This window comes from Citrus clementina, unplaced genomic scaffold (assembly GCF_000493195.1).
Source record: "Citrus clementina cultivar Clemenules unplaced genomic scaffold, Citrus_clementina_v1.0 scaffold_9, whole genome shotgun sequence".
NCBI classification, from domain to species: Eukaryota; Viridiplantae; Streptophyta; class Magnoliopsida; order Sapindales; family Rutaceae; genus Citrus; species Citrus x clementina.
The window spans coordinates 17,494,423-17,563,133 of NW_006261964.1; the positions used below are offsets into that span (position 1 = coordinate 17,494,423).

General features: G+C 33.5%; 3 protein-coding genes and 1 pseudogene across 3 annotated transcripts; 2 read left to right on the plus strand and 2 right to left on the minus strand.

Moving 5' to 3' along the window:
• Positions 1-6,830: 6,830 nt before the first annotated feature.
• Positions 6,831-6,929, plus strand: LOC112095479 (annotated as a pseudogene).
• Positions 6,930-19,336: 12,407 nt separating this feature from the next.
• LOC18031225 (pentatricopeptide repeat-containing protein At4g14190, chloroplastic) lies at positions 19,337-21,247 on the plus strand. The gene is made up of 2 exons (XM_006420983.2): positions 19,337-19,729; positions 19,865-21,247. Exons 1-2 carry the CDS (start codon positions 19,358-19,360, stop codon positions 21,023-21,025), a joined length of 1,533 nt encoding a protein of 510 aa, XP_006421046.1. The 5' UTR covers positions 19,337-19,357; the 3' UTR covers positions 21,026-21,247.
• A 669-nt stretch (positions 21,248-21,916) lies between these two features.
• On the minus strand, positions 21,917-27,874 carry LOC18031745 (protein PRD1). Its single transcript, XM_024191376.1, has 9 exons — positions 27,398-27,874; positions 26,871-26,980; positions 26,595-26,770; positions 25,646-25,957; positions 24,606-25,572; positions 23,797-24,517; positions 23,421-23,713; positions 22,683-23,352; positions 21,917-22,416 (listed from the first exon to the last, which is right to left on the minus strand). Exons 1-9 carry the CDS (start codon positions 27,839-27,841, stop codon positions 22,180-22,182), a joined length of 3,930 nt encoding a protein of 1,309 aa, XP_024047144.1. The 5' UTR covers positions 27,842-27,874; the 3' UTR covers positions 21,917-22,179.
• A 15,906-nt stretch (positions 27,875-43,780) lies between these two features.
• Positions 43,781-56,281, minus strand: LOC18033324 (protein transport protein SEC23). Its single transcript, XM_006420986.2, has 12 exons — positions 55,374-56,281; positions 55,092-55,265; positions 52,894-53,055; positions 51,751-51,893; positions 49,064-49,139; positions 48,753-48,925; positions 48,579-48,660; positions 48,208-48,285; positions 47,580-47,741; positions 47,212-47,475; positions 45,844-45,948; positions 43,781-44,500 (listed from the first exon to the last, which is right to left on the minus strand). The coding sequence occupies exons 1-12, from the start codon at positions 56,130-56,132 to the stop codon at positions 44,354-44,356; spliced, it is 2,325 nt and encodes a 774-aa protein (XP_006421049.1). The 5' UTR covers positions 56,133-56,281; the 3' UTR covers positions 43,781-44,353.
• Positions 56,282-68,711: the final 12,430 nt, after the last annotated feature.

Here is a 68,711-nt window from a genome sequence, read left to right on the forward strand (position 1 = left end):
GTCTATTTTAATGTTTGACATTATTAATAAATGAATCGTTTTATATTTCCTTAAGTTTGACTAAACATAAATTAAGGCGCGACATAAAGACACCATGATTCTACGAATTGACACTTGTATAGCAGAGGTAATTGTGGTAGATACCTTGTAATATTTTTGAAATTATTTGAATCCCTAAAAATTTTCATAAATACCTCTAAAAACTCACATGAAATTTCCAAATCATCATTAACTCAAAATGTTTACACGACCCAAAATGCTAACACGATAGATACATGACTCATATATGAGCTTGGAGAAGGAGAAGAGCTGATTCGTTGCTACACAATTGCTGAAATCTGACTTCTTCAATGAAGTAACTCCTTCTTCTAATTAGTTGATAGGGTTTTGATATTTAATGAAAAATAAAAAGTTTAGGGTTTTATGTTGAAGAAATAGATTAAATTGGTTGTTGGTCTCTCATAACATGTTCAAAAAACAAACTTTGCAACTATTTTGCTCCATCGAAATGGTGAAAATTTGATAGGTTCTACAGATTATAATTCAGTCATGTAAGGTCGTGCAATACATGAATCAAGGTCGCATAATACACGTGACTTCATATAATATACGACCCTCATTCATTTATTACATGAATTCTTGCAATATTACACAACCTTCAATTGTGTTTTACACGATTTTCATGCATTACACAACCTTTAGTCGTGTATATAAGACTGCATAAGTGACGACCTCAAAATTACATGACTTTTGCCATAATTCTCAATTCATATGAATAATTTATTTCTTTGAACACTTAGTTTGTGCTAAGAATTTATATTTGTTGTTATGCTGTCAACGAAAATTGTTCCAAAAAAAAAAGTAGCAAAACAAAAGTGAAAAGTCTTAATTTGTTATTGATAGACCCAAGAAGAATAATAGAAAAGCAACTTGGTGATGAACAAGTGGATATATATATATATTTTTGCAAATCATGTTTTCGACAATTTTTACACTTAAATGAGTTTCAGTTTTGTACTTAGTTATTGCACAAGTTAGTGTTAAGGCCCTACATTCATCCAATAAAGTAATATACTTTAATATAGGGAAAAAAAGTTTGTCGATTGTCAATGCTTGAATTTGCATTAGTTAGTGGATTGAATTGTGAAAAATTTTATAATACTGACTTGGACATTGTTGATGATAATAGTCGTGTATGTGATGTTTTGTTGGGCAATTGCTCAATGTTCAGAAACACAACTCTACATCAGACATTCGAAGCAACTAAGTTAGAGGATGATATGAAAATGGTTAAATTTACTATGTTATACTTTCTAGAGGTTGTATTACTTAGAAAATAGTGGAGACCATCTATCGTTGTGGATAACAAACTACATATTGACAACTTTGAAGATTTCAATAAATATCCTCGAGTTTGTGTTTGCTTCGAGGCCTCACTGGAAAGTATAAAGAATATGATTGCAAATAAAGTGAATAAGGAAAGGTTAAATCCAAATTACGTCCCTGAAAAAGAGGTATACAACTTTCATGGTTGCTCAATTCTAGTTTAGGAAACCAATTATTTATTTATTTATTTTAATAGAAATCATTAAGAATAGGAATATTAATTAGTTCTTTTACATGCATAGGTATGGCACTTTTACTATGAAAAGTAAGCATCTACAATCTGTAAGGATTCTAAATTAGATAATGACCAAGCATGTTAGCTCTAATGCTTTTGACTCTTCCATATTTGATCAGAAAAATGGTACATAGTAAACAATTTGAACCTTCTATGTCTCTTACTGTCTCTCTTTTTTAATTTCTTTTTAACATTTAATTACTAGCCTAATTCTTATAGCTTAATGTAGAAGAGAAGTTAGATGTCACCAATGAAGAAGAGGCATCATAACCTTCCCTACTGTGTTTTTGGTAAACAAATTGGCTCCAACAACTTATAAGGTCATAAACACTCGAAGGATTTTAGTATTGACTCAAATAATACAAAATCAATCGCTCTAGTCTCGGAGCACAAAAGTTGTGCCTTTGTGCAGCAAGAGTCTATGGCCACGGAAGCTAAAGAGATTGATAAACATACAAATGGTGAGGTTGTGTCCATGAAACATAAAAAGACTGATGAACATGCAAATTCCATTGAACATGCAAATTCCATTGAGGACAAAATTGTAAGTTATTTTAATCTTTTAATAACAATTGCAATTGGATTTAAAAAAAAAAAACCTAATAGATTTCGTACAGAATGCTATGTCTTGTTCTACCTTCGAGGTAAACATTCTACTTATTAACGATTCTCATTAGAGACACACCTTTAATCACGTTATAATATTCTTATTATTTGTACAATTGTCTTTACATAGTTTAGGCTATAATGGTGCACTTGTTGTAATTATTAATCATTGCAATTGTGTATATACTAAAAAAAACTCTAATGAAAATAGTATGCTATTTTACCGCTGCATTCTCAGTTTTCTTTTCTCTTAGATGGTATAAGAGCATCAACACTCAAATGACTAATCAATGGCCAATCAAATCTCTACTAGTTCTTCCTCCACTTTATCTTCTGACATCAACCTTATTTCCATTAATGTTGTGGCCCAAGCTTCACTCAAACTTACCCTCTCAAATTACACTTCTTGGAGAGTTTAATTAATCATCTTCTCATTGGATATGACTTATTGGGTTATCTTGATAGAACCTTAACTTGTCCGTCACTTATCCTTAAGGAAAATGAAATAGAAAAATCCAAGCTAACTACTCCTTGTCGATCTGTCAAGGCCAACTTCTCATGAGTGCCATCCTAGATCCTCTATCCACCAATATTATCTTCTTTGTTACATCTGCAAAACATCTAAAGACGCTTGGGACAAACTTGCTACCATGTACACCAAACCCTCTCAAGGTCATATCATGGGATCTAAGGAAAAGTGATAATAAATATCAAAGGATGCGAAAAATATGATTGAATAAATGCAAATAATCAACAGCCTTGTTGATGAACTCGCCCTTATTAATGTCCAACTCAACAACGATGATCTTAAATTTCATGTTCGTAATGGCCCCGGATCTGACTTTAAAGAAATTGTCATTGTTGTATGTGCTCATGAAAGTCCAATATCCTTTGAAGAGCTCCATAAAAAATTGATAGATTATGAAACTTTTCTTAAACGAGAAGCAAAAACATCTGAAAATCCAAGCATCACAACCAATTTCGCCAACAACATGGTCAGAATGGTGGCTGTTGTATAAAACCGTAATGCAAGTGCACATATTATTAACATGTAATAAAGTGATAAGTAGAGTATCGTTCCCACGAGGATTACCGTATTAATTACCTAAATTAATCTAACTTTAATTTAATTTGAATTAGTGAAAAGAGAGTTGGAATTGAAATGAAAATAAACTAAACTAACACAAATGCACTTAATCACTACGAAGCTTTTATCTAAGAAACAATTAATAATTTCAAACTCTAGGGTTTCTGACTTACCAAGATTAATTCCATGCAAATTTTCAAGTTCAATCAATTGTTATTCACTCCTGTATTGAGAATAGAGTTCTCTAAAGTAATTGTAACCCCTCTCGAGCGTTAACAGTTTATTCTAATGAGCAAACTTTCTATATCTCTATGAAAATTTTAAACCTATTGAAATTATTCATGTTCAAGAACTCCATCACAACTGCACAAGTTTCATAGATCACTATCCTATGATAATCTCATAGCATTGCAATACAATGGTTTATTCAATTCTCACTTCTCAGTCTTAAATCAAATACCTAATCATGTAATTGTTGATCAAGCAAACACAAGTATTAAACAAATACTGCAATACTCAACACAACATGAATGAATAAACATTCATATGATTGAAATAAATTCATATGTTCATAATTCAACTACAGCCCTAGAATGAAAATCCCTAACAACTGTCTTACACATAATGATAGACTTAAGAAATAAAATAAGTTTAGACGATTAAATCCTTGCATTTCCATCTTTGGATTGATCACGCTACTTTCGTTTGTTTTCTCCCTTGATTTTCCATCATTTCTATTGCTACAATCATTTTTTTTTTAAAAAGTCCCTCTCATCCAAGGTTTCTTTTCCTTTTATCTTGCTCAATACTAGCTCAAGTATATGGCACAATATCGATCTAGTACCACAATGTTGAAGATCTTGGCGCCATGGTACCAGGTTTCTAACAAAATTTTGGGACCAAGGTGGTAGCGTTGAGCCACAGCACCAGAAGTGTCTCTTGCATGAATTTTGATCTCTTTTAATGCCCAATTACACACTCGTACCATCATATGTTCTTAATACACCTACATCTGCAAATAGCACACAAAACACATCAAAACCAACAAAATTGCTCTTAGACTAACAAATTATCAAGTCTTAAGCATTCAATAAGTTCGTAAAAACCAACTTATCAAACACCCCCAAACTCAACGTTTTGCTAGTCCTTGAGCGAAAACTAAAATAAAAATTACGAAAAGAAAATTATAACTAAACAACTTTCCTAGGTGATTGCGATTGAATTTAACGTATCTAGCAAGCCTTTAAACCCTTAGGCTGCCCTAGTGGATGAGTTATAATCTTGTGAGAGCTTCTACCGATGATACTCAGAAACATCATCAAAATTACCTCAAAGGTCACATAAAGCATATAGCTCAAAGAAAATTATAAATATTGGTAAAGTTCTAACTTTAATTCAGCCTCATCTCACATTGGATTCTTGTGTTTTGTGTGTGAATTAATTTAATCAAAACTCATTCTCAAAATTTCAATATCAATAGTCTTTGTATCGAATAATACATAGAGCATATCAAACTAACCCCATTATCTTTTTTTTTTTAGACACAAACATAAATTTGCATTTTCTTTTGATTTTTCTTGAAGCACATGCTTGTGTAAACTAAATAATATAGAATCAGGGTAAACAATCATTTACTTTACCTAATAGTCAACTTGTGCTATGTCAACACTCTTAACAACTTTTCTTCTTCTTTTATAGAGAGTAAAAAGGAAATAATTACCGAAATTGTTGATGATTCACCAAGGTAAGCATAACAAAGATGACTAGATAATGGTTTGAGCTCAAAAGTTAAAGACTATTCAATTAAAATCCATCAATAACAAATACTCTTTTATTTCAAAGTCAACCATACTAGAAGAATCTATAACCATTAAACTTGCCTCTGAAGGGTCTTTAACTTGACCTATTTGGTTAGACACTATAGCTTCAAAGGCTTCAATTTATAAACAATTATCACTTTTCACCGGATATTTAACGACATTAAAAACATTAAGAATTTCCTCCTCTTCTTATACTTGAAGCCTCAACCCTCCTTCTTGAATATCAATTAATGTTCTACCGGTCGCCAAGAATGGTCTTTTAAGAATAATAGGAATTTTCATATCTTCTTCCATATCCAGCACTACAATACCTACGGGAAGATAAGTTTATCAACTTTAACGAGCATATTTTTAATTACCCTTCTTGGATGCTTAATTGATCGATCAGCTAGTCACAAAGTGATGGTAGTCGGCGTTGTTTTAACTAATCCCAGCTTTTAAAAATAGATAGAGGCATAAGATTGATATTTTCACCCAAATCAGACAATGCATTTTTAAAAATAACATTTTTAATAGTGCAAGTAATAGTAAAGCTCCCTAGATCCTTTAGTTTCTGAGGCAATTTTCTTAATAGAATAGGGCTGAACTCTTCAATAAGTGCTACGGTCTCATACTCCACTAGCTTTCGCTTATTGAACAAGATGTCTTTTATAAACTTCACATAACTTGACATTTGTTCAAGGGCATCTATAAAAGGAATATTAATGTGAAGTTTCTTAAAAACATCCAAAAACATAGCACATTGTTGTTTAACTTGCTCTTTCTCAATTGCTGCTGGTGTGAAATTCTTTGTGATTATTGAGGTGAATTTAGCTGGCTTTTCATCTGTTCTTTAACTTCTTCTTCGAGTTGCAATGGAACTTGTTCTTCTTGTTCTTTTGGGATAGATTTTTCAACTCTCACCGAAGCCTCTAATTCTTTACCACTTCTTAAAATGATAGCTTTGCAATGCGTTTTACCTTCTCTTCTTGGATTCACCTCATACGTGATGGGTAAGTTTCCTTGTTTTCTCACTAAAAAGATATTAACTAGCTGACTTATCTGCACTTCTAAACTTCAAATTTGGGCTACTTGATTCTAAAAATTTGTCTTGGTCTCAACTATAAACTAGCTTTGAGCATTTGCTAACTGACTTTGAGAGGTTTCTAACTGAGTAATTACCTCATGTAGACTTGATTTCTTCTCTTGTGGGTGAAAATTAGACTTAGGTTGAATTGCATTTTGACTATTTTTCTATGAAAAAATAGGATGATATTGCCATCCACGATTAAATTTATTAGAGTAAGGGTTTTTCTGCTACCTGTTATAATTTCCAACAAACTGAACTTATTTAACATGTGAGGGAGCAAAAGGGTTTCCTTCTTGGCAATCATCACTAACATGAGACCCGCAACATAATTCTTACACCACTGGAGCATAAATAGCTTTGGCAGACATAGTTTTTAACTGCTTAGGTAAGGCGTCAACTTTGGTTGTCAAAACAAAATAAGCATTTACCTCATGAACTCTTGTAGCTCTTCTTGGTGCATTACATTCGGTCCACCATTGATAAGAATTAGCATTCATATTTGCTAACAAATCATATATAGCCTCATAAGTCCTTCTCATAAGACACCCTCCAACAGCTGTATCGACCAAGGTTTTAATTGGACTGGTCATCCCAATATAGAAATGCTAAAGTTGAAACCAATTAGGTAGCTCGTGGTAAGGGTATTTTCTCAATAAATCATTCCCATGCTTTATACAAAGATTCCATGTCATGCTGAGTGAAAGCAGTGATTTCATTCCTCATTCTAGATGTTTTTTAAGGAGGAAAGTATTTTGACAAGAACTTCTGCACCAACACGTCCTAAGTAGTGATAAATCCAAGTGCTAATGAAGTAAGCCAACTTTTAGCATTGTCCTTTAAAGAAAATGGGAACAATCTCAGCGAAACTGCATCATTAGGAACATGATTATACTTGAACATGTCATATATTTTAAGGAAATTGGCTGTGTAGATTTGGATCATCATAAGATAAGTAAGCAAATTGCGACTGCTGCACCATTTGAATAGTAGCTGGCTTAATCTCAAAATTGTCAGCTTCAATAACAAGGCATCGAATTATAGAAATAGTTTGATTGGCAACATACAGAGCAAAATTGTGTAGTACTTGATGGTTCTCAACAACTTCTTCTCTTGGGTCAGCCATAGTGTTGTTAAGATGTTTGACGGCTTCTCTTCTCTCCTTTCGATTTCTCCTACAAGTTCTCTAGATTTCAGAATAAAAGGAATCAAAATATTGGCTCCGATTTGTCTCATACACCTAACACCTGAGAAATAAGAAATGAGATCACTAATAAACGATTAGAATTCAAATTAAGACTAAAGTTATTTGGTATCGATATTAATAAATAAGGAAAATCCTTGGCAACGGCGCCAAAAACTTGTTGTATGAACAATACCATTTATATGAATAATATCATATATGTGAACAATATTGTATACCCCTTTATGCTCCTCCTAAGGTTTTTAGTTGTTCTAAGCTAAAAAATGTCACCCACTTTGTTATTCCACTTCTTATTAATCATAAGATAACCAAAATGCCCCTGAAATACATAAATTATAATAAAACATAGACAATTAAAAGTACAAAGTACTTAAATACATAAAAGTAGAGATGTTAGTGAGACTTGGATTACAAAATGATGATCTTACCCTTTATAAATGTACATTCTCCAGCACTCAATAACTACTCAATAGTAGCTCAATTACGTGGCACAATATCGATATGCCGTTATGGCGCCAAGTTTCTGCCAAAATTTTGATACCAAGGTCGTGGCACTAAGCCACAGTGCTGGAAATGTCTCTTGCATGAATTTTTATCTCTTTTTGTACCTAATTACACACTCATACAATCATATGTCCTAAATATACCTACATAAGCAAATAGCACACAAAACACATCAAAAGCAATAAACTTGCTCTTAGACTAACAAATTATCAAGTCTTAAGCATTCAATAAGTTGGTATAAAACCAATATTAGTGGCAAGGGCTATAATTAAAACCAACACGATAAATAAAACACTACCGATGAAAGTTACAACAACAAGCAACATTCTGAAAACAACAAAAATAATTCAAATCTTAAACCGTACAACCAATTATACGATCAACATGGTCATGTTGCCAAAACATTTCTTTATTTCTGCTTTGCTCTGCCCCTCTAGCTCGGATGCATAGACTACCACCCCGACCTTATTATCTCATATTTGGCCCTCCTGCTCCATGTGCTCATTTTACAGCCTAGCCAAATCCCTTTACAAATTGGCTTTTGGATTCTCGAGCCTCTCATGGTCTTACTGTAGATTTTAACAACTTGTCTTTACATTCTGACTATGATGGTCCAGATGATATAATGATCGATGATGGTATTGAGCTTCCAATCACTCATATAGGTTATACTACTTTTTCTTTTTCTTTCAAATCTTCTGTCCTTGATAATGTTCTATGTGTTTTGAGCATGAAAAATAATCTTTTATCAGTTTTTAAACTTTTTCATTCGAATAATGTTTCTATTAAATTCTTAACTTTTTCACTTGTTGTGAAGGATCTTCGCACGGGGGCACCGCTTGTCGAAAGGCCCAATAAAGATGAATGGCCAACTCATGCATCATTCACTCCAAATCAATTCTTGCCTTTGCTAGTGTCAAAGTCTGATTATAAGAATGGTGCAACTGACTTGGCCATCATTCCAGCAAAATCCTTAAGCATATTATTTCTTCTTATAGTTTACCGCTGTCATCTCCTTTAAGTTGTAACCTTCATTGTAACTCTTGTTAGTGCAATAAATCTCATAAATTTCGAGTCAAACTTGATTATTTATATATTTGGGGTCTATTTTTTATTCCTTCAAATGACAGATTTAATTATTATGTTATTTTTGTTGATCATTTCACCAAATATATATGGTTAATTTCAACTAAACGAAAATCTGATGTCAAATTTATTTTTACTCACTTCAAATTAATAGTTAGAAGTTTTTCCACCAACAGTTTATCATCTCTATCTACACATATGGTGGTGGTAAACTTCAAGCCCTCAAATGGTTTCTTAAATTCCATAGAGTCTCTCATTTTCTCCACCACACACATCTAAGCACAATGGTTTTGCTAAGCACCATCATCGATATATAGTTAAAACCGGCCTTAGCCTTCTGAGTCAAGCTTATTTACCCCTTCATTTTTTTCACATATTTTTTTTTTGTGGTTGTCTATCTCATTACTCGTCTACCAACACCCCTACTCTTATTTACCTCTTGAAAAACTATTTGGTTATTCTCTTAATTACACTAAATTACGTGTTTTTTGATGTCTCTGTTATCCATGGCTTAAAACTTACACACACCATATACTAAAACCAAAGTCCAAGTTCTGTGTTTTCTTAGTTCTTAGGAAATTCATTGACATAAAGTGCATTTAAGTGTTTTGAACCAGTTACTAAAATGAATTTCTATTTCTAAACACCTCAAGTTTGCTGCAAATACATTTCTTTATTCTTCACTTGACCACAAATTACCAAGGATATATTGAGAAACTTATTCAAAGTGGGTCCCTGCACTTAATTCCCTAAATCACTTTGCCATTCCTATTTTACATAATGATCAGCCATTGATATCTAAAAATAATTACCATTCCAATCAAGATACTGCTTCCTTTTTAATTTAGCTACATTCATTGCCTTCTATCTAAAATTAATTCTAATCCTTGAATTGCCACACTAAATTTATATCCACCAAATCTTTTACAAAATCATGACTCTCTTAATGCATCACTTCCTGAAGGAATTCCCAAAAAAGCCTTACCTACACCTATGGTGCATGAGCAAGCTAACTCCACTCCATCGTCTGTGAGCTCACATAATGATTCCGATGGTGAGACTTCTCCATCCTACTAGTCTTTTAAAACCATTGTAGCACCTAGTTGCATAATCATACGTGCTCAGAACAAAATCTTTAAGTCAAATCCTAGATTCTTTTATCTCTGCCTCACATGCACTATCATTATCTTTTGACCTGCCTCTATATCTCAAACTATAAATAACCACAGTGAAGATTCGCCATGTCTAAAGAATTTGATGCCCTAATTCGAAATGCGACGTGGGAACTTGTTTCATCTAACCCTTCCCAGAATATTATAGGCTGTAATTTAAACACAATGTTGATGGCTCTATTGACCATTACAAAACTTGACTTATTGCTTAGGGTGTTCATCAATGGCCAGGAATTGATCACAATGAAACTTTTAGACTTTTTGTCAAGCCTACAATTGTTCGAATTATCCTTTATACAACTTATCTGGTGGCTAGTTTTCACGGAAACTTGATGTAAACAATGCATTTTTACATGGACATTAATTAGAGAAAGTCTTTTTAAGCCAATCGCCTAGCCTTCTTGATCACATGTATCCTAGTCATGTATGCAAGCTCAAAAAAGCACTTTATGGGGTTAAACAAGGCCCACATGCTCAGGCATACTCAGCTCAAAAATGTTTTTCATTCTATTGGCTTTTTTAATTCACAATCTAACACTCCCTTTCCATTTACTTTTATGGCAATGTCATTATTTATTTATTAGTCTATATTGATGATTTAATCCTAACTTTATGTTAGATAAGTTTGTGAGCCAACTTGCATAAAGATTTTCCATCAAGGAACTTAGAGCACTTATCTACTTTGCTGGTGTACAAGTCATTTCAACTCAAACGGGACTATTTCTATCCCAACATAAGTTTATTCATGATCTGCTTCAACAATTCAATATGTTTTCTACAAAGGATTTGCAGAATCCTCTATCCACAAGTTTCTTTCTCTCTTCGGATGATGGCACAAATCTATCTAATCCAATAGAATAATGGTAACTTGTCAGCAGCATTCAGTATTTTCTCTCACTGAACCTGATATTGCATCTTCCATTAACAAGCAATCTCAATTTATGCACAAGCCAACCACAACTCATTGGATTATTGCAAAGTGCATTCTACGACATCTTAAAGGTATTATGGATCATGGTCTTTTTCTTTGTCGACATTTACCACTCAAACTACATGCCTTTTCTTATGGTAATTGGGCAGAGAACAAAAATGGTTATACCTCTACCAACAGATACATAGTATTCCATCGTTGCAACCCCATTTCTTGGAGTTCCAAAAAGTAAAATTATGTTGCTTACTCGACAACTGAGGCTTAGAACCGTGCAGCTGTCTTAACCACTATCGAGCTCTCATGGATTCAATCATTACTACAGGAATTGAGTATTTCCACTCTATAATCTATCATTTCTTATGACAACATGAGTACAACATACTTATGCTCAAACCCTGTATTTCATTCTTAAATGAAACATATGGCCTTAGATTTCCATTTTGTTCGCTACAAAGTTCAAAATGTTGTGCTTCATATCTCTCATGTCTCGTCTTAAGATCAATCAGCTGATACACTTACAAAGCTTCTTTCTCATCAACAGCTCCATCTCCTCCGTTCAAAGATTTGTGTCTCAGCTTCATCTTCTTCGTTCCAAGATTGGTGTCCCCGATGGAAGCATTATCTTGCCAGGGCATATCAGCGATACTCATTAGAGATACACTTTTAATCACAATGTAATATTCTTATTATTACACAGCTATCCTTACTACTTATAATTTTGCATATATTCTTATTATACAGCTACCCTTACTTGATCATAAGTTATAATCATGCACTTGTTGTAATTACTAATCACTATAATTTTGCATATATTGCAAAGAACTCTAACAAAAATACTATGTTATTTTACCACCATATTCTAAATTTTCTACTTTTTTTTACTACTTTTATTGATAATTTAATTTCGTTCTTTAAGGATAAGTTTAATTGTTTGGAGAAGTGTCTCAAAAAGATCGAAGAAAAGGTGTTGAAATTTGACGCATCAGAGGAGAATACTAATGATGTGAGAGAGATTAGGAGACAAATTAATAAAATTGTAGACTTGGTGGAGTTCCTAAATTCAGCAGACTAAAATTTCAAGGTTCATTAAATTATTATCACGTACTAAGTATAAATTTATTCATCAAAAATTTTCTTATTAATAATATTTGCTTTTTGGCGATTCATACAATATTTGATGAAAACCCAGGTATCGGCGTCTGTTGAACCAAACTTTACCATAAATCTCAATATAGTGAAAAATGATCCTATAATTATTTCGTTTATATAGTAGAAAGGGGTGAAGAAATCTAAAAAAGAAAAAGCAATGTCGAAAGGATGCAGTTGTTTCATGCATACTGTACACTAGTCCATTTAGCAGACTGCGACATGTCAATGTTGATGAAGCAAAATAACAACTTCAATTTGAGCACTAGCTCAACGAGGATGACATGGAATTGTAAGTCTTCATTTTTCTTTACATTAATCTTATTTCAAATGAATTCCTCATTTTTTCCTTTTTCCTATTTGTATAGCAAAATATATTGTGGCCCATGCACAAAGCAAGCAAGAACTTCTCTCGTGGGTTGTATCAGGTAGACGCATGGTTGAATGGCAAGGTATTGCTTAATTTTTTATTAGCATTTAAAATATTGCAGTAATGTGTGTTGTAAATATTAATGAACATAAGTTTAATACAAACAACAGATAGACATTGGTTGTTATGTTGTACGACATGATTTAGCCAAGCCTATTGCTTCATACCTGCAATGATTTGCAATACAATGTATTTCAAGTGTATGGTATTCTTATTAACAAACAAATAAGATAGTGAAATGCAAGTTGTGCACCGATAACTAGCAAAATTCATTTTCAGCAAAAGCTTCTGTTGAAGTATGAGCTATTTAAGAAAGACCAAACTACAATACGGGAGGAAGATGAAAAACATGATTTGACGATCAAACAAGCAAATGGCGAAGATCTTTCATCTATTATTCCATATAAAGATGTTCACAAGGTTAGCAATTAGAGTTATAATGATTTCTTAAAGTTTCTCTTTAATTTAAATTTTCTGTTTAAATTTTCTCAAATTATTGTAGGTTTATATCCCAATTAATGTCCTTGAGTGTCATTGGATTCTTGCCAAGGTTGACATTGTAAGCGAGACAATTTACATAGATGACTCGATGGTTTCATTAATGAATGAATCTACCTTTTTAGAAGAATTGTTGCCATATGTCATCATCATTCCTTATATGCTGGAGAAGATTTTATGGTATAATTTGCACCTTGAAACTATACAAAAAAACAAGATTTAGACAATTTTGCAAGCATAAAATACCCACAGCAAAGTTCTAATGAGCAAAACCAAAAGTCCAAATTATATATTATATTATTATAGTTATTTATTCAGTATGTAATTGAATATTTTCTAAAATTCTCAACAAAGATTGCAATGTGTTTGTTTTATGTTACTTCGGAGACACATGCATGTGGTGAAGATATTCAAACTTATTGCACTCATATACGTCTCTTGCTATCAAAAGAAACTAGTTAGCGGTGTTCATAATCTAATCTGATCCGCTCAATCCATCTAATCCATAGAAATCTGATCCGTAGATTGGTGGATTGGATATAGATTTTCTTCTGTAAATCCGCAAAAATCCGCGAATCTGCAAAAAAAAATTTATTTAATAAAAAATAAACTTGTAAATATGGCATTATACTTACTAATAAATAAATAAGTTAAAATATAGTTACATTAACACCATATTATATCTTATCAGATAATAATTAAATAAAAAATATAGCTTCCTAAGCAGTTAATTTTTCTGTACTAATCTAAACAAATGAGATTTTTTTTGTATATTATATTTTGAAACTTTGAATGTATTTTCTAATTTTATTTAAATAATTAATTTATTTAAATCTTATTTAATTTTGAATTTGATCGGTAGTAAACTTATCTTTATATTAATTTTTTATTAGTTAGTTCGTAGATAGGACATAATTAAAAAATTTTAGTCCGCAAATCAATCCGCAAAATAGTGGATTGGATATAGATTGGGTCAAATCCGTATCTGATCTACAGACTTATGGATTGGATTTGGATTAAGTTTCATCAATTAGCAAATTGGATTGGATTAAAAATTCATAATCCGCAAATCATTGTTCGGATATGGATTGATGTCCAATCCGCAAAATCCGATCCGCGAACACCCCTACAATTCGCTGAAAGCCTGAAAGACTTTTTCATGACAAATCATTGCTTTAGAGAAGAACTAACTTTCTATTTATTTAAATGAATTGTACTTTTGATACTAAACTTTTGTAAGCCTACTTCAAACCTAGAAAAGTTTATGTTAATTGGACTAATATTTTAATTTTAGTTATATTTCAAATCAAATATAGCAAGCACTGACTCAAGATAGAAAAACTAGCTTCAAGGAGTAAAAGCACTTAGGCTAAAATCATTGGGACAATATTATCAACATCAGGAGTCAAATGGGTGTCATATTTCAACTTTAATTTACAGCATACCAGAGTCAATTCAATCTACAATACATATTAACTTAACATAGATTACTAAATTAGCAGTAGATAACTAATTTGTTATCAAATTAAATTCTTTGATACTACCAGTGAGCTAGAAATAATTGATGAAGTATATGAGCAAATCTTGCAACAAATTACATTTGCCATGCACAATATGTCTCAGTGTCTCAAGTTATATATACCAATTTTAAAATACAAAACAATAATCTAAGAATAAAATTGTGCAAATGCAATTATTTAATATTACATATATTACAATTATTTATTTCAAGGTTGGTTGGCTCTAGTGGCATGCTTTTGCTTTGAAAGTGGAATTACTGCAGTGCATGTTAGTCAATTATGCCCCACAATCCATGGTTACAACATTTACGATGCACAGTGTCTTCCCCTCGAGAAGGTACTCTATTAGTTTGCAGCCTTACTACCTCACTTTTTCGTAGGTGATGATAGCATATAAGCATGAACCTCTTCTAAAACATCTCATTTCTTTTGTGGACCCACAAGATAAATGTTCTCTACATATGTTGTAACCCATGCATTGACAGATAATGGTGGGAACATAAATCATAGACAGAATAGTTATGCATATGCTTACACATAACTACCACTTGTTCACAAGAAAGTTGGTCAATTTAGAATTCATAGCAACTGCAAGTCTTTTGTAGAACGTCAACATGGCCATCAAGGTCGCCATTTTTAGCTATAAACTCATTGAAATTAATATATATTATTGGATATATGTGAAATTCTTTGAGTTTCCCTTTTAACTATTTTTCAGCCTAAGTAGTCATTGGAGTACATGCATTCATCGTTGTTTCTCGCCTTCTTGCAAACCATTGTTGCAATTTATCAATGATAGCATTTTTTAACATATGAATAGGCAAGCTATGTGCTTCTTTTATGATAGAATTCATGCTTTCTACACTATTATTTATCATAATACCATAATGCCTCCCCTCAAAGGGAGAACAAGCCCACTTCTTATACCTAGCATCAATAAGGTATTAACTTATATGTATAATGATTTTGATGATAATGATTTTGATGTTAACAAGCAAGTTTTAAATTGATAAGTCTGAAAATTTTGTTAATCGGTTCAGAATCTATAAGTCATATAATATTCTAAGAAAACGGTGAACCGTTTATCAGAAAACGGCAAACCGTTAGCATTCCAGAGAGCAAATCTCATATAACGGCAAACAATTTATGGATAACAGTGAACCGATTATATTCCAGAGAACAACTTTCAAATAACAAAAACTATTTATGGATAATGGTGAACCGATTTCATTCCAGAGAGCAAGTTTCAAATAACGGCAATCTGTTTATTGATGATGGTAAACCAATAACATTCCATAGAGCAATCATCTTGCAAACGGTAAACTGTTTATGTCAAACGGATAACCGATATCTTTGGACAAGATTCTGGAGCGATAACGGTAATCCGACATCTTAATAACGACGATCCGACAATTTGAATTTTGGCACAACGGTCACTTGCTCAAGTCAAAATGGCGATCTGATTGTGTGTAGAAAGTCAACAACGGCTAGTTTTCAACTTTATCTGTAAAATGGCTCAATCAAATTCAAACAAACAGTGATCCAACGATTATCATTGAACTTGCTATTAAGTACACAATTATTATTGAGCTTCAAACTTGATTTTATTTCATTTATTCATTTGAGCTATCATTTGTAATCAAACACATTGTGTGAGAGAACATTTTATTTGTAATCTTTATCTTTGAGTGATTTTAAGTGTTGGGATACATTTAGGTTAAGAAATTGATAATAATCTCTTGTTGTAAAGGTTTATTGACGCCTTGGAAGTCAATTGTAAAAGTGGTTGAAACCTTGGAGGTTTGCTTAGTGAAATCCTCAAGCCCGGTGAGCTTGGAGGTGTGGACGTAGGCACGATTGGCCGAACCATGTAAAAATCATTGTGTTGCTCTCTCTTCCCTTACTCTTTTATTATTGTGCTTTATTAAAATTTATTAAATTTTTTTTATTACATTAAGGCAATGATTGAATTGTTGTGTGGTTTGTTTAGCTTAAGTTTTAAAATCTCAATTCACCCCCCATCCTGAGTTGCATAATTAGTATTTCATAAGGTACTGGCGAACATCCAAACTAATGTTGCGAATGGAATTCATATATTGGGTAAAACACATCAGCTTCGTTAAAATGAGAATTTACATTTTGTTTTAGATGATGCATATATTTTTTTTTTAAAAGATGATGCATATATATATTGTACCCTGCATATAGAAATACTTAATAAACTCATTTCTTGATGCTCCTATGGTGGTCATAAATGAATACCAAATTAGGAACATCACCAATGGACTCTCTTAACTTCATTAAAAATTATTCCTATGAAGTGTTGTTCTCACAATCACTTACACCAAATGCAACAGTGTAGAGTTGATTATTACCATCAAAAGATGTTGCAATAAATAATGTTCATTTGAACATCCCCTTCATGAATGTACCATCAACTACAATATCAGGCCTAATACATAAAGTGAATCCTCTCAGTGAACTTCCAATGGCCATGAAACAGTACTTGGAGTTGTTTGCACTATCTTTTTCAATGAATGTTTGACTTCCGAGATCTTTCTTTTCAAGCATTACCATGTACGATGGTAATAACTGGTACATGCCCTATGATAACTTATTGGAAACTCCTTTGTTCTCCATGCCCTATGATTACTTATTTTATAATAAAACTCCTTTTGAAAATCTTGCTTGATATTAGCAGGCTTATAAAATGAAGCACCATCATACTTATCCGAAAATTTTGCCCAACTAGCTTTGATCAAGCTTGGTAATGGTCTTTTTGCTACGAATCAAGGGAGCAAGTATGGACATTGTAATACTTTCTAATTTCAAGCATGTTGCAACCATTAAATCTAGTTGCACAAAGCTGCTACTTGCAATTGTCGTCTACACAAGCAACAACAATTTAAGTCTTTGTTTGACTTTTGGTTTTAAATTGAAACCTTTTTTTTCACAGCTAATGCTTTAATATTTTCTTGCAAAACCTCCTTTGACTCAAACACCTCTTTCACCATCGACCTATCACTGTCACTAACAACTTCCATTGACAACAAATTACTATTACTAGCAAGTAAATTTATTCTAGGCATATATGCATTGCTTGAGATTCTTGAACTTCCAGTAACTAGAGCATTATCTCCTAATGCTGGATCAATAACTAATGGTGGCTCATCCAAACAATTAACAATAGTCATAAATTCATTAATTACTTCATGTTCGTTACTAGGCCGCATTCTAGACAAACACTCAATTGTTGATTCATCACCAATAGTAAAATTGTTTGAGTTGAGAATAGGAAATGATAGAGTCACTTGGCTCAAGTAAGCATGACTCTCTTCCCTTGAAGGACGAGGTAAAAGTTGTCTATCCATGAGAATTGTCGAACTTAATTTGTGTTCAAAAGTAATGAAAGTTGTTTATTCCACTAGCTATTTCTTTAAGAAAAACTCCACATCATCTTCGATTTTAATTGTAATTGGTAGCATAAGATCAGACGTTTTAAGCTTAAACTTCATTGTGATTTCAAATTCTAAAGTATCTATATCAATAATTTGATATACGTTCTCCAGTAATTCTACATATGTTGTCGATCGTGGTATCATTATCCGCTTATCCTCAGAATCTTTAAACTTGTACTCGTCATTTTGTTTATCCATACATTATTAAATAGAATAGGCACACCTACCAAGACCATATTTGTTGATATAATAAAAACAATAATATCGAATTTCATATATAAATAATTACAAGACCTAGATGACTTAAATTACCTACATGATTACATGACTTACACAACCACATTATTTACACAACCTACACAACTACATTACTTACATGACTTATATGACTAAATCCCTTACACAACCTACACGACTTACACAACTACATTATTTACACAACCTACATGACTACATAATCTACATGACCGACTACATGACTTACTCGATTTACAGGACTACATGATGTACACGACATCGAAAAGAATACACAACCCGAAATATTTTCAGTATAAACACATGTTCAACAAGATCTCTTACTGAGAAAAATGATTAAACAACCTACATTGCATACATTTTAACACATTTGGGAAAATAGTGAAAAAAAAATTGAAAATAGAACATTATAATGTGAGGAAAATATCTAAATTTTTCTAGAAAATATAAAACTTAACATCCAACGATATTAATATATCTTATTGGGTTATTTAATGAGTAACGCACCTCCTTCCAATTAAAAAATGCATAGAAGTTGAAGATGTGAATAAATATAAAACTTAACATCCAACGATATTAATATATCTTATTGGGTTATTTAATGAGTAACGCACCTCCTTCCAATTAAAAAATGCATAGAAGTTGAAGATGTGAATAAATAGTTGTAATTATGTAAGAGGTTATGAGAAATTTTAAGAGATTTTGAGAGATTTTCAAGCTGTTTTCGGTAGGAATAGATTTTGAGTATAAGAAGAGAGTGAGAAGAAGTGGTTTTGATGCATTTATTAAGGGTATTTTAGACTTTACATATAATTTTTAAGATATCTGTGAAAATGAAAAAGAGGAGGGGTGTTTAAATAATTTTTGAGCTGTTAAAGGGTATTTAATTGAAACCGTCCTACCGCCACCCCAGTAGGAGAATACAAGGAGAAGAACATAACACGGGTTGGCAAATGGATAGTGTTGTATCCCTGCATCTGCATAATAATAATAATACCCATTACAAAGTCAGACTCAACAAAAATAAGAAGAATAAGCTGACACATAACCGCGTCTTCTTCTCCAAAATCCTAATCAGAAAACCCATCAGCTGTTGTTGTTTGTCATCGGCTCCGTCACTTGATTATCATTCGACAAAACACACGACCCTTCTTGTTGAGAGCTACCATGAGCACCAAGCACTCAACGCATTAATTCAGAGGCTCAACAAGAAAGTTTCATGCCCTCTTCAAATTCTTCAACACGATGGAGATTGGACCAAAGATCACTTTTGGGCTGTCATCAGATTTCTCAAAAATTCCTCGAGGTCCAGGCAAATTCCCCAGGTACTCTGCCTCTCTCTATTTAATTAAATAAGGGGAAAAAATATGTGAGTCTTTCGTGTTGAGCGGTAAAAAAGAAAAAAAAGGCATTTGGTGTCTGGGATCTTCCAATACTGAAACTTGGGATACTTTGAACAGGTGTTTGATATGTGGAAGAACATTGAAAAATCACGAATTAATGAATTCAACTCTCAAAAGATTATTGGGATGTTATGTGAAGAGGGTTTGATGGAAGAAGCTGTGCGTGCTTTTCAAGAAATGGAGGGATTTGCTCTTAAACCTTCATTGGAGATTTACAATTCGATAATACATGGTTATTCAAAAATTGGGAAGTTCAATGAAGCTTTGTTATTCCTTAATGAGATGAAGGAAATGAATTTGTCTCCACAATCAGATACTTATGACGGTCTAATTCAAGCTTATGGTAAGTATAAAATGTATGATGAGATTGATATGTGTTTGAAGATGATGAAACTAGATGGGTGTTCTCCTGATCACATTACTTATAATTTGCTTATTCAAGAGTTTGCATGTGCTGGCTTGCTCAAAAGAATGGAAGGAACATATAAAAGCATGCTTACAAAACGAATGCATTTGCGGTCATCTACTATGGTTGCAATACTTGATGCTTACATGAATTTTGGGATGTTAGACAAGATGGAGAAATTTTACAAGAGGTTACTGAACTCAAGAACTCCTTTAAAGGAGGACCTTGTTAGGAAATTGGCTGAGGTTTATATTAAGAACTACATGTTTTCAAGACTAGATGACTTGGGTGATGATCTTGCTTCAAGAATTGGTAGGACGGAGCTTGTTTGGTGTTTACGCCTCCTTTCTCATGCATGTCTTTTGAGTCACAGAGGCATTGATTCTGTTGTTAGGGAGATGGAAAGCGCAAAGGTTCGATGGAATGTAACAACTGCAAACATTATTTTGCTAGCTTATTTGAAAATGAAAGATTTCAAGCACTTGAGAGTTTTACTCTCTGAACTGCCTACTCGACATGTGAAACCAGATATAGTCACCATTGGAATCCTATATGATGCAAGAAGAATTGGCTTTGATGGAACTGGGGCTCTAGAAATGTGGAAAAGGATAGGCTTCCTTTTCAAAACTGTAGAGATAAACACTGATCCTTTAGTTCTTGCAGTATATGGCAAGGGGCACTTCCTTCGATATTGTGAAGAGGTGTATTCCTCCCTTGAGCCATATTCTAGAGAAAAGAAGAGGTGGACATATCAGAACCTCATTGATTTAGTGATAAAGCACAATGGAAAGAATCTAGATGGTACGTTTTAGATTACAAGGACTGTACAGAATCTAGATGGTACGTTTTAGATAGAATGCTTGACAGGACCTCTCATGATTCAGCCAATCTGTGTTATTCGCAACTGTACCAAGATGGCCATATTAATTTCTGGATGAAGTGAGAGGAGCTGCTGATGGAAATTTTCAAATCAGTACTTGACAAGTCCTGATTTTGTACTTCATTGTTCTTGCTAATGAGTTATCTACATTTCAGTTTTCTCTTGCACTCCATTTTGCTTCCCCGACTCCTTTGGTGTTTTTATTGGTGAAGTTATAGGCTTTAGAAGTTTGTTGCATTTGAATTCTCTTTTTTTTTTTTTTTTTTGGTTCTTTTTGAAAGGTAGTTTTAAATTGCTGATTTTATATATCAATATCGATCAATGGCGAGCTAGACCCGGGGTAAAATTTTCACTCGAAAATTTCCAGATGCCATTTAGAGCTAATGCCCGCGAGTAAAATTTTACACTCCTAATTGAGCTGATACCATGGGGTACTCTATTGGAAGACTTGGCGCGCAAATTTACGATTAACACCAGTCGAAACTTTCATTCTGGGATTTTACTGATAGATGATTAATGAACTAATAATTAGTTAATAACTAGTTAACCAATTCTTAAAAAATTACTTCAGTCCACTTCACTTGGTAGGAGCATTTGTGAAATGGTCTCATTGTTTACCCTTATGGCTTAACTAAACAAACACATACAGTAAGTTTAACGCATGTCACCTCTCTCCAGTCACCAACTGAAAAGATATTCGCTCAAGAAGCCAGCAATCAACGAGAGTTTAACATGCCAAGTGCCAGAATTTGTTTGTAACTCCACGAAATAACTCGACTTATAATTTGTGAATTTAACATTCAATTTATAAACACTCCGGTAAACCAAATTAACAAGCCACTTCACTTGTTGAATCACAAATGATGATATATGTACCATTCTTATATGTGTATTAAGCTCCGTAAACAAACACAAGTACATATGGACATATCAAATCATTTAAGTATGCTTTTATCAGATACACATACTACATATACATACGTTCATGTTTATCATTAGCTGGAAACTGCATGTACACGTTGAGAGTTTTGATTGTAGGGGTTCAGATTAGAGTTCCTCGAATAATCAAACAAGGACTCCTAATTCTTAGCTATGCTCCTTCACTGTTAAAGATCTAAAGAACATTTCTATTTCTTCTAACAATTCTTTGTCTCCATTTTGTAATCCCCTACAATTCTTTTCCATGGACGACTGAGATGACATTAAGTGAATGAGATACTCACGTACTTCGCCCAGATCATCCAATTTGGTAAATGTCTTGTACAGATGCTTGTTTGTGTGCTCATCTTGAGTACAGTTGGTATACACGTATTTTCTGCATGCCTGCAAAAGCAAAGGGAAGATAAAAGAGATGTCTGACAGCTACTATCGTTGATTATATATCATGGAAAATGAAACCATCTAACTTACTGAGTCTTAAAATTAAGACAGAATAGCAGGCACTAGAAAGGCTTTTATGTAAAACCCGAGAGAAGAACATGACACGGATATAATAGCTGTTCTGATGATATATGAAACTCCTCCAATTCTTTTGGATAGCTTAAGAACAATACACAAGTGCAAAGTGGAGAAGGAAAAACTTAGGTTACCTGCAGAACATGGTTGAGACTGGAAATTTGCTCAGCCTTCAAGAACTCAGAATCTAGTAATTCTCGAAATAGAAGTACCATTTCAGCTCCCATGTTGCTGGCCCCAAGGTTTCCAATTATACCAGATATGCAGGGACTATCAAACACAGTTCTCATCCACTCAGGAATTTTTTCATGTTTTAACAGTGCAACAGCTATGTATACAGCTGGCTTGTGATGATTAAAGAAGGATTTTGATGCTAAATGTGGAACTGCCAAAGACATTGCCATCTCTTCTACAATCAATCTACACCAATAATTCTTTGCAATGATTGTCCTTTCATGCAAATCCAATTTTTCCCACCCTAAAATCATCGACAAGCAGAATCCGCAGTTCATAGCCACTCTGATGTCACTATAAAAAACAAGGCCTTCTAGTACAGCCATTACAGACGATAGGAAACCCATGGAGCATTCCAGCTCGTCATGTTCTCCATCTTCATGGTCTGATAATCTGGTAAACAACTCCAACATACAATATGAAGAGACAAGCTTGACGAGGGGAGACCCAAAATGCATCAGCCTGCACAAGTCGTGGCAGCGGATGTTGATCGTAGAAAGAGATTGCTTTTCACTAAACGGATCAAGAAAATTCTGCCAGTCCAAAGCCCCTGGTAAACTAGCTTGCAAACTAAGGCAACAAAGAAGTTAGATTTCAGAAATTGGAATCATACAGGTGCATTCAACCAAGGCACTTACCTTCTTATGGAAAAGTAGTACAGTAAAAGTACAAATATTAGATATTCATATTCATATTCTCCTGTGCTCGCTTCCTCATCATAATCAGTCATAGCTGGTCCCTTCAAGCAAGCAGCATCAATGGTACTATTAACAGTAGACACCAATGAATTATTTAGAACTATATATTTTGATGCTTCTATGAGTGCTTTGTTGGTGGAATGGTGCAAGATTAAGGACAAAATGCTGATTATTAGTAGACTTTCATGAGTCCAGCTACACACAGCTACTGTAGAGATCAAGTACTCGATCAACTACAAAATAAGTGATAAAGGTTCAATTAGTTCTCTGGATTTATGATGAGCATGGTCACACGAGACAGAGCTAGAATAATTACCTTCATAGTTACCGTGAGCCAGGCTGCCTCATCAGAAAGAGAAAGAACTTCAGGGTGCACTGACCGTAAAATGTTAAAAATTAAAAGTGAGATGGCCGTTAATATTTGGGGTAAAGAAGAATAGCTGGAATTGTTATAAAGAGCACAGATTGCATTTATTATGCCATGCAAACAAAACTGATCTGAAGTACGAGGCAAGATGTTAATGGCTGTTGCCACAAGATTCAGTACAGATACAATGTCAGGTACTTGGCCTTCTTGCTCTATGAGCTGCATCAATAAGCATACCACAACTGAAGCTCCATAGTTGTCTCCAGCTGCTACCAACTCAGTGATCACTTCTTCATTCATAGAATTGTTACTTTTCCCATGGACAACAACATTGCTCACATTTAAGCTATTGCTTCTGCAGAATTTTAGGATTTGGTAAGACAGCGGCTTGCTGAGTTTCTCCTGTTGGAACAACCATTTAAGAGACAATGGGTGAATCTTTGCAGATGGTAAATCCCATTCCTTTTCAGTCAACAGATGGAATAGCATCCTCTCGGCTTCTAGACTGTAGGGTATTTGGTAGCTCATTTTGGCAAGACTCCTATACAATCCATAAAGATTCACCAGCCACATCATAGTCAATGAATCTGCTGCACCAAATTGGAAATTGCTGCTATTGACAAGAATATACTGTTCCAATGAAGCTAAAACCAACTTCTCATCTGCAAGCCTGAAGAAAGTCTCAAAACTTAGGGTCCAGTAGATAATCTAAACCTATAACGGAAATACGACTAAGATTAGAGGTGAAGCACAAGTACCTGTCATCATGTATGGCAGCAGTATGTAAAATCAGTAAAATTGCAGATTGACAGCAAGACAATTCGAAGTTATGGGAGCTCTTCTGGCCAAGTAAAAACAGCCACTCAGCAGGATCAGTTGGAATGTGTACTGCAGCATCTCTAATGGGTTGCCCGGTATCATTACTAAAAAGAACATCCACAAGTGAACTAAGCATGAGATATACTCTCCATTTTATTTTTTCTGTGGGAAATAATCCCAGGCATCCAGATGACAAACTGATCCAAGAAGATGCAACCAAAATCTGTGCAAATTCTGTGGCTGGAATATCAGAATCCTGAAGCAGTATAGAATGAAAAGTCTCCAGGACCCCTAGTACAATTTCCTCGTTTATGTCACTAATCGCAGTTACAAACCAAGGCAACAAATGTGATTCACATACATCAACAATTGAATTCCGTAGTTCCATGATGGTGGTTTTGTTGGTGGAAAACTCCTTGTAACTGTATGCATATGCCTCTTTAAGGAGGTACAAGGAATGCAAAAGTTGACTGGGATCTTCATCAGAGATACTCAAACAAGCTAAAACAGCATGTTTTGATGCTTCTTGAACTGCAATTGCTAGATTTTCAGTTCTCTTAAAGGATGGTGACTTCAAAAAAGCTACAAAGATTGAGCAGACAACTGTGAAAGTCTCTGGAAGCATGCCCATCTCTCCATCAGTATGCCTTCTGAGCATCCTTGTCAAGCAAAGGATTAACTCCTTGACATGAGAAGCTGAAATCATTCCAGGAAAATCAGAAATGCAGTGCATGTGACGGTAAAGTTTTATTTGTTGGACAGGGTGAAAAGGAACTTCAGCTACATGGTTCAGCACTGGAATCAGAGTTGTGAATCCAACAGCTAGCCTTTGTCCAAAGGCTGGCTCAGCGATCAAAAGAAGATTAAGCACCCGAACGCAAGAGTTGACCATTGGATCCTTGCATTCTGTTTGCAGTATTACAAGCTGATCAGCCCTAAATTACACTTAGTTGCAGAAAATATTTCAAAGTAGGCTTACCTGACAATCTTAGTGCTTCAAATACATAATCTGCAATGTTTTCTTCCTTCAAAATTTGGATATGTTTTCCAGGAGCAGCTTCCCATGACAAATATTGTAACATCAAATCAAGTGTGCTGATTTGGACTTGGCTGTCTGATGAAAGCAGAGGGCCTTTTATGGCCTCAGCAAACAAGACAGGCAGAGATGATTGATTTGTTCCATAGTCTGTTGTTTGCATGGAGTTTTCTGCCTCATCAAAATTCATGCGGCTAATGTTATTTGTGTATGCATTCACAAGAAACCCCTTCTGAGCCAGGATCGTCAAAAGTGCTGGCAAATAAGACTTAAAACTGTTTACTCAGAAGACAGCAGTGATAATATAAGATAATGATGACTGCATCTAGATGGGTGAATGCATGCAGGCTATGTCACAATGACTGATGTATGTCCCTTATGGTTTGAATCAGAATAAAAGTAGGAACTCTCTCATTCAGCATAACAGTTATGATAATTTTAGTTTCTTGGGTGATTATAATCGATCAATACTTAAACATCACATGGCATCCCTTTCAGGCAATCCCTTTAGAGCTTACTGAATGGTATCCTAAATGACTTTTCATGGAACAACACATCTCTGTATTTAGCATTTGGAAATTTAGACTTATTCTTAGTTATTGACCGGAGAAGTTAAATGAAGCTTTATCTTCTCACTGAAGTCAGTACATGCATACCACAAAAATGTGTGAATGATCACAAATAGAGTTGCTGTCTGAGTGTTGTCATTTGACGAACAGATATTTTATATAAATTTAAAAGGACAATCCCACTCAGAAATTTCTATTGGCATCCAACTAAAAAGATGGTTTATTCTCACTTCCCTACCATGAGATTTCAGAAAAGGATAATCGGATGATGCATTTAAAATTGCAACAAAAAAGAAAGATATGTCTGAGAGAATGTGACAGACCTACACAATTCAAGCGGACGTCATCCCTTTGGGTCTTCATCAAGGACTCCAAAGAAAGTTGCAAGAGCTTGGGACAGAAAGCAAAAAGAATATCAGCTCCATCAATGTCCATAGACTGGCACTGGATGGAGGATACTTTATACAGAACAAAAAGAATCTCCCCCCGGATTTCTTCACTGCAATCAAAAGTGCACACTCAACAGTGTTATAAAAATACAGCTGAGGCATGGTAATGGAAGACCTCCTCTTTCTAGGTTGCTATGTTCTGCCTCTTACCTTGGTAATCCAAGACCTGTAACAAGATTGGCTATGAGGGCATCTTTGTTTTTAATAAAGATAAAGGGATTATTTGTTCGGCAATTAAAGAGAACCCCAAGGCAGTGAATCTGCACAGAAAAGGACCAACACATCAAATGGTAAAAATAAAACTTGCATAGTTTTGTACGATAAAAAGAATTTTTATACTCACACATGGACACTAAATGTGGAGTTCACTTTATAACTTGCAAGAAGCAGGTGTACATATTGATCGAATTTAATAAATAAATAAATAAATAAACTACTCGCACAATGATTTTCCCTAAAAGGCTAAAACAGTAAATTCACATTTGCGGATTATCCTGATGAAGATCGGTGGCAATTCCGCAATTGAATTTACAAAACTTCATCAATCTCACTGATACTCCACTCTCACAATTAAATAAAAATTTTAAAAAATATATCTAGACTAAACAATCAATTATGTTATGCGATGCGTAAATTCAAAATTTCTCAAACTAATTGGCTGACAGAGATAGAGATACCATATGTAGCTGCCTGGGGCTCCAGGAGAAAGCGCCGGAGGAGAGGCGTTCGGCGACGCGCGAGACAAATTCAGCAAAAACATCTTCGTCGCCGGAGTCGGAGAGAATGGTGATTAAATCGATGAGTTGACAGGCAATGGGCTGGTCGTCAAAGGAGGAGAGAGCGTGGAGTAGAGGAGAGACAAGGAACCGCGCATGGGACTGGGAGAGGTGGAGGGGGCGGTGGGAGAGGGCGAGGGAGAGCTGAGAAAGCGCGTAGGAGACATGGATGGTTAGAGCGTGTGGAGTGGTGATGAGATTGGAGAGGCAGAGAAGGCAAATGGCGCCGCCTTGTTGAGTTTGGAGAGAGAGAGTTGATCTGTGGCCTTGTGAACAAGAACCCAATGATTGCGCCTCCACCTCCACCTCGAGGTCTTCTGCTTCTTGCGAATCCGTCTGAGACATCTGTTGTTCTTTGAGAGCGAGAGAGAGAGAAAGTTGCGCTGTCTATTTTCAATTTGAATTTTAGCGGGAGGGGATTTTTTTTATATATAAGCAATATGTTAAAAGAAACTATTTTTCAAAAAGGTTAAGGTGAAACTCTCACTTAAGAGTATGTTTGGCATGTAGCATTACATAATATTACTTTGTGGGTTCAGAATTAATTGAAATAAACTCATGTTTGGCAATTGAAATGGATTGCACTGAACAGCATTAACAAGAACCCTCAAGGAGCGTTTGTAAACTATATTGTATTATAATATATTATATTAATTAATACAGGATATATTACATTAAATTATATTGCATTAGCATTATATTATATTATATTAATATTATACAATATTTGATGTTATATTATATAGTATTATATATAATATTTTTTTATATTATTGTTTATACTAAATTAATTTTTTATAATTATAAATATCTTAAAAGTTTTATAATTTATATTTATTAAATTTGTTATTTAAATTTATAAATAAAAATCAAATAACTCACCAGTAGCCACTTGAGCCATCACGAACTACCACCGACATTCATATTTTGATATCTTCTAATATCAATTTTGGTGTCATTAGATTCTTCATCATCATATCTACACAATGGTGCGTGTCTCATCGGCAACGGAGTTTCCTATCATTGTAAATATATGGTCAAAGTTTCAGGATCTAAAACTTTGATTGTAAATCTATGGTGAGCGAAAACTCCATTTCTGGTATTACATATACCATTAATAATGGATGTTGATATTTAGTGTAACATCATTGTGTACATAAAATGTTTCATATTTGATATAATTTTTTTTAATTAAACAGACTCGCATACCACATGAGGCTGGACCCCAAAACATAACTTTTGTTAAGACTGCTCACTAAACAATTGAGTTAGGTCTTAGTCTCATGTGTGAAATAATTAAAATCAATTAAAATTAATTTGTTAATAACATATTTTTTAATTAATTGATTTTGTTAAGTGTAATAGTTACGTGGTATTATTAATAGTTAGTTCCTACTAGCTATTACTAAATTAATTATAAATTTTTTAATATATTTTATTTTGTTGATTGGTGAATAAGAATATAATTTTAATTACTTAACAACATGAATTTTTTAATTTTAGTGTGTTATAGCCATTCTATTTAAACCATTTTCTTCGCATCTTTTATTCGCATATTCAAGGTTTCACTCCTTTGCTCTTCACTTTCATTTTTTTAGTGAGTTTCTTTTCCATTAGGGATGGTTAAAAACAAATGAGGCCTACCTAGCTCGAGTCCGGGCATTTTGGGTCGAGCTAGGCTTGATTTGGTAATATTTTTCAAACATTTGGATTGGAAAGCCTAAGCCCAGCCTAAAAGTCAATAAATGCTTAAAAAAAAATTATTTTAATTAAAATAAACTTTTTAATATTTATTTGACCCATGTATAACATAAATTTTAAATTTTATATCCTTTTAACCTAATTTTTAATGCCAAATATAATAAAAACAAAAATTTATATTACAAAAAATTAATAAAATATAACACATAAATTTTGACTTTTAGGCCTGATTCAGATTGGATCGAGACATGCTCAGGCAGGCCCGGCTTGAGATTTTGCCAACGCTACTTTCCATTCCTTTAGAAACAAAAAGATTAATTAAGGAACTGATCCACTTTATTTTCAATGAATTAGATTAATAAGAAATGTTTAGGGGGAATTTTGGAAGTAAATGTGGACCAATGACATGAGAACACATGGCAAAAGGGAGTTAAACAACTAAAATCACAATAGTCAGAACTGAGTGGTAAGACAGCTAGAGGAGAGCTGGGAGGTAAGCTCCCCTAGAGAGTGGCAATTCCAGAAGGACACATGATTTCAAAGGGCATAATCGAAACTCAGAATTTCAGTTGTTAAGAGCACACGTGAACAATGAATGCCATCATTTGTAAAATCAACATATCACTGTTGGCTAAATACAAGGAACCAATAGAAAAGAGAGATTCCTTAATTAAGCCAATGAACAAGCACCATGTCAGTTATCCTCTACAGTGATCCAAAAAACAATAGGACCACAAGTTGAAGGGAATGCCACATGAATAAAAGTAAGGGAAAGGGTGGCTGATGGTTTCTTTGCTCCCCAAGCCTAAGAATATCACCCTCTCAGAACCACTAATCTAATTACGTAAATGCCCTCACCTGAGGGAGGGCAAAAATTAATTAGGAGCCACGTGTACAAAATTACTAAATCTCCCTTAGGCACACTGCACAAAAGCTCGAGGTTCACTCTAACAGTAACAACAATTCATTATCCCATCCATCATTCTTCTTCTTCCTTCTCTCAATTTATCCTCCATTGCTTACAGCTTTGAGGTCTTTTTTTTTTTACCTTAAGTGTCTTTCATGATCTAACTTGAGCGTCGGAGTGTGGTCGCCGGCCATCGCCGGCTACACCCCTAAAGCTACCTTCTAACTCTATTTTGCAAGAGTTGTCCGATTTAAACTTGGTGGCATTCAACCTCCATTTCTCTTCAGCTTACTCCATTCTTCATCTATACTCGCCCTACACAATCAACCTCCTCCATACCCGTGAGGACAACTCAAAAATAGCTAGGCAACCTCCAGCACCCATTCTCCTTTCCTTTATTTTTATTGTTTGGTTGGTCAAGCTAAAAACTAGCACAAACAATTAGTGCCGTCTTGGTGGGAGCGCGACAAAATGCTCCACAATGGTTGCCAAGTTATTTTGTTTTGTGTTTGAAGCAACATGGATCATGATCAATCCTCCGATGACAATCTTGCCATCATAGAGCAAAGTAAGGAATACGAAAATGGGCCCATGTTGAGTATTAGAGAATGTATATTTATAAAGGGTAAAATCATCATTATATACTACAAGTCTCATTAACATTTCTCCTTTTATGTGTTTAAGTTCTTTAACCTTTAATTGGGTGTGTTTTGTTATAATTTGAGTATTTTATGTGTTTCAGGGGTATTTTGGTCAGTTTATGATTAACAAGAAATCAAATAGCAAAACATTAGGGGTGTTCAGAATCCAATCTGATCCGCTCAATCCGTCCGATCCACTTAATCTGATCCGTATAAATCTGATCCGTGGATTGGTGGATTGGATATAGATTGAAAATTTAAAAATCCACAGTCGATGGATTGGATATGGATTTACTTCTGTAAATCCACAGAAATCCGTGAATCCGCAAAAAAAAAAAAAAAAATATATATATATATATATATAATTAAAAAATTATTATAAATTTAATTTTAAAAAATTATAAATGTGACATTACATAGTTACATAAGGACTATAACATATCTTAGCCATTACCCAATAATAATATAAAATAAAAAATAATTAAATAATCAAATATACAAATATACAAATATAACTTGTAAAAAATGTAAAACAAAATAAAAGTAAAGTCACACGCACTAGCAAAAGCAAAGTAACATAACGCCAAGTCACCAACAATTTGCAAACAAAAAACCCTAAGCTTCCCCGCCGTCACACACACTAGCAACACTCAATACTGGTTGGATATACTCTCGACACAGATTTGAAGAACATCGGCCGCGCGATTCCGGCGAGAGCAAGCCATCTTCTTTCCTAAGTCCATCGAGCCACTTCACATTTACTGGTTCTAGCTGAACAATTTCACTGTCACAACCTTCAAGATCTCCACTCGTACGGCTTCTCATGGTTCCCATCGTGGACGGCTCCGTAATCACCACTTTTCGAAAGGCACAACAACCCTGGTGAAGGATCAAACTGTGTTTGGTTTCTAAAACTTAGTCATTTCAATTAATTGTGGCTTTATTTGAACAATTAATTTCGGTATTATATTAACGTATTATTGTAACTTTATTTGAACAATTAAGCTTGGTGTGTTATATTTTAAAACTTTGAACGTATTATTGTAGCTTTATTTGAATAATTAGTCTTGATGTGTTATATTTTGAAACTTTAAATGTATTATTTTAGCTTTATTTAAATAATTAATTTATTTAAATTTTATTCAATTTTAAATTTAATTGGTAGCAAAATTATTTTTATATTAGATTTTTTTATTTCATTAGTTGGAGAGAACTAAAAATTTTTAATTTGAAAACTAATGCGCAAAATGGTGGATTGGATATGGATTGAGTCAAATCTGCATCCGATCCGTAGATATATGGATTGGATTTGGATTGAATTTTATCAATCCGTGAATTGGATTGGATTGAAAAATTATAATCCGCAAAATCATGGATTGGATATGGATTGATGTCCAATCCCTAAAATCCGATCCGCGAACACCCCTACAAAACATATAGCATTTTTGTTTTAGGATTTTGGTAGGGCCAAACTGATGTGACATTAACCAATGATATGACAGTATCCTATTGTGTTGATCGATGATGTGGCAGCATTCTATTGGATTGAAAAATGAGCTTACGATACGTGCAATACATTAAATCAATGTTGGTTGACTTTTTCATTGACCGATGATGTGTCAGTATATTATTGGACCAAAAAACGCACGTACATTACATGCAATTCACCGAATAACAACCTTATTGTCGTGTTCATCCAATTAGAGCTTGTCACGTGGCGCAATCCTGAGTGTTCGAGTTATTTTCATCTGATGGCCATGTTTTAACTATTGTATCTATAAATGTGGGACTCCCCCCTAATTTGACAGGTATAAATCCAAATTTGAGTTTCATTTTGTGTAATTCTCACTTTAGCTTGTATTTTCTACATATTATAATAAAATTACCATTTTAGTCTTTGTTGAATTATGAGTGACTAATTTAATTTTAAGTTTGAGTTGAAGGTGAAGCTTCAACATGATCCATTGGCTTAATTTAGTAAGTTTATTTCTCTCCCTCTGATTTTTGTGGATTGTTTTGACTCACTGTTAACAGACAATAATAATCTTGTTTAGATTTTGCACGGTATATCAGCTCCCTATTGTAAGTTCATTACTGTTTGGTACAATGAGCACTTTGCACTATATTTATTAGCGAAAATCTTCCCTCCAGCATTAGTGGTTCATCTTGACTTAGTGTTGATAGAGAATGCATCTAAGTAATTTAATGAATAGTCTTGCCACATTTTTGACAGTAGGATTATTATCACTTGGCACGACGTGTACTTGAAACCACATTTAGTAGAAGATTATTTCTTCTAGCACACTGAGTGCTTGATACCATATTTACCAGAATGAGGAATATGAGGAGTAAAAATACTCTTTTATAAATTAATTGGAACTAAAAAAGAATATTAAGCTCATGGTGAAGTGTTAAGTGTGAATCTAAGACTCAATTGTTTCATTTGAATTCTTTCATCCATAATTTATTCCTGCCATCTTTTTAATTTAAATCTCAGTACTTCTAAAAAATCACATCATACTAATATAAACTTAGAAAATTAATCTTACACATAATTAAATCTACATGCTCGTGGGATCGACACTCCTCACTATTACTCTATACTGGAGTGGATTCGTGCGCTTGTAAGTACAATAAAATTTTCATAACAACTCACCATTGAACCGACAAAGAAAATTATGGGAATAGAAGAAGGAAAGTTTGTAAAAACCTTCGATCATTGTTCACTGTGACGATGAGTTTGTCACTAAAAGGCACTTTGATAAATTTGTCGACAAGATTTACTGTGCCATGGTTTGCAAGTTCAAATCCCAGACAGTGGCCTTAGCAAACAAGCCACAGCATAGGCCTTGGCTGAAAAGTTGCTGCCCAAGAACAAAAGGCACTCAAAGCAGGAAAAAAGGCTCAACCCTACCACCACAAGATCTAAAGCACAGCCGATTTGCTCCAAGGATAAAAGATCCACTACCAATAGCCGATATACCAACAATAGAGGTAAAAAACATGGCAAATAACTTAGCGAAAATTTACGAGATAAGTTCAACGCCAAGAGACCTTCTAATCATGGGGATGGTTCCTTCAGAAACCAGAGGATGCTTTAAGAAATCCTTAACAAAATGCTTTTTTTTTTCTAGAAAAACAAGTCTGTAAACTCTGCGAGAAGGATAGCTCCATCACCAGGGATCAAGCGCCAATCGTTCATCAATCACTATTCACCGTGAAAATTCACCAAGCTATTCTCTCTATCGACTTCAACATACCTCAAATTCCACAATATCATAGTACCTCTGACCCCACTAAGCATGCCAAGTTGTATCAGGATTAAATTCTTATTAAAAGAGTTGGGGAGAAGGCCATGTGCCAACTATTTACGTATACTCTCACGGGGTCTAGCCAAGACCTAGTTTCGATCTCTCAAGCCAAAAAGCATGGCTAGCATTGACCAACTATTCTCTAAGTTCATTCAGGAGTTTCACTATGCCTTTCATTAGGAGAAATCCTCTTCTAAGTTGGCTTTTATCAAGCAAGTAAGACAGAGTCGCTAGCCTCCTTTGTCAATCGCTTTTACCAAGAAGTCCTCCACACTAGAGCCTTTGGACATGAGAAAATGCTAGCATGTTTTACAAAAAATCTCATAGGAGAGAAGCTCTAGAGGTCCTTTCAAAAAGTTAAACCACACATATATAAGGAGGCTAGGATAATAGCCTTATAGGAAATTGACTATGACGACAAGTATTGGCTCAAGCTCTAAGAGGACAAGCTCGATAGCAGCAAGGACAAGGATAACTCCAAGGGACCAGAACCAAACCCCAATAAAGCACCGCTTGTGCCCCAACCCCAATAGCTAGAGGGAAAAGGTCGAGGAGTCCACCATCAATATATGCCTAGAATTCCTTCACCCCCTCGGATGGAGCATCGTGAGAGAGAACAATCACTTGAGAAATCATGATATGACTCCTATCAACCTTTGAATAAATTTCTAGAACAAATTTTCTATTATATTCGTGATAGTGGCCTTTTGAGGCCCCCTTAGCCAATAAAGAAATACCCTAACATGAAATAAAGTTTGAAGTATTGTGAGTTTCATTAAGACTTTGGCCATTGCACTACCGAATGTTTTCAGTTGTGGGAAGAAATTAAGGCATTAATTATTAATGGGTATTTAAAAGAGTGTATGGCTAGGATGGGATATACTCGAAAATTCAGGGATAGGGCTAAGGGGAAAGAAAACCAAAATGAGAGTATTAACGAAGGTGAACTTCGTGTCCCAAGAAGGGTAATTATGTTGGCATGATATCTAGGGGGTTTACTCTTGTTGGGAATTCCAAACAATCAATCAAAACTTATAGGAGGAACACTATTGTTAGGAAAGAGGTTAACTAACTAAAGCTTACCTACAGCAGCTCAGCACTTGGTCTATCTCTATGATGATACTCTAGTCATCAACTTTAAGTTTGGTGGATATCATCTTTAAGGACATGCTAGATCAGCTTACACTTAAGTCCATTCGGGTAACTCCTAATAGCACTTCTCTGATTGGTTTTGCTGGTGACATCATTATGCTTAAGGGGATAGCTACTCTACCCATTTTATTAGGTAAAACCCCTCACAAGGCAGTCTATATGGTTAATTTTTTTTGTGATAGACAACCTATGAGCTTACAATGTTGGGTCGCCCATTCATAGCAACCACTAAGCCAACTGTTTACATGCATTACCTTGCTATCAAACTATCAGCCCCAAAATTTGTATCACTATTAAAGGAGATTGCCCGCCAGTGTTATGCCACAACAATGAAGGTTAACTACCAGATAGCCTCCAATGAGCAAATCACCAATGTTCTTGCCAAGAAGCACTTCAACTCAGCTGGCCTAGCTCTTAAAATAACCAGACGTGCCATTATTAGGTGAAAGAGAGATGCTAGAAAGAAAGTTGTGAGTTAAGTTTCGAGCTAATTCTAAATGAGGTTACCTCCATGTAGGTAAACTCTATCACCCTCCACGATGCTCTAGCTGGGGATAATTGCCATGCTCTCGCTCTTAAAATGACTTGACATGCTGTTATCATGTGAAAAAGGAACACCAGAAAGAAAGTTGTAAAGTTAAGTTTCAAGCCAATTCTAAATGAGGTTACCTCCATGGAGGTAGACTTTATCACTCTTCAAGATGTTCTAACTAGGGATAATCGTCGTGAGACTTCAAAATTGATTGAAGCACCATTAGATCTACAAATCTCCAAAGAAGAAAAATAAAGAACGCCAACAAAAGACTTCCTCTTAATTCCAATTAAAGAGGATTGCCTCTCCAAATTTATCAAGATTAGGTCCCATCTGATAGAGGATAACAGGGAGCAGCTCATTAATTTTTTGCAAGAATTCAGTGATGTATTCGCATGGTCATATAAAGATATGACAGGCATGAATACGGAGGTGTTCTATCATAGGCTTAATTTTGATCTGTATCACAAACTAATAAACAGAAGAGAAGGGCCTTCAACCAGTTGAGGTATAAAGCCATCAAGGCAGGGATATATCTTTACTGTAGGCTGGATTTATTCAAAATGCCACTTGTTTAGATTGCCTTTCCAACATTGTCATAGTCAAGAAATCTGATGAGAAATGGCGCATACGTATTGATTTCACAGATTTAAAAAAAGCTTGCCCGAAGGATAGCTTCTCTATCCTCATGGTAAATCTGTTGGTTTATTCAACCTCCAGACATGAAATGTTGAGCTTTATAGATGCCTTCTTAGGCTATAACCAAATCAAGATGTACGATGCAAACTAAGAGAAAACCTCATTTATTATCAATAAGGGTCTCTACCGCTACAGAGCTATGTCTTTTAGATTAAAGAATTCGGAAGCAACCTTCCAATGTTTGGTTAGTAAGAACTCAAAAGACCAAATCGATAAAACCATGAAGGTTTACAACAATGATATGATAACCAAGTTAGTACAAGCGACCGATCGTACAGTATACCTCAGAGAAAATTTTGAGCTCCTCTGAAAGTACAAGATGCGCCTCAACCTGGAAAAGTGTGTATTCGGGGTAATATTTGAATAGAGTTTAGGATTTATGGTACAATAGAGGGGTATTGAAGGCAATCCAAACAAGATTAGAGCAGTGCTAGAAATGAGATCTCTAAGAGCAGTAAAAGAGGTGTAGAGCTTAGCTAGCAAAATTGTAGCATTAAGCCAATTTATCTCCAAAACTATCGATTGTTCGAAACCATTCTTTAAAGTCATCAAAGCTAAAAAAAAAAAAGATTGTAGTGGACTTTATAATATGAAGAAGCTTTTCAAAAGTAGAAGGAATACTAAGTTCATCCACTGATTCTCACTAAGCCAAAGGCATGAGATACCTTCTTCTTTACTTAGTTGTCTTCGAGCATACAACCAGTTTAGTTTTGGTCAGAGAAGAGGGGAATGGCACAAAATGTCCAATCTATTATACAAGCAAAGCTATGGTAGATGCTAAAAAGAGGTATCCTCATCAGAAAAATTATTACAAGCTTTGGTGATCTCCAGAAGGAAACTCTGGCCGTATTTCCAGGCCCACACTATAATTGTAGTCATAAATTTGCCTTTAAGACAAGTGTTATAGAAACTTGATATGTCGGAAAAATTTATGAAATGGTCTTGAGCTTAGTGAGTTTGACATCACCTACCGTCCTCGCTAAGTGATCAGAGCTCAAACCATCACTGATTTCCTTGCAAAATTCGCCAATGACTCAGGGGTAGAAGGAATCTAGGGGAGCCGAGCGAGGAGGTGACCATCAAAGAGCAGGAAGAGTGTTAGGATGTTTAGTAGATGGGTCTTCGAATTCATGTTAGAACGGAGCTGATCTTTTCATTAGAAGCCGTATTAAAGTGAAGCTTCAGCACGCATTGTAGTTCGACTTTAAAGTCTCTTATAATAAAGCTAAATATGAGGCAATCGTTGTTGTATTAAGGATATGCAAAGCTCTTGAGGTAGGAAAGCTCATCAATAAGGAGTGATTCTCAATTAGTAATCATATAAGCTCCGAGTACCAGACCAAGAAAAAAATATGAAAGCTTATCTGAAAAAGACTAGAGAATTGATTATGGAATTCAAATAAGTGAAGCTGAAACAGGTCTTTAAAACCAAGAACAATGAAACTGACAACTTGGCTAAGTGACCTCATTTGGAAACACTCAACTTCCTGAACAGGTGTTAGTGGAGCATATCCCTTCACCAAGTATAATCCTAATTAAAGGAAAGGAGGAAATCTTCATCCATTTGGAGAATTCTTAGATGACGCCCATTGTGAAGTGTTTAGAGGAATGATAGCTCCTAGATGATAAGGGTACAACAAAAAAATTGAATTACAAAGCAACTAACAGGTTCTTTTCACTAGCTCACCCCCAATCCAATGGCCAAGTGGAGTCTATGGGCAAAATTATTAAGGGAATCCTACAAAAAAAAAGCTTGAGGATAGAAAAAGAGCTTAGGTGGATGGATTGTTAAGTGTTCTTTGACCCACAGGACTATTCAAAATGTTTTTACGAGGGAGACACCTTTCATCCTTGCCCTTGGGGTTGATACAGTCATACTCGCTGAGATTAGGATTCCTTTTCATAGGAAAGCTCACTTCAATGAGGAGGAGAATATCTCTTTTATTACGGCTGACTTCAATTTACCAGCAGAGAAAAGGGCAAGAGCAGAGCTCCAAATTGTCGTACATCAGCATTGTGTGTTCAAGTTATTCAATAAAAAAGTTCACCCATGGGCTTTTAAGAAAGAGGATCTGGCACTCAGGAGGATAACCTTTAACACAAAGGTTGCCTCAAAAGGGGTCATTGGGCGAAACTGGGAAGGTCTCTACTGGGTGGATAAGCCATTTGGTTTAGGTGCCTATAGGTTGCTACACATGGATAGGTCAATAGTTAAGCACCCATAGAACACAACTATGCTAAGAAAATATTCTCGGTAGTCCTCTCTTGTCACTACTCACACCAATTTCTTATTCTCTTTAAAAATGTGTTTGTAATCTTATGTGCAAGCCATTGTTGGGGCTATACTGGCTTCCTTAAATGGTTAGTTGCTCTTTTCAATTCCAAGAATTCGTTATGACAAATCAAGAGGCCTACAAAATATGCCTCACTTAGGTTAACTCCTGCCATGTCATGTAATAATGTGATCTCTCGATACCTAAAGAAAAGTTATCTATAAATGCCTATTTTTCACTTATGAATGTAGCTACTTTTAATCTCCTTATGATATAAAAGAATGGTGAATTGTTTCACTTAAATAAGTGAAGTTTAACTTCATGCTTGATGATTTATCCATCTGCCTTGTGGTTGTTTATTCATAAATGATCTCCATTAACATTTTGCCATTGTTTTCATCATATGATTATTAGGAAAATGACACCCTCAAAGGGCTTAAACAAAAAGCTCTCCTAAAACACTTGATCCGAGAGATAAGCTACAGGACAGAATTAAAGCATATTTACACCGAAACAATGAACAAAAAACAATGAAAGCTACAACACTTAAAATGAAATCTGAAGATACTGTAACTTAAAGATAGGAGTGGAGCTCATAAAAGATTTAAAAATGAGAGCAAATCGCCAACAGTCTAATAAAGGTATACCTTTAAAACTAAATTGCCCTTACACGCACTTCACCAAAATTGAGCCTTTATAAAACTAAGCCCTAATGAAGGAATGGCTACGCCCTAGTGAGGGAATGACTACGCCCAAGTGAGGGAAAGACTAGTGCATAGAGACACGAACGCTCCTATATACCTATGATAAAAGGGATCAAGGGAACCCCTAAAAGAGCTTAACTATTCTAAGATGCACGAAAGGCATCTACAAAATTTTATTTTCACTATTCACATTAAACACCAATTTGTCATTTACCTAATTGCAAGTGGCACGACATGCAAAAAAAAAAAAAGATAATGGATGAACGCCACGTGGAGTAACCGTTAGTGCATTAAAAAACCCACTAACCCACTCTCAAAAGTTTAAATGAAAGGCCCACATGGGACCACGTCACGAAATGGAAAAATGGGGGAAATTTTTTTAACACCCCCTGATGTCTGCTAGAATTTCAAAACTACCCCTACAACAAAATATCCGTCAAGCTCATCCATGTTTTCCATATCTAAAAGCTAGAAACAGCCCTATCACATGTCAACACCAAACAAATTTCTCCTTGAAGTTTCTTGTGCTTCAAAATTTTTAAACACAAAGAAATTAGGGGGATATTGTTTGGAAGGAATTGTGGAAGCAAATGTGGACCAATGGCATCATGATACTTGGAAAAAGGGAGTCAAATAACTGAAATCATAACAGTCTGAACATAATGGCAGGAGAATTAGAGGAGATCTGGGAGGTCAGCTCCTAGCAGAGAGTGCCAATTCTAGAAAGACTTGTGATTTCAAAGGGCACAATCTGAAATGTTGTTCAGAGTACACGTGAACAGTGCATGCTAGCATTTGTAAAATCAAAATTATCTCACCTTTGGCTAAATACAAGAAACCAATAGTAAGAGAGATTCCTTAGTTAAGCCAATGAACAAGCGCCATGTTAGCTGCCCCCTGCAATGGTCCAAAAAACAACATAACCACAAGCTGGAGGGAATGCCATGTGAATATTACCATCTCAGGACTACTAAACCAATTATGCAAATGCTCTCACCTGAGGAAGGGCAACCACCAAATAGCCCTCAGGCACACTCCATAAGAACTCAAGGTTCACTCTAATGGTAACAACAATTTATTATCTCATTCACCGCGCATCTTCTTCCTTCTCTCAATTTATCCTTAATTGCTTATGGCTTTGAGGTCCCTTTTTGACCTTAAAGCAACCTTTTGCCTTTTATAATCTAACTTGAGCGTTAGAGTGTGATCGTCGGCCACTGCCGGCTCCACCCTTAACGTTAGCTTCTAGCTTTTTTTTGCAGGGGTTTTCTAGTTTAAACTCAGTGGCATTCCACCCAATTTTCTCCTCAACTTACTCCATCTTCATCTGTACTCACCCCACACAATTAACTTCCTCCATTCATGTGAGAACACTGCAGACATAGCTAGGCAACCTCTAGTACCCATTCTCCTTTCCTTTATTTTTATTATTTGGTTGGTCAAGCTAAAAACTAGCACAGACAATAAATTGTCTCTTTTTTCCATAAAATTCACTAAATAATTAAATGAGTTATGATATTTGACCCCTTATTTAATCTCGTTAGTTCCCACTAATCAATTTAAGGTGGGAATATTGAACCACTTTTAAAACTATTTTTTATTACTAAAAATGTCCATAATCTAAATTTCCATTATAGATAGAGAGAAAAAAAAAAATTCACGGTACGCTCATTTTCTTTGATTTTTTTGACTCACCTCTTGGATTTTCTTTTTCATCAACACTTGATTTAGTGGAATGAAGTATTAACAATGGGATTAGACTTAAAACTTCTGGTCGGTAAAGCTCTGTTTGGATATATATATATATATATAGTCAAGTTCATTTGAATTCATGCATTTAATTCTCTTTTCGTGTAATCTATATATGAAAATAAAAGAGCCATATGAGAAGGAAAATATTTAAGTGCTTGAATTTTGCTATCTAGTATGGTCATAACTACAATTTTATTATCAATTATTGTTTTCTGAATCTTTTATAGGTTTGTATTGGTTGTTGCACTGCATTCAACCTTTTACAGAAAAAACTGAAAAAATGGGAAGTGAAACCTTGACAAATATAATGATGGAGAGAGGTCAAAAGAATTTGGGAAATTGCGAGGAACAGTTGAAGGTGTTCGACGGGAACCTGAAGCAGGTGCTGTCATGGAAACAGCGTAAGATGCAATCCAGTGAAAGCGAATCATTGATAATTAGCAGAAACACCACATCAAGAACTCAGAGAAGCGTGTGTTGGCATGGAAGAATCTCGAGTGCAAAATCAAATCCCAGGAACTTGCATGCAAACTGAAAGACATCCTCGTCAACAAAGCCAGGGTTTATAAGGAGAGTTTGAGTCAATTGGGTGACAGAAAAAGGGTTGTATAAGCTTCTAGAAGTTACATGGGTTTTTCATTTCTTCCTGAATACATGGACACGCAGCACTCCTTTTTACTCAGTTCACAAACATGGCAACCCTAACTAGTTTAAACATTATTTATTTAATTTTTTGCTTTGCACCGGATAAGCATTTAAGCTTTATACGCTAATGAGAATTTTGATAAATTTCCAGAGGAATTTCATCTGTTGATTTATCATCTACCTCAAAATCCGGGCAAAACCATGCATTCCCAGCAGGTAATTTCATCACCATCAACAGGGCTAGATTTAATTTCACAGAAGTCAACAATATAATTGAGAATACACAAACCATCCAATGTGTAAAAGAGAAAGTGAAAATGATAAGGGTATTATGAGAATCATATGGATTATATTGAGAGAATGAGATTATTCTAAATTTTTTATAGGGTTAATTAAGAAATGAAATTTAATGATATAATTTAAGGGATCAAATATGGTATATTTGCTCGCATAAGGAGTTGAGCGCTGACATTTGCCCTTCAGCTCTTGGCTGCCACTTTTGCTGCCCCCATTATTTTTTTCTTTTTTTGGCAACAAAGCATGGCCAAAAACAGCAGCAGGAGACTGCCGTTTCTGTGCTGTGCCCGTGCTGGGCTCTTTATGGGCAATTATCATTTTTCAAAAGAGATTTAACATGACAAAATTAAGCACCAAAGTAAAGAATGATAAAAATCCTCTCCTTAAAGGTAATGTTTGGTTTAAAGAAAGGGGGAGATAAAAAGAGCGAAATGGAAGGAAAATGAGAAGAAACAAGTGGAGAAAAATAGTAAAATAAAATTTTATTGTTTGATTTAACAAAAAATTTAATAGGCGTAGGAAAGAAATTACAATTTTTTTCTTTAGATAAATTTATTATTTGCCTTAAATACTAAACTATCTACATTAGTAATGAAATATAATTTAATATCAATACCAACTTTTTTAATGTCAAAAAATCCTAAAACATTATAAATATGTGTGTGTGTTGATAGTGACTCGACAGCGATTGACTGTGGTCGACGACCTTTCGAAGGTAGTCCAACGACGATCCAACGACTTCGGCGACAATTAATTTATATTTTATATTTTTATATTAAATAAATCAGTTTATTTATTTTGTTAAGTTTCTTAAATCATTCATTAAATTTAATCAATATAAAATTATTCATAATATTAAATTGATAAAATAAAATTATTAATAATAAATATTAATAGCATCAATCAAGCTAAAAAGTTAAAGGATAATTTTGAAAATTTTAATTTTCAATACAAGAGGAATTTAAATTTTTCACTCCTGAGTGTGAAATTCAAATTCTATATTATGATGGATATTAAATTCTCATGAAAATTAAATTCTTATATATTTTGTCCAATCAAACAACAAAAATTACAATATAATTTAAATTACTTTCCTCCTCTCCTTTCTCTCCTCCCAACCACACACCACGAGTACCAAAATTAAGTTTTGTATCTAATATAAACAATCGTGCTAGGTATTTTCACTTAATATACAATTAAATTAACATTTTCACTAGATTATGGAAAAAAAATTGGAAGGCAAGAAAAGGAAAAAATAACAAGAGGATCCTAATCCCACAAAGAAATTGATCAGAATTGCATCATAGCGAAGAATTTTGATGTTATTTTACTTACAATAAACCTTTTTAAGATAATGATAAGACTTACAAATTCGATACAGAATAATATTTATGACTATAGGTGCCACATCAATTAGAATACTGCCATAACTTCTCAAGTGCATCATTTGCGAGATATAACAAATATTTTGATAGAACATTAGAACTTATGAGATACACTACTGTGACAAACTGGAAGGAGTCTCTTATACTAGCCAATAAGATCACTGCCATCCACCCAAGACAATTAACAAAGTACTTACCTTTTAAGTCAAAGGAAAAGTGGCATGCTTCATACCATAAACGACCTTATTAATGGGAGGCGAATGCCATCTTGATATAAGCCACATATAGTCAATTAATATATTCACTTTCTGATTTCTTTCCATCAAACAAAATACATTCAAAATGGTTTTGAATCTCATAATTTGGTATAAAATATAAGCGCAACAAATTTATAGAGCTATGAGAGAGTCTGAAACAAAACAACTTACCTCACTGAACCTTTTTAACCTAAGAGAATCAAACCTTGTTGAGGTATCTAACTTGAAATTTCAAAATACACAAAACACATTCTGACCTGACTGAATACAAGAAAAGAGAAGTTGGTAAAGATATCTTCCTGATGGCCCTCTAATGAAAGCATGGATGTGTGTACATCGCATTCCCTTCCTTTCCATATCACTCTTCCAATTGAACTAACCTTTTCTGACTCTCATCTCCAGAAGCACAAAAACCTCCCGCCACCCAAAAGAATAATATGAGCTATCCTTATTTTTCAAATTATGAGGGGTCTGACCTTTTCAGAAAAATTAATGGAAAGAAAGGAAAAGAACTGTATGTAGCATCGGATTAAAAGGGGATACAGAACTCACATTAGGGGAATTTCCCTAATCTAAAAGAACTGATAACTATTTTCTGCTATCAAGATTGCACAGCCAGCCTCTGAAGATGCTCAATGAAGACTTGAAGGCTCACGTCATCTGTGAAGATTATATCTGACCCAGCAGCAATCTCATTGGCATTGTTATATGTAGCTGATGGGTTCAACTTTGCCAATAAGAACCTTGCCTGCTCAACATGCCATTAAACAATCAAATCACAATAAGTTTTATTGGACAATAGTTAATAAAAGATTTCCAGAATATCAGTTCAACCACCAGGTCCACAATATCAAATGAATAATCGAATGTTTAGACATTAGAAGTTAGCCACACAAATAAAGCAACAGAAAAAGGTTTGATCAAATCTTAAAATTCTTCAATCCAAAGGAACTAAAATTCATGGTGTCAACAGGCGGTTTGAAGAGATAATAATCCAAACAATTGCATAATCGACAGAGGAGAGTTATTATTTTTCCATTTTTGCCTTATTTTAGAAAGCAGGAAGAACTGTTCTACACCAGCCAAATATATTATAATTATGTTAAGTAAAAGCCTTTATCCTTTATTTGCTTTTAATTTTTAATTTTTAATTTTATTTTTCTAGGCAGGTTCTTCATTTTTTTCCACATTTTTTCTTTTTTGGTATTTTCACTTCCTTCAACCCATCCACTATGATGCACTATTATGTGATAGATAGAGAATTACAAAAGACCATAAAATTTCTGCTCTGTGCCAATAAAAGATAAGAGCTTTTGCCTAACTACCAAGACATACAGTAAATCACTCACCAGGTCAATAGAGGTAAAATATCAGAAAAGAGGACAGACCAGCATACATTATGTAGAAGCATTTTTCTTTTTCTTTTCTTTTCTTTATTATTGAATGTAATTTCTAGAATGTAAGATTAGAATACTTGCACAAATTTTTTAGTGTTAACAGTAGGGGAAAGGCTTCTGTCTTATGGGGTTGCGCAGCTATGGCTATATTTTGGGTCCTATGGATTGAAAGAAACTTAAGAACTTTCGAGAACAAAGTGATGGAAGATTACATGTTTATTTGGGACAGAGTTAAATTCTGGGCTTTCTATGAGAGTTTAAAGATTCGTCATTCTTTTTTATTTTGATTAGTTGCAATGCAGCTATGGTGTAATATCATTAGTTAGAATTTCTGATCTTACAGGATTTGTAGCTCTTGGGCTTGGGGATTTTTGTCTTTTGTCTTTGTGGACTTCTTGTCCCTCCACTATGTACATTTCCTATATCTAATATACTTATTTTGTTTCTGAGTGAAGAAATAAAATAAAATAAATAATAATCATAATAATAATAATAATAATAATAAAAAAAAAAAAGAATATATTACTTGGTTGGTTTATCCTATATGTAAAGCTACTAGTTAGACCATTCCATAGCTGCACACTACTATATCTTAAATTCTGAACCATATTCAGAAGGCATACATTTTCTTAAAGAAAAATTCACTTTTGCTGTAAAGCATCAGAAACTAAAATCTGAAAAAGTATATACAGACCTGGGATCCATGCTGATCGCATACCACCAATCTAGGAACAGGAAAACGATCCCGAATGATCAGTTCAGCATCATCGTGAGGAGCTCGCAAAAGCTGCGCAAATGCCTGTAAAATAACGTAACAAGAATAAAATAATTGAAACCAACGTAAAGGTCATACTCAAGCCCACTAATGATCATTTGAAATTTTGACCAAATTCCTATCAAAGTCTCCAGATAATTAGTGGATTTATAAGAAACTCTAACTAAAATCTATATAAAAATTTCAACCATATCCAAGTCAAAATTTCTTTTGCAACACAACTGGCCATAATAATCTTAGACTTCAATGACAACCACAAATGATATTGTGGACGAACTCCAACATGTGATTCACAGCATAAAATATGCAATGTCGTGAATAGACCTTAATTAATGCATGGTTGAAATTCCCATTCAAGTGTAATGAACACCTCTTCATATCCTACGCTTAAGAAGACTCCAATCAAAGTGTTCATTTAAAGAACATTATTTCAAAGTTGTTGCTCTTGACAATTTGATTCCAATACAAAGTTTTTATGTCAATAAGATCAGTATAGCATCTAAATGCTCCCTCATCCTGCTACCAGGCAAAAGCCCTGCTGTTCCGTTAGCAATTCAGATGACTATGCTCATGGAGATGGCTCAGTGAAAACAATAATCAAAAGGAATACTTCGTTCGTGTTATGGTTATAGCTCAAGAACAGCTAGCAATTCATCTACCATAGCAAGACAACGAGGGTGAATCAGTAGAATGTGTGATTTACAGGAAATTCTGAAAACAGATATCAAGCCAATATTACTTCAGAATATATTCCTCAACCTCTTAAAGCTCACAGGATTTTGTAAAATACCAAAAGAGGAAAAAAGTAGTCTACAGAAATAACAGAGCCTTAGAGGCATCCATCCAATATTACATTAAAAGAAAGAATGCATTAATCTAAATCATTTCCATACTAGATTTGCAAGCAGGAGGTACTCAGTCTACACTTTCCCGAAGAAGGTATTATGATAGATTGTGTCAAGTGAGAGAACTTATAAATTTCAATAGTCTATTATAAGAAATACAAACACTGAACTGAGAGGCAAAGGGTAGTGGAGAATGTTATGCTCAAGAGATCTTCAATGTGAAAACTGAAGAAAATATTTATCTAGTCAAGTAGTTTTTCATGTGTTCTCAATGCTGCCTCTAGGACTTAGTGGCACCGAGGCATGAGCAGAACTATATGATTTGTAGTAACATGAGGTACAAGTGTCCTGCAGCTGCTTTAGGGAATATGCAGCCAATGCTTTTAAATGCATCACAACTTAAACTCGGACCCAGTCAAGTAGTATGCAGATGAGTATATACCTGATGTTCTGGTTGATTCTGGTAACCCATGTTACGCCATTGTGCTATTGTCATTCCATGAAAAATGACAACACTGAAATATGTATCCAGCAAGAGGATGCGATCAGCTGCAATGGAAGCCACATCTAACAATGCTGGTTGGGGCAGAGAATTGAACGAATATGATATTAGAGATGGTTGAATCATGACAGCAGCATTGGTAATATTTTCCCGGTTTAACAACATTCGAAAATAGGCAGTCTCATCTGGACTGTTATTAAAGACCTATCCCACGAGAGAGAGGAGCATATTAGGCATGCATATTTACATAAGGTCAAATAACTATAAAAACATAAATAGTACAGGAAAATAGTTACAAGTCAAATTACCTGTACAAATTGTGATCGCCGCAGATTGAACATAAATTGAGGGAACAAAGAAAAACTTGGGTTTAATGTGAAGGATGCTGGATCATCCTTACGATAGTCACCAAATTTGGAACAGAGACGAATGAGTGACCTGTCCAACCACCGAGTGGCATCAAACCCCTCCTGTTTAAAGCAAAGTCCATGATTAGGTAGGAAACATGGCTATAAAGGGTAATGGCCATGTTATGATAAAGAATGAAACTGTATAACAGGGGAAACAGGTTTTGTTTTTAATTTATTTTTATAAGGCAATTAATATGTTATGGTAAGAACTTGTGCAGTTATAGATAAAATATTAATCCCAATAATCTGACAAAAAAAATTGGTGGAGGCTCAATAATGTTTAATTTCACATGAAATAAAACTACTTGAACCAAACTTCAAGCCTCAAGTAGCTCAATTACTGTTTGTACAAAGATACATAACAACAACAATGCATATGTTATGCAATTATAGAGGGGATTTCAATCCGAAAATTGATATATGACCCTTAATGTTATTTACAGATGCATCAAAACTAGATAAAGGGAAAAGCGAGATTAAAAACACAAATAAATATAATTAAATGAATAGCAAAATAAATAAATACCTCCATTTCCATTTTCAAAGAAGTTAATCTTGCCATTACCACAGCAGCGGTCTCTTGATCAAAACCTTGTACCAGTTCCTGCAAAAATAAGTTTTCCTTTTCAGCATTGACACTTGGTTTGGAGTTTCTAAGGAAACCCTGATCATTAAGTAAGGAGAACCAAATAAGTAGATAATTAAGCTTCCATGACTCTCATGCATATATATCTTTACATCATATCAATGGGGCACCCAAACCAAACAGACAAAACAGCACTAATGAATCTAAAGCTTCAAAAAATCTTGAATAAGGAGAAGAAGCTAAGGTGTGGTTAATAGATAATTAAAAACTATCCAAATCATGTAAGAGTAAGACTGAGAAACTAAACTAACCTCCGAGCTAACCGCACTATCCACCCATTGTCTAGTTACGGTCGTAACCCTCAGCACTGACCTACCCTCAGGGCTTTGGAAACTGCAAAATGATATCGAAATACATAAGATCACAAGCAAATTCCACAAAAGATGTGTTAAAAATAGAGATAAAAGAAAATAACACCATCATACCTTGTCAGAAACTGCAAATACAACTGTGGATTTATGGTTCCTGGAGTATTTAACCTCTCACTTGATGAAAGATCAAAAAATACTGTCAAGCAAGTACTCTTGTCAAGGCCACACATTTTCCAAGCGGTAGTATTCCCCTCTCCTACAACAGTGTCAGAAACACTAGGTCCTTTCTGCAAGAATTGCAATAAGCAACATAGAACATCATTTACAGAAGTTCAATCCAGCCTTTTAGTTGTGGACAGGAAAAATAAGAATTAAAATATGTACATTATCATATCAAACAAAATAATGATCGAATACAGCCTAACCTTTTCTAAGGATGTGCAAGGTCCAATAATCCCTTGAATTTTGATGTCCTTTGAACAAATAATTTCAAGTGCACCACTGGAAGGGGAACAAACAATACGTTTAAAAGAATAGAGAATACTGAATAAATGTATAAAGCCAAATGAAATAGAAAAACAATTTTGGTTGTTGTTAGGCTGAGCAAGTAACCATATGGTAAGAACAGCAAAGACAACTTCATATGAGTAAAACCGAGAGAAAAGCTAGAATGAATGGCAACTTCATGCAAAGTACATAAATAATTGAAGGAAGGTTAAAGTAGTTTCTGAGCAATTAAATTTAACCAAACAGCAATCAAACAGAATTAAGTTATGTGGCTACCACTATTTCATAGCAAAATTACATTTGCTAGACTTTCCAAGATCAAAACTGCTTAGAGAGAAATGATAAGATTCTTGATGATTTCTGCTAGAACTGCAGAGCCTATGGGATTCAATAGTATGTCCCTCCTCTGTTTATACAATGCCAGGGTAATTTCAAATGATTAATTAAAGAGTTATTCAGGATGCTTTGTCTGGGAATCATCCCCTTTGCCGATCAAAGCTCCAAAACTATTGTATAACTATACAGCTATGACAAGTTCCACTTTCCTTCTTTACTCATTGAAAAGCCTTAAAACTTATGATCTAGTCATTATTTCTGTTTCCAGCTTAATCATATTTACATTTCTTTTCGAGAAACATTAATATTATCAATCAAGAATGCCTCAGGAGCTTCCTCCCAGTGTTCACTTTTTTGGAAGTCTAAGCCAGCAGCTACAGCGTCCTGAGATTTATTTCAGAATTTTCTCCTTTTTTCTTTCTTCGCTCATTAAAGACCTTATCATGCTACTCTACCTCATTTTCTCAACGTTCTTCTTATTCATATTGCATACTAAAGAAACCACAGTCGCAAATTGATTCCTCACAAGCGAACAGCTAAATCTGGAAGCTTTAGAGTCAAAACAAAAAGATTGGAGCTCTGAAGCGGCTGCTCGCCTAGTAAAAGAATTTCTCAACTAATTACATTATAGCAAGCAAAACTTCACAAACTACATAGGTGTTGTTGAAACTATAGGTATTATTGAACAGGTAAAATATGACTCAGAGCCTGATTGTTTTTGACTAAATACTTGCCGTTAATGTGGCCGAACGTAATTCATTTAGGTAACTAAGTCTGTTTACTTTTCAAACTTGATGGGGATTTTCGATCATTTTTAACAGAACACAAAAAGTAATCATGATAACTTTCAAAAGTAAAAAACTTCATTAAATTCTCTTCAGAAAATGATCCCTAACTAATCTATGTAAAACATATCACTTTCCCTTCTTTTAAAAGTAGTAGACATCTATTAAGTGGAGTCTTTCTAAGGAGGTCCTCTTTTCTCAAGGTCTATTCTTTGTAAGAGGGGGTTGGGGTCTGTTCCCGGTTCTCCTATAGTTCGTGGATATCCATTATCAGGTTTTTCTGTAGACTTATGGTCCATTTTGAAATTCATACTATTACACCATTAACACACTTGATTTTGTCTTTCATATCAAAAGAACAAAAAAGATAATAATAAAAAACTGGAGTTCTTCAACATCAAAACTTAAGAATTTTCTGCATGCAGTATTCAATGAGTTTTGCTCTTTTAAAAATTGTCTTTTAAATATACACACACACATTTCATATAACACCATAAACTCCAACAAAACTTATATTAAAACAGTTTCCATTAATACTTATGAGTAAAATAATATTTTATTTATGTTTTCCCCAAGATGGTTTATTTATTATTTAAAACTTTTAAGGCCACAATGATTTTCAGATTTTTTTCAATTTAAAAAAAAAAATATCTCTGCACCACCTTTCTTTTGTCATATGTACATCTAACCACTACAAAATTTTAACATGTACTTTGCACCACCTTTGTTTTTAAGCTTGCATCAATTAACCACTTTGACACTAAAAATAACCATTTTACCCCCAAAATGAATTAAAAGACTACTTATTCTCCAAAATTTTAAAAAATAAAAAAATATAATTATAAGAATACCCCTAAATTCAATAAAATAAAAAATCTCAAAATCTAAGATGATAATTTTTAAATGAAATTATAATTATAAAAATAACTTCTTGTAATTATAATTTTATTTATTTAGTATAAGGAGGCTCACAAAAATTAACATAATAGAAAGCTCCCTATAATTATTTTAAACTTCCCTATAATTAATATTAAGAAACTTCCCCATACAAACTAAATGAAATTATGATTATAAAAAATTAATATGATAATTTTTAAATGAAATTATAATTATAAAAAATTAACATATTGGATTTAAGATTTATTTCTTTTATTAAACTCAAAGATATTCTTATAATTATAATTTTTTTATTTTTTAAAAATTTGTAGAATAAAATTGTCTTTTAATTCATTTAAGGATAAAATGGTCATTTTTTAGTGTCAAAGTGGTTGATTGAAACAAACTTAAAAACAAAGGTGGTGTAAAGTACATGTCAAAATTTTGTGATGGTTAGATGTACATATGACAAAAGAAAGGTGGTGCAGAGATAATTTCCCAAAAAAAGAAAAAAAGTCAAGTGCAACTTTATAATCATTACTGACAAAGAGAAGGAACTAACTACAAATAAACAAACACAAAAAAGCCGATCTTACAGAAGAACTCACTTGAAACAAAGGCCGAGAGACTGCTCTCCGTCTTCAAATATACGCTTGAAAGAATCTTTAAACACAGAATGGCCAAAACTTTCTGCTAGAACTACAAGGCCGCCAGTTTTCTCTACCGCAACTTTCATTTCTGCAACCCCAACCTAAAAGATTTCATTACCCAAGAGAGCCCGAGTCACAACAAAATTTCTATAATCTTTAATGCGAAAACACCATTATTATTGATCAATTGAATCATTCTTTCCAAAATAATTTTTTTTTCCAACTCATAAATAAAGGGATGTAAAAGGAAACAATGAATGGAATCATAAATTTCTTCACAACACCCAAAAATATATTGGTAGTCCGTCCATATGCATACAAGAAACTTTGAAACACATAAGCACACAAGGAAAAAGGGCAGCTTCAAATAATTGTAATGAAATATGCAGTAAGTCATCAAAACTTGTTATGGATCATGCTTGAAAAGCAAATTCCTCTATAACAATAAGCAAACACTGCACTTGAACTCCAGAAAATGATCACAATTTTTTTATGTGCTTCATGCAGTTGTAGAAAAGTAAACCACTGACATCACCACTCTCACTAAACTAAGCACACAGCAACACTCGAGTAACTGGAAATCTTTAATCATTAATCACATAAAACAACCTGAGAGATAAATAAATAAATAAAAAGATGACCTCAATATGGCTTCAATGCGGATAATAAATTTTTAAAATATTATCCTCAATCATTTCAAATATCTCAGGTTCCATAAGTCAAACAGTTTCCATGTATCTTAGAGGCCTACTGCGATTTTTTGTGAAACTATACAGTGAGAAAAATTTAGCTCTATCAGTCACACCATTTGATTTCAGAAATCGTTAAGAAGTGTAAACAATGTTATGGCAAGACTAGTAGATCATGCATAGCCATTAAGAAATGATAACAGTTTTTCTTTATCAAGAAAAAGTTAAAAGTATTACAATAAGATAGGTGTTAATATCAGGTATACTGCAGACCAGGGGACAGAAAATCAAATGCAATAATGCAAGTCACTAGAAACAAAAACCAATAATCCAATTTTTTTGCATAATAAATTTATAAGACAGCCAACTAGATTGGATTCATACAATGAACTTCAAGATGGAATATTCATACCTGATCAAGTGCAGAAGCAAAAAGGTCTAAGACATGACCTTGACTAACCAACTGTTTTGCAAGACCATCATAAAACTTGACTGCTTTCTTGAAAAATGGAGCAGCATCTTTGTCAAGATCCTTATGCGACCGCACAGGTTCTGATAAATCTTTTGATACAATCTGCAAAAGTCTAATAAATTAATATTTTTATGATTATCAGAATTTATTTTTAGTTAATACATATTTGTGTCCCTCCTTCTTATCCGTTCTAATTACAGATGTAATAACCCAATAATAATAGAAATTACAACAGCATAGAGACAGGAGAGAATCAGATGTAGAATGGGAAGAACATTAAATATTGTATTATTTTTATTATAAGACTTCAGAACTCGTCTGCGAATGTATTTCAAAAACAAATTTTTGAAAACAAAAAATACCAGCAGAAACTCATCTAAAACTAACATCCAAAACATACAAAGATTGTGTTTGGTAGCATGTGCAAGGTTAAATCCTTTTTTCTCCTTTTCCTCTACTTCTTCATGCATGACTAACTTAAAACTAAATGTAATAATCTCATGTCAACTTTTCTTCTAATCTCATTCCATAAAGTAAATTTATTTTATCAAACAAAGCTACCAATCTGACTACCTGGTGTAATGTACTAATGTACTCATATCTTGTTCACGCAAATACACAAGGGAGAATCTTACCCTCACAACTTCTAAGGGTGCGTTTGGGATTGAGGTTGGACAGCTGTTGCTTAAAAGCTACGGCACTAAAGTGTTTAGTAAACAATAATTCTTGTAGCTTAGAAGTTATTTTGATCTAATTTTTCACTTGTATGATAAAAAATCTATTATATGTTTAATAATTTTGTCAAAATTATTATTTAAAATTTATATTTACCATATGTTATTAACTTTTGTTTCATAGTTACGGTTTTTTTTTCCACAACAGTGGTAACTTAAAAGTTACAGCACCTTAATCCCAAATAGAACCTAAATACACAAAATACACTATTGTCAATACATAAGGCTTCTACCCATATATGACATCTATCAACCCATAAATCCTATTTAAATAAACAAAATACACTATTGTCAATACACAAGGCTTCCACTCAAATATGGCATCTATCAACCCATACATGCTATAAAAATCAGTGGTGTGCCCACATATTTGTTTATGTGTTACATGAGTATTTTAAAGGGTGTCCTTAGCTCCCTTAAGCTTTTAAAATGGTAACCAAAAGCTCTAGGGAGCACATTTTCTATGATTAATAGCTTCAATCTTGATGATAAATCAAGAGTACTGTGCAAATCACCAAATGAGAGGAAAAAAAAGGGTGGACAAAACCATTGCATAGAAAATAAAAGGAATATCAAACATGATAATGTGGCTGATGATATCAGAACATACTGTAATAGGGTATCTAAAAAAGATAATGTTAAAGGATTACAAAGCAAGTTGGTTTGGATAAAAGAAATCATCATGTTCCTCACAAGTTCCATCTTTTTATTTTTTGAAGAAACAGCAACATTCCAGTTTCATGGTTTTCCCAACTTAACGCAGTGTTTCATGAAAAAGGTTGTTTCTCGTTTTCCAAATCTTGGTTTTGAAACCCATTAACGGACACGGTTTTAATTCATTTTCAGATTTGAAAAAAAAAATGGAGAATGATGCTGAATGGAACTGCAACATTTCACTCATTCCAAAACTTTGCAGAATGGACAGTGCCTCAAACAAATCCCCCTGATATTATTCAATCATAACAATTTAAATAAAATGGAAATTTGTTAGCTGTTGCTTGGAAAAAAATAAGTATAATGGCCACAACCTAGATCTAGCCTAACCGAATTGGGGTTTTAAACCGCAAAACAGAAATCCAGATCAAAAGACAATTCTTTTCCTTTTTAAGGAACAAATCATGAAGCAGTAAAAGCAATGGACCATGAAAGATGATAAGACTACTCTTGTATTGCCACATAGTTAACATCAACGTTGACAGCAATTCTATTCGTTAACTTAAAATTAAGGATGTACAGCAAACACAATTAGCTGATGGCAAATTATGATTGAAGACTCATAAAACGAGTCATGTCTAATATTAATTCAATTGTCATGATACCAAAGAAATGATTCCTAGCTTCAAATAATAAAAATAGAACAGAACGAATCCAGAACCAAATAGTTGATAATATAAAATGAATTACCGTGCCTGGCCCTTCGGTACATGGACCACCAACCAAAGCAACAATTCTAGCCCCAGTACCAGGCAAACAAGCACCAAGCAAGCCTGTGGCAACACTAAGAGCCACACCAGTGCAACGTGATGGACGGGTACGAGGTGCAACAGGCCACTGATCGGGTTGCAACTCATCCAGCAACTACAATTAACCAAAAATGAAAAGTCAGAACAAGCATTAAACAATTCACATTTTAAACGCACCAAAAAAAGAGAAATTAAAAAAACACACACACACAAAGACACAGACCGAATTGAGCGTGTATTCGCATTCAGAAGCAGGCAACAAGAAACGAGAGACACCCGAATTGGGAAAGGCATTAGGGACAGCAGCCTTCTGGTAGCCTCCAGCAGCTCTCCGTCCCGAAGCAGAAAGCCCTAATTGCTCCAAAACCTGATCCTTTGAAATCTCTTTATTGCCCCTGAAAACATACACTTTTGACATGTCCGAAAATCCCAATTCATGCACGTGAGCTTGCGTTCCAAACGTAACTAACCCCACCATCGCGTTATCCGGCAACAAGCCGATCGCCCGCTTCAACTCGGATCTCGCATACCCCAATTCCTCCTCGATCATACACGTGTCCAGCACGAACACGAAGACGGGAGATAATCGCGGATCGGGATTAGGATTATTCGGATTTTGCATACTGTGAGGGAGTGTGTACTCCACGGTGGTGTACTGCGGGTAGAGTTCGCAGGGGAGGTTAGTTTCGGAAATAGCGGCATAATGCGGCGGGAAGTGATTGCGTTGGTAGCAGAAGGGGCAGATCCAGATCTTGGCAGTGAAATCAACACGGGCGAAGGCGTTGAGAGCAGCGGTGCAGGTCTTGCAACGTAAAGGCGCGTAAGGGAGCGTGGGGATGTCGGGATGCGAACGGATCGGGGAAATGGAAGCGGCGAGTGGGATCACACACTTGGAGGCTTCGACTTTGGTACGCGGCCAAACGTTCCACGTCATACGGACTCCGTCGATTCCTTCAGGATCTGTGCTGGCCATTTCCGACATGATGGATAATTAAATTGCGTCGATTGTGATGATGAAAAACTGAGCGTTTGTTGAATTTTTTATCTTTGAGGAAGAAATGGCGACCCCAGTTGAAAAGGGAGAGAACGGGGTCAGGTGGTCACCGAGATGAGAGCAAGTGAAGAAATAAAATTAGCATGAGTCAATAATAATATGTGGTAAATAATTTTTTTTTATTATTGGTAAATAATTTTTTAAACATTTTAGTAATAATATTTGATGGTCGGACTCGGAGACGGACGACGATGGCATTTGTATAGGTAATTTTCAATTGTATACTATGATGCTTCCTTTGTTATGGATTATTATTGATAAATAATTTATTGATAATATTCGATGGTCGGAGACGGACGACGGTGGTATTTGTATCGGTAATATTCAACTGTTATCATGATGCTTCCTTTGTTATTGTGTTCCATTGGATTTGCTGTGCCCTTTGTGATTTCTAAATTAAAAACGTAGTTTACTCCCTCGAATCAAATATATCCATTTTTCTTTCAAAAATGACCAAAATAACCTCACTTGCATGAAATTTAAGAATGAATTGATCTTACTAATGATAGACCAATTAGAAATAGATATATTAAGATCACATTATATGAACCTTCTATATTACACATCAACATCATCATTTATGTCATTTAGTTTTATTGACATAGTGACTATTGATAGACTGAATTATGATAGTTGTAACAAAAACAATTTTGATCTTATATGGGTATAATTGATGAACCGAATTGATTATAAATACATTTCGATAAGGATAATAAAATTGAGTTCATACAATTATTGTTACAAAGCATGTTATAAGTTTATATATATGGCTCAAGTGGGAGACTACTAGATCCTTAATTCATCATTGAGCTTATATAAGAATAATTATATATTATAAATTATCATATAAAGTCAAGTCCAATTAAAAATGATCTATTAAGGTTTTTTTGATAATATGGGCTTTAATTTATTTGATATAGAGTGTGGGCTTCAATGTGTAAAGATTTAAGGTATTTTCTATTTCTATGATGAGCAAAAATAGAAATAACTAAAGAGAATAGGAAAGTTACCTATATTAGTGATTTAAGGGTAATTTTTATTTCGATAATGAGTTAAAATAAACATACCTAATGATAATAGGAAAGTGATTTATATTAGTGGTTATGATCTCTATGTCACACGTATTGTTATATTCTTTTCTGACAAAAATTATTTAGGAAAACATGTTCATTATCAAGAGAGTACATTAAAAATTTAAAGGATTATTGAAGAAAACATGCTGATCTATAAAGTAAATCATAGGGTTCTAGAAAGCAGTTATACATTATTTATTCAAGTACGCTTTAGCATGCATTATTTATTCAAGTACGCTTTAGCATATTCTATTATTGATTCTTAGTAACACAGTATAAATGTTATTAGGATTTAGGTGACGGTTTTCATCAAAAGGTTATCGTTCTAAAAAGTGCATGCATTTAGAGGTTCTATATGCTAGTATGCTATTAATGGGATATTTTTGTAGCATAATTAAACAAGAGGATGAAAAATACTAACTCAAAATGTCATAATTCGTAAACACCTTTAAATTTAAAATTAGTGTGACACCTATTTATCAGGTGGTAGATAATCCATAAAAAAATAATAGGTGATATTATGACTAAATTTAAAACTCAAATATTGAAATATTAATTTAAAACTCAAATATTGAAATCTCTCGTATTACTAATATTGATACTGATGAATTGATGGTATTGTAAGATTAGTAATGAAAGGTTTATAAATTTCTAATATAAATTTATATTTATATTCCATCTCAAACTGATTTGACAAATGATGATGCGTTATTTTTTATGGTTTTTTGATAATTAATTTTTGAATCTTGTCTGAATTAACTAATATATATATATATATATATATATAATTGATAAATACATTTGCTTTATTTATTTTATTTTATAATGGAATATCTAAAAAATATCGTTTCACGGTATAAAAAAACTTCGTATGTGTAATGGATGGGGCAAAAAATAAGAAGCCTTATATTGTTTCATTGGGTTATTTTCAGGGACCTCCCGTGAGGTTTAGTGTATTTACAGTCGGATAGAAAGTATGCATGTAATTACAGGGACCTCCCCTGGCGTTAGTGTTCCGTTAAATGGACTGTCAGTTGACTGTTTAAATTCCAAAAATGCCCCTCCCGCCAAAATCTATTTTGATTCATATGATAAACTGATGGATAATAGAATTCACACCAAAATATCCAATGGATAAAAAAAATTACACACCAAAATATCCGATGGATAAAAAAAAATTACACACTAAAAAAAATAAACAATTTTCTGCCAATATTACCGTTGTAAATAAACAGTAATATTCAGCAGCAGAGCCTATAAATGGAGCCTTTTGCAGGCTTAATAAATCACCATAGCACACTCTCTTCTTCTTCTTCTACTTCTTTTAAAAAATTCTTAAAAACTTTGGTTCTGCAATTTGTTCAAACTGATCACTCATTCAGTTGAACTCATCAACAAAATCATTCAAAAAAATCAAGCTCAAACACTGCCTGAAAGCCATGGATTCTCAAAGCTCTAATACATCAAGCACATCAACCATGGAACAAGTTTATGAGCCAGCTTGGAGGAACTTTGTTAATGGAAAGCTCATTAGGTTTTCAAACCGTATATGCAAATGCCGTATGAGAGCTGAAGTAAAGATATCTGAATCAGATAACAACCCTCACAAGCTTTAATATAAATGCATGAACAAAACAAATTGTGGGTACTTCAAGTGGTGGGTTCCAGAAAGGAATGATTTCAACAATGGAGCTTTTTTTGAAGGAAATATGACTGCAATTGTGAATGTTGATGCCTTGCATGCTATTGAAGCTAATGTGAATGAAGTGAAGACTCTAGTAAAGAAGTTACAAAAATCTAGATTTGGTGAAGGGGCTGTGAAGATGATGATGTACTTGAATCTAACATTCTTTATACTCAACCTACTAATGCTTAAGATGTAATAGCTTATGTAATCCTATCTATATCTATGAAAGGCTATAGTAAAGTGTAGTTGTTCTGGTGCTTTTCAAATGCTATGTATCAATACTTAAGAAGCTCATGTAACCCATCTCTGAAAAATGTGGCAAAACCTAGTTGGAAGCCTATAATATCAATGAAATCTAGCCGAACTCCTTATATGCACTACTGCATTAGCATATATATGATAGATAAGTGATAATTACAATAATAAGTAAATAATATCAAGTATAATAAAAGTAAAAGCCCCTGTTCAAGCTACTTCATACTGACATCCAATATTCATTCCAACAACAAACGCCATAAGAAGCAAAATCAGATCAATAACAAATAGCATAATGAATAACACAAATAATATACTTTAACTTATAATTTCATATGCATTCCAGCAGTATCAAATGTCATCAATGGCTGAATTCGATCAACCTATACAAATCAGCAGTAGCCAATGTATAGAGTAGCAACATGTGTGTTTAGACATAAACATCACAAGTACAAAATAAACAAAAACTCAAACATATATCTATGGTTGAGTGACAAAAAGATGATACAACATCTTCATCATTCTAATGCTTACAATTTAAGGTGATGCATCATCTAACCCCTCAAAAAAATTTGTTAGATGGGATTAGCTTGGCTTCTGCTCTCTTTACTTTATAAGTACAGCTTGATGTTTTCAATGCTGTTGGATGCATTAATTTACTAGTGATCACTCCTGAGTAAGTTGTCCTTCATGATTAAAGTAAACAAATTAAAACGTAACTTGTGGTTGTATTAAATCATGAAAAAAAAAACTATTATTCTAATTAATCTAATGCAGCAACTGAATGTAAGTTAAAACATGCTGTCAAGATTACATACCATTTCCATGGACACTATTCTGGCTGAGATTCACAGAACCAGCAGTAGCAGTAGATCCCAATGACTCTCCTTCATCCTATATGTAGACAATTAAATAATGGATTATCATAACACAATTTATAATAAAAGCAATATACCCCAAAATTACAAACAATGAATAAATATGACCTGATGGACTTTCTTTTTCGGAAATTTCTTAGTTTTTCCCCCTCTCTCAGTAACTTTGCAGCTTCTGACATTGTGGCCCCACTGATCGCATTTAGAACACCTTACGCTTGAGCTCCTCTTAAATGCCTTATTTTCACCAGCCTCCATTTTCCTCTTGGTTTGAGGCCTACCATCAGCCCTTATGACAAGTGGTGGTAACAGATTATCATGCAAAAGTAAAGGCCATCTGCTTTCATCAGGCACTGGATGCAACTGGTGAGAATAAGTTTTCTTGAATGCAGTTTTCTTCAATAAATGATGGATGTAATCATTCACGTTATATCTCATTGCATCAATGCAGCACATGGCATGCTTGCAAGGTAAGCCTGATACATCCCACTCCCCACAATCACAATACTTCGTGCCTAAATCAACAACACACCTCTTAGAAATATCTTCCATTACTTCAAAGGTTTTGTCATGATCAAATATAACTGACAATGTTCTAGATTCAACCCTTGCTTCTATAACCTTCCTCCGAACAAGTGGAGGCAGCTCATCTTGCCAAGTGTTGGCCTGCTCATATCTTTTGTGTATCAATATCATAATCTTCCTTCTAATCTCCTCAAGCATTCTCACAATGGGCATGCCTCTGAAGTTACTGATCCAATTATTAAAGGATTCAGTCATATTGTTTGTGACATGCGAACACTTGATTTGTACAGGGAAGCAATGCTTAGCCCAACAAACCACTGGAATTTACAACAACCATTTGTGAGCAGCATGGCTGATACTATAAATTTCAGCCATATGTTTATTGAAATCAACTTGATTTGCACTTCTACATGCAGCCCAGAATTCTTTTTTCAGCAACATACCAGGAAACTTTTGCTTGAAGTTTGAATAAATATGCCTACAACAGTACCTTTTTAAAGCATGAGGAAAAACCCTCTCAAGAGCATTCAATATCCCCTTTTGTCTGTCACTCATAAAGCAAAGACCCTCACCACCATTACAGCCTATTTGCTCATACAGTTTCTCCATAAAGTAAGTCCAAGACTCAGTGTTTTCATTGTCTACTACACACATGGCTAACGGATATATGCCATAGTTGGCATCTACACTAACAGCAGACAATAGGACCCCTTTATACAGACCCTTAAGGTGACAACCATCTACACCTATAAATTGCCTACAACCTTCAAAGAATCCCTTCCTATTAGCATCAAAAAACACCAAAAAAAATTTTAAATGAGGATTCACCCCACCACCTAACCAATCTTTTTCTAACGAGACTGTTGAACCGGGATTAGAGGATAAGATATCATTCATATACCTGAACAGCTCTGTGAAGCTAGCCTTGTGATCTTGACCGAGCAACTCCAAGGCTTTATTCTTGGCTCTATACAGTCTCTGGTTGCAACATTTTATCCCATAGTTTTTGAAAAGTTCTGAGCCAAGCACATCAATGGGGAGTTGTGTATTGCTTCTAAATAGATGGAGATATGTGGCTGCAATCCATGTTGAATTTGCTTCATAATTCTCATTGTTTCTCTCACAAGTATGTTCAGGCATGTAAGTCTTGATCTGAAAATGTTTTTTGTTCCAATTTGGACTTGCATGTATCCTCCAAGTGCATCTTGGAGCTGCACAATTAAGTGTCACCCTGCTCTTTTCATTCTTCACCCTCTTAAGCCTAAAACCATCCTTTATTGCAAAAACTTTCACAACATTTCTAAATTCATCAATTGTCTTGAATAATTGCCCAATTTTAAGTACAATATTTGCACCATCAGGAGTGAACTCAAATCCACCAGAATTTGTCTCGTAATTGCAAGTAGCTGATACAATATTCTCATCATCACCAACATCTGAATCTGCCCCACTATCGTCAGCTGAATAATAGTCATCCAATCCTGCATCCCAATTATCTTCATTGGCATAATCAAACTCTTCGTCACTGTCACCAGAATCCAAACTGTCAATATTAACTCCAACCCCAGCGCCAGCATTGGAGGTTTCAGCATTTAAATCAGGCAAGGTAAATTCATTTTCCGCAGCAAAGTCAGACCAATCTACCTCAGGTTCAGCATATTGTGTAACTGAAAACTTATCAAATGGAGTTTTTTTCTTCTGATTTTGCACACTCAGAACAGATTTACTATCTAACTCAGTCTTGATAACAAACATTGCCCAAGAGTAATGCTTATTCCTCAACTTCTTGAATGCATCTTGTAGGTCTAAGTCAGTCTTTAAACTCATATTCAATATTTCCCAAGGTAGCAGCACTTCAAACCTTACTTCTTTAACTTCATATACAGGTAAATCAAAGCAAACATCCTTCACATCCTCCCACAACTTCTTCAATGTGTATTGCTCTGGAATGACGTGTGCAACATTAACCGTTTTACCACTCACAACAGCTTCTATGTCCATGTAAATTAAGCTGTAAGGTTAAAGTCAGTGCATATGGTCACTATAAAATATTAAATGAAAAAGAAAACATTGTGAAATGAACTGCTACAGCATAAAAATATCATATTTGCACCCCTCAAACAAGCATACTACATATTTTCGGCAGCTCATCTCAAATTTTTTTATCAATTAATAATACTTATTAATAATTCAGCAAATGACAGGACCAATCGCCCAGCTAAGCAGACCCATTTTATCACACATTTTCAACTCAACACCAACAACCCTAAATAAAAACAACATCTAGCAACATATTCATTAATTGAAACAGACCCATTGTTATTTTTAATCAACAAAAGCCGTAAGCCATTAATTCAAGGAAGCAAGCTGTATTTCGAAGACTAACCTCTTTTGCGATCCAATTCCAGTCGCGACAGACACTGGCCGTCGGCGATGCTCACTTCGTGGAAGCTTTAGACCACCGCACAATGTCATCTCGTGCATTAGATGAAAACAGATCAGTGATTGCTTCTTCTCCAACGATGAAAATGAAATTGGGTTTTGTTGTGTAAGCTCTCCAATGATGAAAATGAAATTGGTTTTTGTTGTGTAAGGCTGTAAGCTCTCCAACGATTTGTGTAAGCTGTGTCTTGAAGTGGAGTGCATTTTCTGAAAAAATTCATTTTCGTTTGTCTGTTGGGTAACGATAGTCACTGGGTAATAGGGAGTTCGTGTCTTTAATTTCCAGACATCCAAGCAAGTTTCATTTGATTTTTTTTTTTAATTTTAAATGTAATTTTACGTATTTGCCCTTTATAATAACATTATACGTATTTTTGTATTAACGCCAGGGGAGGTCCCTGTAATTACATGCATACTTTCTATCCGACTGTAAATACACTAAACCTCAGGGGAGGTCCCTGAAAATAACCCTTGTTTCATTCTGTTTTGAAAGAACGAAGTACAAAAAATAAAAATAAATCAATTACAAATATTTTTAAATCAATATGCATTAAATCCACTACAAAATGCAATTATGAGTCACTGCAAGTTTCACCAGCGGGTCGTGTTATGTTGTATATGATATAACATACCGTTATCTTTGAGTCGTTATCTAAAACTAAAAAGTTGTAATATATAAAACAATTAAATTATTATAGATAACAGGTCGTGAATTTGCTGTATGTTACATACTAGTCCTTTACTGACCAGCAGCGAGGAAAATAATGCATTGATATATCAAACTACTCGTTAAATTCCTAATTAAGATTTAAATTCTTACCTAAATACACAATGTACACTCACTAAACAAATTTATTATTATATGTAAATTTTACCAGTTACACCCATTAAATTAGTGTATAACCAATTCATAAAAGTTTAAATTTGTTAAAATGATAAAATTGTTATTTATGTTTTTAAGTCGAACAAATATGATACGTCCTATTATTTTAAAATTTGTCATATTGTGCAGTTTTTTTTTTAATTACATAAGACTAATACTCTGATATTACATAAGATTATTAATGATATATTTACAATTAGATAATTATTGGGATTAGTATTAAATTAAATTTTATATTTCACTGTTTAGATTTTAATCCTTTCTAATATTCGATTGACGTTTATTCAGCTTTCATTTCAAAAAGAAGAAGACTAATTTCACTCAATTATTATTCATAATTTAAAAGAAATTTCAGCTCCCACAATATTTTATGGGACTCGAACTCAAACTGCTGCCTGACAATTATTTTAAGCCAAAATAACTTTTAGATATAGGTGAATATAAAATACAATTTCACCTACATAAATCAATTAATCATTTATTAAACAACTAAATTAATCAACACCAGTAGGCACTAACCACTGTACAAAAACTAAATTAAACAAATACTCAATAGTTAAACAAATCAATTAATTAAACAACAACTAAATTACTCAATTACACTCCATCAATAAAAAAAAAAAAAATCAATTATGCAATAATTAAAGCTCACTATCGTTTATCTTCTCTGTTTCCAATTTCATCACTGAGCCCGATATTTCCGTCATCCTCAATTTTGCATACAAAACGTGCTCAATGCATTCGCTAAAAACAAGGTCTGATGGGGTTGAATTATATCACCGTTTGACTAAGTCGCGCGACTGTGCCCTCAACTTCGAGGCCAAGGATCAAGTTCCAATTAGGACTCTTTAACTCCCCATTACGTAATTAGGTTGGGTTAGACATCTATCTTATAAATTTGGATGAAATAAATACATCTTTCACTTATTAGTGAGTAGATATATCTCAATATAAAAATGTAAATCTAATATATGTCATATAAAATATGTTACAGTAAAATTGATTTAGATTAATCCCAAGAAATTTATTATAATCATATTTGCATTATAAAGAATTTTTATGCTACTGCCACCTCTCATAAAGCACTCTTCTCAGATAATCCCTTTAAACCCGTCTCCCTCTTTTTTTTCCTAAAAAAAAAACACCAAACAATTTGAAAACTGTGCCAAAAAATGCTCATTTACATTAGTCACTAGTGAATGATCAATCTTCCGATTATAAAAGAAGTTGTCAGCAGGTAGATAAATCTAATGCTAACTTTAATTTCTGATAGCACAATGTTGAAAGCAATAATGTTAACGGTATTTATGGCATTAAAGTAGAGGTACTTCATAATAGAACACTCCTATAATTTTTGGATAATAAATTTTATAATTAGTGAAATTACAATTATAATTATAATACCTAATAAATGAATGTGATATGGCTAAGATACAAATTAGAATCTAAAATTTTGAATTGAATTGTGATGTTTAGCCCTTTTTTATAACTCACTAGTCCCCTCTTTTTATTTAACCCCATTAAGGTAGTATTTGCATTTTTGATTGAAGTGAGAATTCTAAGATTGAGAGTGTGAAGTGGAAGTGGGAGTAAGTGTTTACTTACACTAGAATAGAAGCATGGAATAAAAATCAGAATCCAATTTATGTGTTTACTTTGTCTTGAATTGGGAGTAAATAATTTTAAATTACAATTCTACCCTTATTTTAAAGAATTATAGTTTTAAATTACAAAGTTAATAAAAAATATATTTAATGAATAAAAATTTATTTTATTATATTTTTAAATTTATAATAATTATTAATAGTCTTAATTATGTACATCATAATTTTTTATTAATTTGAATTATATAAATTAAAAATTATTGATAAGGGCAATATAAATGAAACATTTTTACTATTAACATAGTACGAAATTAATATTTTCTTAGAATAAACTATTTATTATTATTAATTATTAATATTAAATAGATATAATACTATTATTTTTAAATAAATATAATAATATTATATTTTCAAATAAAGATAGTATGTAGTAATATTATTAATTCTCTATTAATATAGTAATATTATTTTTAAGTAATTTAAACTTAGAAATCAAACCAAATTACTATTTAGTTAAATATAATAATATTATTTATTTCATCAAGTGAGAGGTTAAATACTCCAGGAACCATAAATCCACAAATTTAATAAAAGGGGGTAAAAAAAGAAGGTAAATATAAAATGAAAAATTATTTTTTAAATATAATTATATTAAATTTATTAAATATAATTACATTAAACAAATATAATATAATATAATAATATTATATTTTCAAATAAAGATAACATATAGTAATGTTATTAATTCTCTATTAATATAATAATATTATTTTTAAGTAATTTAATTTAGAATCAATACAAATTATAATTTAGTTAAATATAATAATATTATTTATTTTATTTTATTAAATATAAAATATTAAATTTAATAAGAAGAGGGTAGAAAAGGAAGAGGTGAGAGTCCCACTCCCACTCCCCACTCCAAAAATGAGTGGGGCCCACGGAGTGAGATTTTCAATCATTCCTTAAAAGGGTAAAAGGTCATTTAGTCCCTGTATTTTAAGATTAGTGTCCGTTTAGTCCCTATATTTTTAAAAATGCCTCGAAATATCCCTGCCGTTAAAGTATTGATACCCCTACCGTTGCTTTTTATTTCTTTTAGCTTTACTTTTACAATATTACCCTTTTATAATAATTTTTTTGTTTGGACATTAATAAAAAATAATTAAATTACCAATTTAATCCTAGAAAATAAAAATAAAAATTATATTAATTTTTTGCAAGCACCATTTGCACACTTGGTAGTTTGCATATAATTTTTGACAATTAAAATTAATATATATTTTTTATTTTTTAGGGTTAAATTGGTAATTTAATTATTTTCTTTTTATTAATATCCAAATAAAAAAATATAATAAAAGGGTAATATTGTAAAAGTAAGCCAAAAGAAATAAAAAGTAATAATTTAATTTTTGACAATTAAAATTTAATATAATTTTTTGTTTTTTAGGGTTAAATTGGTAATTTAATTATTTTCTTTTTATTGATGTCCAAACAAAAAAAATTATAAAAGGGTAATATTGTAAAAGTAAGCCAACAGAAATAAAAAGTAACGGTAGGGGTATCAATACTTTAACCGCAGAGATGTTTTGAGGCATTTTTAAAAATATAGGGACCAAATTGATACTAATATTAAAATACATGGACTAAATGAGCTTTTACCATCCTTAAAATGTTGAAGTAAACACGGGAGTAGGAGGAATCCGCACTCCTTACTCCCACTCTAGAAAGTAAACACAACATAAAAAGTTTAAATTAATTTTTATCTCTTAACATATCCCTTGAATTTATCCTTATTATAATTTTTATCTTTTTTTCCATGCCCGCACTATATCAAAATTATAAAATATGTTTTTAAAAGAAAAAAAACTCTCATAATCACTATAATCTCTCTCTCTTTCTTTTTAAAGATTTTATCCATCGTTACCATAACCATAAAAAAAATTTAATACTTCTTCATCATCCTCTACTAAGTACTGTAAATTAATTTATTCAATCAGTACAAAAGTAGAGTATACAATATATTGAAAAGAGATGATAATTTAACAATTAAAAGAAATTAGGATTTAAGAAATTAGATTAGCTAAATTAGATATTGACAAAAAAATCACGTGGGTGCACTTAAAAGTTGTTTACTCTTTTGATATAAGGATGGAGATATTTCCACCTATTATTTTTGTAAATCCACCTCGTTTCTAGAAAATAATTACAATGAGTTCACAATATTCTTAAAAAATACAAATTAATAAAAGTTTTATACAGTTAATTAATTAAACCCTTCTATTAATTTTTTTTCTTAGGTTCTTTGACCATCTTTAATCATAAATTTTAATATAATTTTTATTTTACTATTTTATTATTATGACATAAAAAGATAAAATTACTCTCATAAAACATGAGTTATTATATCTAATAATTTAGGTATTTAGTTTTGTGATTTATAATCTAATTTTTTTAAATGAAACCTAATTATTATTTCACCACCCTTACGTGTGAATGATATAAATTTGGCAGCCTAATGATTTACATGAGAATGGTGCCATAAAGATACTATGTTAGTTTAATTAATAAATAATAATTATACTAATAGAGTAGTATTAGAAATAATGAGTTTGGTACATATTAGAAAAATATTGAAGCTAAAGTAAATTCTTGATAATTTTACAAAGTAATCTTTGTAATCAAAATATATTAAAAAAAATCAAAGTCACAAAAAAGTAAATTAAGATAGATTTAATTAATTAATTCTCCAAAACACTTCTTAATTTGAAAATTTTAAAAATAATGTGCAACTTTTATAATTATTTTTTAAAAATAAGGATGAATTTACAAAAAAATGTAGGGTGTAGATATTATTGCTCTTTAGATAAGAATAAAATAAATGTTAATATAAAATTTACTGACAAGAGTTGGTGAGATATAATGTGGGATCTGATCTCATTACTCTTAAGAATTCCTGTCTGTCATTACTCAATTTTTAATGGGTTTATTACGAAAGGGGATTACTAAGGAATTTCAAAGGGTGTTAATGGTACCACGCTCAAATAAAATGTAAACCCAAAAGTAATGACCTCAGATCCATATGAAGCCCATTTAAGGCGTCAAAATTAAAAAAATAATTAAAGAAAATCTCCAAACCTTGTTACCATAGGTTACTGTTAAA

Excerpts from the sequence above, each read along its gene's own strand:
- LOC18031225 (XM_006420983.2), top strand. The coding sequence starts at position 19,358 with ATGGATAGTGTTGTATCCCTGCATCTGCATAATAATAATAATACCCAT. Across the intron at positions 19,730-19,864 it reads GGTCCAGGCAAATTCCCCAG|GTGTTTGATATGTGGAAGAA; the intron begins GTACTCTGCCTC and ends TACTTTGAACAG.
- LOC18031745 (XM_024191376.1), bottom strand. The coding sequence starts at position 27,841 with ATGTCTCAGACGGATTCGCAAGAAGCAGAAGACCTCGAGGTGGAGGTG. Across the intron at positions 25,958-26,594 it reads CGTCCGCTTGAATTGTGTAG|CACTTTTGACGATCCTGGCT; the intron begins GTCTGTCACATT and ends CTTATTTGCCAG. Across the intron at positions 25,573-25,645 it reads TGAAGCACTAAGATTGTCAG|AATGCAAGGATCCAATGGTC; the intron begins GTAAGCCTACTT and ends TACTGCAAACAG.
- LOC18033324 (XM_006420986.2), bottom strand. The coding sequence starts at position 56,132 with ATGTCGGAAATGGCCAGCACAGATCCTGAAGGAATCGACGGAGTCCGT. Across the intron at positions 51,894-52,893 it reads TTGCTTCTGCACTTGATCAG|GTTGGGGTTGCAGAAATGAA; the intron begins GTATGAATATTC and ends GAAATCTTTTAG. Across the intron at positions 48,926-49,063 it reads CTTGCACATCCTTAGAAAAG|AAAGGACCTAGTGTTTCTGA; the intron begins GTTAGGCTGTAT and ends CAATTCTTGCAG.